At 40.4% G+C, this 72,089-nt stretch overlaps 1 protein-coding gene across 2 annotated transcripts; it reads left to right on the forward strand.

The window, feature by feature from the left end:
• The first annotated feature begins 30,495 nt into the window (after window positions 1-30,495).
• Window positions 30,496-59,759, forward strand: LOC148028557 (myosin-1-like). 2 transcript variants are annotated; one of them, XM_087688833.1, is made up of 24 exons: window positions 30,496-30,738; window positions 30,850-31,657; window positions 32,153-32,254; window positions 32,358-32,501; window positions 40,216-40,338; window positions 41,887-42,037; window positions 42,143-42,170; window positions 42,314-42,479; window positions 43,003-43,066; window positions 43,181-43,194; window positions 43,450-43,534; window positions 43,647-43,750; window positions 43,851-43,992; window positions 48,145-48,251; window positions 48,370-48,522; window positions 48,628-48,717; window positions 49,891-49,965; window positions 54,398-54,538; window positions 54,626-54,799; window positions 54,895-55,109; window positions 55,186-55,324; window positions 57,695-57,824; window positions 57,944-58,143; window positions 58,320-59,759. In XM_087688833.1, the coding sequence occupies exons 2-24, from the start codon at window positions 31,112-31,114 to the stop codon at window positions 58,971-58,973; spliced, it is 3,747 nt and encodes a 1,248-aa protein (XP_087544959.1). In that variant the 5' UTR covers window positions 30,496-30,738; window positions 30,850-31,111; the 3' UTR covers window positions 58,974-59,759. The 2 variants fall into 2 exon arrangements, with proteins under 2 accessions (XP_087544959.1, XP_087544960.1); XM_087688834.1 differs by lacking the exon at window positions 40,216-40,338 and having other exon boundaries at window positions 30,497-31,657.
• Window positions 59,760-72,089: the final 12,330 nt, after the last annotated feature.

The following is a 72,089-nucleotide window of genomic DNA, read 5'->3' on the forward strand; positions in this document are numbered from 1 at the left end:
ACTATCCAAGAGAGAGAGTGGAAGAATGGGAGAGCTTCTTACCCGTTGCTTGCTTACTCAAATCTTGCTTCTTCTCCTTCACTTCAGCCTTCGAAATCAGCCTCTTTCAGTGGCGGGCTCTGATACCATGTCAAGAATCGCGTGATAGGGGGACTTGCTCAAGATGCTACGCCGAACACATACAGAATGCACAAGGAGAAGCTCACTCAAGAGACAAGAAGAGAGATGGAGGCCAAAACGTTTTCTTGCTGGTTTCTTCTTCTTCTTCCACACACTTTACAATGTACACAAAGTATAGATAAGATACAACATAAAGGAAAGTGGCCTACTAAGTTAAACAATGCATAACCGACTACATTAGTCGACTGGCGCTATAACTATGCCAGCTGTAAATAGGTGTAACAACCTAAATATAATAAGTAATGAGTCAGTGGCCATGTGAGAGTCATAATGACCACCGACGTGCTAAGTATAGACATGTGGACCCATCTAACCAGGCAGTCCATCATTAATGTCCGCATGTGTTGAGCTTGTCATCTCAACACGGGGCAAACTCGGGAAGACCTAGATCTCAAACCCTGTGTCATTCCCTGCGAGTGCCAGGCGGAGCCTTCTAGACCCTCCTCTTGATGGGCTGCTAAGACGTGTCCCGCAATCAGACAAACAGTCACGTTACACTCTTTTAAGCACTTTTTGAGCATTGCCGCTTAAAATCGTATTGATTACCACCACCGCCTTCGACAAAGTCCATTTTTCCCATGATATTCGCAATTTTTGGCTATTTTTAAGCACTTCTTGGCATAAAAAATCATGTGTCATTGGCGACCACGGGATAGGGCGACGCAACCCATCGAATCCCACGAATAGATCTGCACATAAACAACAAAAAGAAGCATCAAGCTGATATAAAAAATACACAAGACAACACGTCACAGCTCATACCCTACCCCCTGACAAAACCAAGGCATGAAATCCACGAGGAGTAGGCCTAGCATAATCTGACAAAAAGTTTGAAGCCAGTCACTAACCAACTACTCCAACACAGCCAAGCTAAAAAGAACGATCAAATAGGTCATCCTAAGTGGTGGTCTGAACTACCTACCTAACTAAGGACAACTCAACTAGGAGCTTCTACTAGGCGAGGACTCATATAGCCTGATCAAAAGGTATTATTTTTTTTAAAGCACAGTTTTTCTCTTTTAGCGTCTGATTGTCTATACTCGAGCGTGTAAAAAGGAGGGAGCTGAGCGTAGTGACCCAAGGAGAACAGGGCATCGGCCTCAGGTCCTGTCTCGGTATCCAAAAACCTAGCAAGCCCTCATGAGGCAACACTTAATCATTTTCTAACGCTCACTTTTATTTTCGCTCCAACCTTCCTTTCTTTTCTCCTTTTATGGCAAGATGTCACCCCAAGGAAGGGCAAGGCATCGGCCCTGGATCTTGTCTCACCCCTAGGAACCTACCAGGCCTTCGCAAGGTGATAAACAACAGCTCAAGGATTTTTCTTTCTTTCATTTTCTATTTTTATAGGGGTTAAAACTCCTTTTTACACACCTCCGTATATTCATATATTGTCTTCCAGATTTTTAGAGTTTTGTCTCTTTCTATCATTATGTTAGTAGGCTTCTCTAACTGCCTCACAACTAGTAGGAACTCCTAGAACAGCCACCTAGCAGGTCAGCAGAACAAGGTCACTAGAACTCCCATCTAAAACAGGTCTTTCAATGCCTAACAATGCCTTGCAGGAGGCAATGACTACTCAGACCTCCCCCAGACATATCTAACCTAAACCTAGGACTTCATGCCTTGATTGCTGGTCCCCAACAAGAAAGAAAACCCTCACCCGCATATATATCATTAATTGCTTAAGGGAAAAACTCGAAAAGGGGATGAAACCACCTAGAATGGCCAAAAGAAGCTTCTTCGCAGCAAAGCCTCCCTCCAGCAACTTCGTCAACTTGTATGGTGCAATCACTAAAACAACAAAGCATTAAATGTACCTGCACCAAACAGAGATAGGGCCCTCTTGGCCTAAAGAAATAGCACATTTCACTGCAAACTAATTGGCCCTCTTGGCCTAAACAAATGGATTATTAAAACTTGAAAACAACTGGCCCTCTTGGCCTAAAGAAATCAGACATTAACTACTTAAAGCAACTGGCCCTCTTGGCCTAATGAAACAAACAACTAGCTCCTAGAGATCCCTCCTTGGAAAAAGGCAGATATACGTAAATATGCTCCATCCCAAGGGAAAAAATAGGGCTCACAGCCCTAAGCTAAATGCATCAAATTATGGCCCATACCTCCTGCATATATAGCAAGAGGCGTAAGCATAACATGTCATCTGATCAACCTATGGGTCCAAGATAACAACGGTAGATGGGTCTCAGCTACTCTTTGCATCACCCATATCAACCATTGCCTGCCATATAACACGTGGTCTGATAACATCCCCCACATCGACCAGGTCCTGTCTCAGTATCAATAGCAACATCCGGACTAGGACCACAGTTGAAAAAGAGGTCCTCTTCATAAGAAAAATTAGCTAAGGAATCCACAAACTGATTCCAATAAGGTGGAATGAGCTGAAGAGATATGCTCTCAAATCATCAAGTAGGGTTATAGCAGTTCGATGATACATACAAAGAAGAGGATTCCGGACTGTATATGTCCCATTGAGTTGATTTAAGATCAACTGGGAATCCCCTTTTATTAACAACTGCCTAATACCACCTTTCTTAGCAATATTCAATCCCATAATCAGAGCTTTATACTCCGCCATGTTATTAGTAAATCCTAACCCAAGATAAGCAGCTAATTTCATTGTAACTCTACGTCGGAAATCTCGGATAACTACTCCAACACTTCCTTTTCTATTAGGGCCCCTGGACGCTCTATCAAAGTATAATGTATGTGTCCATAATGGGTTTACACCGCCAGCCATCAAGAACTCCCCTATTCGTAATTATGATAGTCAAAGTTCAACATATTTAGAGGATGAACTGACGGCTCCATCGCAATTTCTTCATTAAACTCAATAGGGATGCTTGTCAAGATTTGTAAGTAGTGATGGCAGAAAACTTTAATTTTCCACACAAAGGTACCATTTTCTTGCTCAATCACTTTATATCCCTTGCTCCACCAGATAAGCCTCCCCTGATGATATCTTTGCTCGAGATATGGGTGCTCCAAATAAGGGATTAACCGCCCCATCAACAACCAATTTAAGCTCTCCTATAGGTCTCAAATCAACCCCAGCATGGACCTATAATGCATTTTTTTGTATTAGAATACTTAGAAATAATAAGGTTTTATCTTATTAAGATTAACCTTATTCTTAAATTCCACCCCTTGTAGATCAGCTAATAAAACTGTGGACTTATTTTTACCTATCCAAACTATCTTGTAAGGGCCATCCCATCGAGGTTCCAACTTTCTTAGAAATAGCTCCCTACGCGCATCGTAGTATAGAACTTATTGCCTCTTTTTAAAAGTATATTTCTTCACTTTCAGATCATGCAACTATTTCATCTGACGTTTAGCTACCTCCTAGTGCAACAAACTCTGCAATTTGAGCTCGTCCAAGTGGGCTATAGTCGTAAACTGCTCAAATAGGGCATCTTCATCACCCAAAGAATGATTGATTGTGAATCTAATGGTCGGAAAATCAATTTCTAAGGGCAAGACGCACTCCTCCTCATAAACTAATTTGAATGGGGTGTGGCCAGTGGCTCGTTTAAATGTTGTATTATACGCCCAAACTGCCACGTATAATTTTGTATCCCAGTCTCGCTTCTTTTCAAAGACTATCTTGGATAGGATATCCACAAGCTGCTTATTGGTGCTTTTGACTTGTCCATTTGCTTGCGGATTATAGGGGGTTGTCTTGTTATGCTTAATTTTCCATGCTTCAGTCAAAATTTTAATCACTTTATTTAAAAAGTGAGTTCCACGATTCGACACTATTTCCTTTGGCAGACCAAAACGATAAATAATTTGCTCAAGTAGGAAACTAGCAGTCTCTTTTGCATTGTCTTGCCTCATCGCCCATGCTTCTGACCATTTTGTAAAGTAATCAATTGCTACTATAATATACATTTTCTGAGTAGTAGATGACGGGGTGATAGGACCCACAAAGTCAATGCCCCACTTCTCAAATGGAAGGATAGCCATGATAGGCATAAGTAGGCGTTTCCTATTCTCTCTGATGTTGTGCCTTTGACAGGTATCACATCTCTTAACGTACTCAAAGGAATCTTGGAAAATGGACAGCCACCAATATCCAGCTCTTAAAGCTTTTTGTGCTGTTAACTGCCCAACAAAGTGCGCTCCACAAGCAGAGTCATGGCACTCTTTTAAAATAAAGGGAACCTCGTCAAGCATCAAACATCGGCGATAAATATCATCAACAACTTGCCGATACAATGTTTCTGCGATCAATGAAAATTTTAATGCATGTTGTTTAATCTTCCTCTTCTCCGATTTTGATAAAGCAGCTCTAGTCTCTCCCGTAGAAAGATAGTGCGTTATAGCAGCATACCAGGAGGGAATAGATGCCTTATCAATCTTAAACAAAGTTTCCATGTCACTTCCTTCAATCACGACCTATTTTGGCTCTCCGAAATCCACAGGACACTCTACAATGCCTTGAAGCTTTGGCGGCTTGCTCTTAATCTCATAATCAAATTCTTGCAAAGTGATTAACCACATTGCTAAATGGTCAGGTGGTTGTAACTTATTCAACAACAATCGAAGCCCTTCCACCTTCGTATAAAAAACCACCCTCTCATAAAGAATGTAGTGCTTGAACTTTTTGGTCGCAAATATCATCGCAAGGCACAACTTCTCCATATAGGTGTAGTTAATTTTCGATATGCCCAACTTTCGACTAGCAAAAGCTATTGGATGGTACCACTTTTTCTCCCAAATTTGGGCCAAACAATAGCTGATACTATACATGGTTGCTGCTGAAAATATATAGAACCTTTTGCCCCTTTTTGGTGCTTTTAAAACATGTGCTTTGGCAAGCTCCTGCTTCACATAGTCAAAAGACACTTTGCAAGCATCACTCCATGAAAACTGACAGTTAAAGGACAATAGGTTTGTCAGTGACAATGTTCTTTCTGCCAAGGCATTGATAAACCTCCAATAATACCCTACTGATGACAAAAAGCTATGTACTTCCTTTGGAGTATGTGGTGGGCTCATGGCGACTATGACCTTGATCTTTTCAAGATGAGTCGCAATCCCTACGGAACTAACCACATGGCCTAACAAGAGCCCATAAGAGACTCTGAAGATGCACTTCCTTGGGTTAAGAGCTATGCAAAATTGTCTGCATCAAAACACTTGCGCAAAATGATCAACTGTCTATCCCTTACGGTGGCTGCCCCCAGATCATCAATGAATACTTTCAGCTCCTCTAGGGAGATGTCACCAAAGGTCTTGTCGGCTGTTCTTTGCCACAAACCAGGTGCATTACACAACCCAAATGCCATCACATGGTATCGAAAGGTACCGAAGACTCTAATAAACGTTGTTTTTAGCTTGACTTGCTCAGCAATCGTCATTTGGTTATACCCCGCAAAGCAGTCCATAAACGAAAAGATTTCCCTACCCGCTAATTGATCCAAAATTTGGTTAATAAATAGCAACGGGTAGTAATCTTTCACAGTCTACTTATTCAGCTCTCTAAAGTCTACACAAAGACAGATTTGATTATTCTTCTTCTTCCTGATCACAACTGGTGAGCACCATTTAGTATGCTGAAAAGGGAAGATCAAACCCGCTTTACGCAACTTCTATAGTTCCTCATACAACCCGTCCCTTAATTCAAAACGCATACGCCTTACTTTCTGACGTATAGGGAGGGTACTTTCCTTTACAAGAATAGTATGCACAGCTAGATTGGAGGAATACCCCAAAGTTTGTCATAGCTCCAAGCAAAAATGTCGCGAAACTCTCGAATTAAGGACACATAATCCTCTCTTTCTTCTGAACTGAGCATGGAACCTAATTTAATTGGTCGCGAATCATTTAGTGTGCCAAGATTCAGCTCAATAACGTCTGCATCTCTTATTCGATCATGAGGCTCTATCGGCTCATTCAAGGTTATCTGATAAATATCCTCTGTAGTGGACCCTTCCTTATATCCATTGCTTGATGATGTCTCACTACCAGATGGATCATCTACTGTTTCTAGTTCAGTGGAGGATAGTGGAGCTCTCTCACTCTGAGGAGACTCAAGGTAAGCATCCACTATTATACAATGGGCACCTCAACCTAGAATCACTCGACCAGGGGGTATATCGACTTGACAGTCTATATGTAGAATCTATGCCTGCCTAGCAGAACTCGATAGCTAGGATGTCCTGCAAACCTTATCACCCTCCTAAAGTCCAGATAGCATTCCACGCTTGCAATTGTAACGTGAACCTTAGTAATGCAACCTTCTCATTGTCTTATGTTGAGATGACAAGCTCAACACATGCGAACATTGATGATGGACCACCTGGTTAGATGGGTCCACACGTCTACACTTAGCACGTCGGTGATCATTATGACTCTCACATGACCACTGACTCATTACTTATTATATTCAGGTTGTTACACCTATTTACAGCTGGCATAGTCATAGCACCAGTCGACTAGTGTAGTCGGTTATGCATTGTTTGACTTAGTAGGCCACTTTCCTTTATGTTGTATCTTATCTATACTTTATGTACATTATAAAGTGTGTGGAAGAAGAAGAAGAAACCAGCAAGAAAATGTTTTGGCCTCCATCTCTCTTCTTGTCTCTTGAGTGAGCTTCTCCTTGTGCATTCTATGTGTGTTCGGTGCAGCAACTTGAGCAAGTCCCCCCACCACGCGATTCTTGACATGGTATCAGAGCCGTGCCACTGAGAGAGGCTAATTTCAAAGGCTGAAGTGAAGGAGAAGAAGCAAGGTTTGAACAAGCAAGTCACGTGTAAGAAGCTCTCCCACCCTTCCACTCTCTCTTGGATAGTACCTGTGGAGGCACCGAAAGCAGGGCAGAGCAAAAATCTTAGATTACAGTGAGATTTGGTGTGCGCGAAGAGCACTGTATATTCTGCAAATTAGCCCTTTAGGGCTTTTTTCGCAATTATTTTGGGCATCTGAGGCCGTTTCAGGCCCCGTTTTAGAGTCGCAAGGTTGCGGACATCAGTTCGAGATACCCTGCAATTTCAGTTGTATCTACCGTATACAGGTGCACAGGTTATAGATTTTAGATATGTAAGTTCAAAGGTGTTTACCAGTAAATAAACACAAGGTTTATCTACAAACTGGTTGCAGATTGCATGTATTATTGAGCAGATAGTGAAAAAGGCTGTCCGGTGTATTGCTGTGCACTACAGGTCGAGGGTTGTAGAATATTTGCTTGCTGTTTGGTATTGGTTTTGTGATAATGGCAGAGAACAGTGGTTGGAAACCCCATCATTGAGAAGCTCAACAAGAACAACTACCCTTCATGGAAGTTCTGTGTCACGAACTTTCTTATTGGAAAAGGCCTCTACGAGTTTGTGTCAAGTGAAGAAAAGGATCCGGAGGTGAGTGATCCTCCAACTACAGAAGAGACAAAGGCACGGAAGGAATGGAATAAAAAAAACAAAAAGGTCATGTATTGGCTATCTGCAGTAATTGACAATAATATGCTGGCATATCAAAAATGTAGAGAATTCATATGCAGCTTGGATCATACTTGAAAGTATGTTTTCTATAAATACAAAGACACGAAAGTTTCAACTCAAGCAAGAGTTGAATACATTGAAGAAATGGAAGATGTCTATCAATGAGTATGCACTGAAGGTAAGGAGCATTGCAGATGCCTTGGCAGCGATTGATGCAATGCCCGATGATGATGATTTGGTGTCGTCTACCTTGGGTGGACTTAACAATGAAAAGGCCTGGAAGTGTTTTGTAACTTCCATATATGTCAAAAAGCCATTTCCAGATTTCGATGAGTTGGTCTCCTATGATCACTGAAGAGATCAACATGCAGAGTGAGACATCTGAAAGAAGTGGTGAACATGTCCAAGCTTTCTACTCCAGTTCAGGAAAGGGACGTGGCAAGTTCTCTTCAAGAGGTCGTGGTACAGGACGTGCTAGTGACAACCAGCAAAATAGATTGAATTAGCAATTTGGCGATATGCAGGTTTCAGGAGGTCGTGGTAACTTTAGAGGCAGGGGGAGTTTTAGAGGAAGAGGTGGATGGTAGAACAGAGGTTCTAACAACTTTGGTATTGTGTGTCACTACTATGGCAAAACAAGTCATATTGCAGCCCAATGTTATGCTAAGAAAGATGATATTCGCAGTGGTAAGTTGCAGCAAGGAAACTTTGCATCATCTTCACGACAGAATGAAGACAAAAATGAACGTCTGTTTGTTATACAGCATATGTTGAATGTTGTTACAAGAAAGGGAACACATGATGATGTTTGGTATGTTGATTCAGGTGCATCCAATCATATGACCAGCCATGCAGAATGGTTTGGAGAGATGCAAGATTTGCAAAATGCAGGTTATGTGCAGACGGGTGATGATTCATGCCACCCAATTTCACACATTGGAAAAGTTCCCTTGTCCTTGCATGATGGTAAGACAAAGAGTCTTTCAGATGTATTACATGTACCATCTATTACAAAGAACTTGGTGTCAGTCGGTCAGATGGTAGAGCAAGGGCTGCAAGTCAAATTTAATGCAAAGGGCTACTTTGTAGAAGACTTCAATGACAAGTGTAGGTTAGTTGTAAAGGGAAGTAGAGTTGGACGTATGTTTACTCTGGATGCTGGAATTCCTACTATGAATGCTACTATGTATGCTAAAGGAAAAGGTGTTGTTGCAGATATTGAAATTTGGCACAAACGCATTGGACATGTAAATATACAAAGGCTGAAATTAATTCAGTCCAAAGGGTTGTTTGCCTACATTTAGAGTTGTAGAATTTCATAAGGTATGCGAAGCATGTCAGTTTGGTAAGCAGGCAAGACAACCCTTTTCACATGACAGAGATGTAAGCAAAAATATCCTTGATGTTGTGCATACAGATATTTGGGGGCCTACACAAAATGTATCTCTTGGAGGCAATTCATACTTTGTCACATTCATTGATGATTGTTCTAGAAAGCTGTGGGTATATTTTATGAAGGAAAAGAGTGAAGCGTTTGAGCACTTTAGAACTTTCAAGGCTGCAGTTGAAAGAGAAACATGCTTGAAAGTAAAGTGATTGAGGTCTGATGGAGGGGGAGAGTACCTCTCGAATGAGTTCAGTGATTTTCTGAGGTCTCATGGGATAAAGAGACAGTTCACATGCAGGTATACCCCACAGCAAAATGGGGTTGCAGAAAGGAAAAACATGCATATTGCAAAAGTTGCACGCGCCTTGATGGCTAAAAAGAATATGCCTAAGTATTTTTGGTGTGAGGCCGTTCATAGTGCTGTTTATATTATGAACAGAAATCCCACAGCTGTAGTTCATGGGATGACTCCTGAAGAAGGCTTTACTGGCAAGAAGCCTGATGTATCGCACTTGAGGGTATTTGGCTGTGTTGCATATGTTCATGTGCCAGATGAGCTACAGAAGAAGCTTGATCCAAAGGCAGAAAAATGTGTCTTTATTTGATACTCTTTAGAGCAGAAAGGGTATTGCTGTTATAACCCTATCACATGTAAGTTCAGAGTGAGCAGGGATGTCATCTTTGACAAAATGAGCAGTTGGTATGCCTCTTTTATGCCAAATGTCACTTCAATATCATGGGATTTAGACCATTCAGACACATAACTGCCACAACCTGATTCTCTTGTCCCGCTTGAAAGAATTACATAAACATTTGAATAAGATGGTTGTATTAGCCTCTTCAACCTAAATCCATTCACTGCAGAGTGTCAAAGTTTTCCCTGCAAGTCTTGTAATAAAAATGTGCCCTAACCCATATCCTTGAAAATCACAAAGGGACCTGCATACCCGAGTTTTAATTTACCATGAAATTGGCCAAGTCGAGAGTTATAAACTACAACCCAATCTCCTTCCTTAAAAATTTTCTTTTTGATATGCCTATTAACCCAAGCATGTTGTGTGACCCCTGAAATGTAAGCAGCCAATACCCTATCCTCCCCCTATTTCAGGAGTTGTTATAGTCTATGTTGCACTGACTTTTTAGGATCCACCTTATGTATAATAGCAATTCTCAAACTTGATACCACAAATTCCATGGGAACCATAGCTTTTAAACCATAGACAAGTCTAAAGGGTGTAAGCCGTATTGCAACTTTGTATGCTGTCCGGAAAGCCCACAATGTTGAATCAAGTTTAGTATCCCAATCTTCCCTATTATCCTCAACAATTTTCTTCAAGATGCTGAGTAAAATCTTATTGGAACTTTCAGCTTGACCATTAGCTTGAGGGTGATATGGAGTAGATTTATTGTGTAGAATCATATGCCTGATAGTCAATTCTCTGATCACTTGATTCAAGAAATGCTTTCCCCGATCACTAATCAGCTCAATAGGACAACCAAATCTGATCATAATGTTAGAGTATAAAAACTTGTCCATATTTGTTGCTTTATTATCTTTTAATGTCTGAGCTTCTACCCACTTTGTAGCATAGTCAGTGCAAACCAAAATGCATCTATTACTTGTCTGTTTAGCTGCTAGTTTGATGGACTTGACAAAGTCAATTCCCCATTTCTGAAATGGCTCAAGTGGTAATATAGGATGATCTTGCATCCTATCCCTATCAAGTGGTTGACCTTCCTTCAGACATTGCAAACACTCTTTGGCATATTTATGAGCATATTTCAACACAATAGGCCACCAAAGATCTACCTACAATATTTTTCTGCCTATAATATCTCCTAAAAAATGACCTCCTGATAATCCAGAATGAGCTTCATGCAACACTGCACTGCTGGTTGCTCGAATTCCAGAACACACCTTCTCAATACATTATCAACTCCCCTTATATATAGTGTGTTCAAAATGACCTGAAATAATCTACTCTTTCATGCCAACCTTGTTCTCTGATTTGTTGAAAGGTGTGCATGCATAATTCCTGACTTCAAGAAATGTAGCATCTAGTCATAATATGAATTAGGGTCAAGCACCTAAGCCTCAAAAATTTCAACATCAGGTAACTGATCATAAATTCCTACTTCAAACTCATCAGCTTGCAATCTACTTAGAAAATCAACAATGGCATGCTCTTTCCCAGGGGTGTGAATAAGCTTAAAATTAGACTCTTGCAACAGCAGCATCCATCTAGCCAATCTACCTGTCAATTGGGGCTTGTTAATAAAAAACAGCAATGCTTGATGATCTACATGGAAACTTGATTTCCCAATAAATAATGTCTGAATTTCTGCACTGAGAAGACCATTCCAAGTGCTTCTCTTTTAGTACAGAATAGTTCCTTTCAGCAGCACTCAATCTCTTGCCTGCATAATAAATTGGTATGTACCAACTGGCACTTTATCCTACATAAGAACAGCTCCCATAGCCAAATCAGATGCATCAAGAAGGTAAATCCCATGCTAGAGGTTGCAAAATTGGAGCCACCACCAACATCTTTTTCAAAACACTAAAAGTTCTCTCCTGATCTTCCCTCCACACAAATTGCATCCCTTTCTTTGTGAGAGTTATAAGAGGAGAACAGATATGTGATAGGTACCTTAAGTATTTGCTGTGCCACTTAATCTGTCCCACAAACCTCATAATTTCTTGCACATTACTTGGAGCCTTAGCCTTCTGAACAATTGCAATCTTCCTGGGGTCTATACTCATATCCTCTTCAAACATGATATGACCTAACAACACACCCCTTTTGGCTACAAACACTGACTTGAAAGGATTTAATGACATGCCAAACATTATGCATCTCTGAAAGCATAATTTGAGGTGTTTTAAGTGTTCGCTTTTGCTGCCAAAAACACAAAAATCATCAATGAATACTCTCATAAAAGTTATTAAATACGGTTCAATTTTTTTGTGAGCAGCTCCTTGAAACTCACGCAATCCGTTTTTCAACCCAAAGTTCATAACTGTGCTAACATAAGCTCCCCACTCTGTAATGAAAGTTGTCCTATCCATATCTTCCAAATGCATCCTAATTTGATTATATCCTAAAAAACCATCCAAGAAATTGTACATCTCATGATGTTCTACATCATCTAGAAGAGAATCAGTAAAAGGAATGGGGAAGGGATCAGTGATAGTAGCTACATTTAATTTCCTGTAATCCACACAAACGTTGATCTTCCCATTCTTCTTTGGCACTACAACAATAAGAGATAACCAAGTAACCTCATTAATCGGTTTGATAAACCCAACTCTCAAAAGCTTGTCAAGTTCTTCCTTGACATATTTGGCATAATTAGGATTCATTCTATACCTCTTTTGAACAATATGCTTAGCATTCTTTTTCAAGTTTATCATGTGATGACACACAGCTGGATCAAATCCTTTCATATTTGTATAATCCCAAGAAAAAATATATTGAAACTCTCTGCACAACTAAATTAGATCCTACTTGAAATTATCTTCCACAAAAATACTGACCTTAATGGGTTTAGGCTCTCTTCTATATTTAGGTTAATCTCCTGAACCTCATCTTCAACCACTCTTGCTAATCTTCTCATTGTATGCTCATATCTTAGTTTAGCTTGAACAATAGCTTTCTGTCCTTCTTCATCCAATATACCAGAACTGTCCATACTAGTTTGCTGTTTGTCAGGTATTTCTTGCTGAGAAACTTCAGGATAAGTTGTACTGTGGTCTTGAATTAATTTATTTTGCCCATTTCCAAACTTGTCATGAAATATAAGCTGCTCCTGATCTTCAGGAAGACCTTCCAAATTCTACCCTTACTAATTTTGTACTACATTTGAACAATTTGGAGTTGCTAGACTGCATTTCCAACCATATTGAGTTGCTCCTGATACTCTTGTATAATACCATCAACATCTATTTCAAAAACTGGAACCACAAAAGGATTTGTTTGAAGAAATGATTTCTCCTCATCATCTTCCACTTCGTCTGCAAGGTTAATAGTTTGGGCTACTACAAGTCTAGAGAAACTCTTCAAAATAACCTTATTCACTGTGGATAACTTGATTTCCTTAAGTCCTCTTGGGATGCACACATAGTCATTTCCCAAATCATGCTTTCAGTCTGAACCGCGGTGTCAAAGTGTTTATTGTTCATAATAAAAATCATGGGATTCTTATGAACACAGAAGAACTTTACTAGGATTTATATGAAGAACTTGCATACATAACTCAGTCATTATTACCCAACAACTAACTTAGATATCACTTAGTTACATAAGTTCTTTTGTATTTGGCATACAATTTTCAGTTGTACCATGTATATTGATTTAAAAAAATAAGTCTATGGGAACTTACAACTTGATCAGCTGGAAGTAATTTACAGTCTGCAGGCTAAACCACATTGATTCAAGTGGAAAGAAACTCAAGAAAAGTGCCAAAAGTCCACTAGGTTCATGGGGAACCTGAAATAATGAACTTAAGTGACCTGTAAGTGACCTAAGTGGTCAAAAAGATAAGTGGGAGCTGAGCAAGATGCATCCCACATTTTTCGGCGCAAAAAGCGGGCCTGCATATGTGAAGCAACTGGAGAAGAGCTGTGAGCTATGGTGCATGCTCCAAAGCATGCAAACTGGAGCTGAAGAAGGAGATACAAACAAGAAAGGTGAGAGCTCCTCTTACCCGTCCATTTGGTATGACGAAAATGAATGGTATGACAGTCTATAAAAGGGAGAAACCTGAGAGAAAAGTATTCAACCTGCTCTTATGTACGTCTTCTCTCATCTTTTTACATTATTCATGGTCCAATGAAGCCCGTCTTGTACCCAAGTACTTGAGTGACTTTGGGGCAAGCAAAGGGGGAGGATTTTGAAGGTTTATGGGCTATTATGGACTGAAAAAACCAGTCATAAAGAGGGCAGCCCACTGTTCTTGTTCATTTTGATGAGCAAACAAGTGATCGATGTGGTTGAAATAGAAGAAATTGACCTCTTAACATCAGGGCTTTACTCATAAATGATTAGAGGAGCTTATTCTTGAGTTTATGTACACTTTTTGAGCTTGCTTATGGGCTGGAAATTACTGTTTTAAAACAGGGCTGAAGTTAAATTTATGCTTAATCAATGCATTTCATGAGCTTTTGAACTATGCCTTGAATGTACTTGAGTCTACCATCAAAATACTTGTTTCCTGGAGTTGTTATCCATCCATGTACATGAAATAAAAACCATTTGAACTTGCATTTGGAATATGCATTTGGTTTAAATCTGAGATTATCCCTTATGTAATGGCTTATTATTCCCAAATGCATTTGATGTGATCAAGACAAAGTCTTTCATTCCATACATGTATGCTAAATAAACAGAAAAAGCTTGATATCTTCTTCTTCAATTAAGTCATTTCTAAAACCCGAATCTTGTCAAACCCGAATCTTTCCCCCTTCTCCAAACCTTGAATCCCATACTCTTCTTTTGCTCTAAACCCCGGTGGTAGACCTTCAACCCCCCAACACGACGACAACGGTCTTCCCAAAAGCATCGTATAGGAATCCCCAATTTCTAACATTCTCAAGACCACAAAATTGACTCTAAACTTTAGGCCAGCTGCTCGAATTTGTTGATTTCGAAGAATACCCAAAGGCTGTAACCTCCTTTGGTCTACCATTTGGACCTGAAATGGGGTTGATAATAGCTCATCTTGCTTAGTTGCCAAATATGTATGTTCAGGAAGTATGTTAACTCCTAAACCTCCATCCAACAGAACATCATCATACTTACTACCTACATACTCAACTTTAAATGGTAGGTACTTGATAATCCACCACTTCTTGGTGGATTGGAATCATTGCTTAACAGTCAGGAACTATTTGATCTTAAACTGCTATACTTTCAAGAACTTCTTGTTGCTTTTGTCTGATCTTCAGGAGTAACTTCTCCTTAAATCTCGGTATTAGATCCAAAATTTGCTCCAATGTTAAATGCAAAGGACACATTTGCTAAAGCCCAGAATAACTCTTCTGACCCTCCTTACTGTAATTTTTTCGCAACTGTGCTATCAAGAAATTGCTCCTAATCATCGAGAGACTGATTCTGTTGTTTAGGAACATACTCCTAACACTCTAGAAACTGCTCCTGTAGTTCAGGTTTATGTATATCTGAATCCCCTACATCATCAACTTGATCAGCTTCACATTTTTCAACAAGTTTTTGCATCTTTCACACCTACTTTGTTGCCTTTTTCCTTATCTTCTCTTGTTCCTGCCAATCAAGCTTCATACCATCTTGACTTCTAGTTAATGCTAAGACCATTGGTTCCTCTTGGCATTCCTCTATTTCAAGACAATTAGAACAATCACAATGAACATGCATACTTGTAGCATTAATGTTACCTGACACCTCCTTTGCCTCTTCTTGAACCTTCTATTGTTGAATTTTCCTACAGCCAATAGTTCCTATATCAGGTAATATTGATCAGGTAACTCTATAAGGACTACTGCAACCAAGGCAAGTGGATGATGTTGATGAGATCCTCATGTGGGTCTTCTGTCATTGCGAGACCTTGCTACTAGCATTCTTCTCTCGATCAGATGCCTTGCCCAAAGTTCACAGTTTGGTCCAACAAAGTGTCCTTAACCTCCAATAGTGGCATGCTCCCGTTTGGATAGTTTGCTGCTCTGCCTGAAAATTTCCCCAAGGCTATCTAGCCTACATTCTTCTAGTCCTCTGAAGGATCTCTATGGTACGATATCAAGAATAATTTGATTTACTATAGCTGGTTGAATAGGTCTCGATCTAGTCTACATCACTGGCATCTATTGTGCCATCCCAACATTAGGATTATACCAGCAAGTCCTAGTTTCATGGCCCTTTCTCTGACATATCTAATAATTCTTTTGCTTCTTCTTACTTTCAGAAATACCCAAATCTTTTAGCTTTTGTTTTATCATTTTATCTAACTTGTTGTCCTCTGACTTCTTCTTATCTTTATCCTTTGCTTTCTTCTTTTTGGTCTTGATTGATCCTAATTTCTTCTTTTTCTTATTATGTTCCTCCTACTAAAGTTATCCTCATCAAAGTCACTTGAATCATCATCTAAATCTGAGCTATAATCACTATCCTCATCATCACTATCTGTGTTTGAATCTAATTCTGAATTTGCATTAGAATCTGAGTCCAAAGCGTCCACACTTTATTGTTCTTAGATCTAGAGGTACCAAGTCTTTTTCCCACTCTCATAGCTGCCCTAATCAATGTATCCAATGTGTCATTCTGACCCATCTCAACATTGGCAATGGGATTCTGAATCTTACCTCTCAAGCCCTTCATAAAGTAGGTGATTTGCATTTCCACTGAAGGTGTATCATCAGTATCCAGCCTGTTCAACAGGTTCCTGGATTTCTGGGCATAGTCCTCCACTAACATAGTCTTTTGTTTGATCTTCTTGATCTTCCTTATAATATCTCTCAGAGTTTTGTCCTTAACGAACTTGCCTAAAACTGTTATTTTTAAAGCATCATATGAATTGAAGGCTGGCATGCCATAACTGGCAAACCGGTCCATAGCCTTTCCCTGGAAGGCGGTAGCAAACTATTGCTTTTTGACCTAATCCCCATATACTTGGTTAAATCCACTTGCTTTCCACCTCATCTCAAATTGGGCCGCATGACAATTAGGGTCTTCTTTTTTCTTTCCTGAAAACTTAGAGGCTCTAACCTTTGGGTTAACAATTTGATTTGGATTCATTATGTTCAACTTATGAGGCCTCCACAATGGCGGTAGAGGATTAAATTTTAAAGACTTCTTAGATTGAAGGGTTGTACCTCTCATTAAAACTGATCTCCCAAGCACTATATGTTGCAGTCTTTCAAGTGCCTGCTTAGGAGAAGTTTCTTGATCTTTAGGTGGTAATGATGGTTCCTCATCTTTAGAAACATTAGGTGAAACTTCAGGAGTTGAAGGAATTGGAAAAGATTCTTCAGAACTAGCAAGAGAATTATAAACGGTTGTTATACCCCCAGAGGGACCCAAATCCTGATCACCCTGACTATCAAGCACATCCCAACTTACCTAATGCTGCAACAACCTCTACATCATTAAGAAAAACTTCATGTTGTTGCTACCTTGCTAATGCCTCCCTTAGTTCTCGTGATCTACTCCTGGTAAGAATAGGGTTGGAATGATAAGGGTAATTGCTTGATATAATGTTGCCCATAAAAGGCGCCTGATACATCGTCAATGCCATCAGCATTCCTATTGCCTAATCTCTCAGGAATTGATTCCAAATCTGCACCTAAATCAATAAATTATTTTCTTGAGAATAGCAAGAATCGCCAAAGTGTTATGGCTTCTTAGAATGCCATAACAATCAAGACACATTATTCTACCTGAAAACACCATAGTATTGCAAAATACTTCCTGAATAAATTTGCAGCTATTGATACCATATAACATTCAGGAAATGTATCCAAACATGAAGTACATATCATATTCAGCAACATAGAACTGTTGTCCATCAAATATTACATTGTTTACTATCACCATAGCCATCATTAGTTGAATAACTTGAAAGAGAACAACATTAATACTCAGGGAACAAACAAAGAACAATAGGATCAAACATCAACAGCCATTTCAGGGCGTTGTACCCCATCATATTTCATTCTTAATCATACAAAAACTGTTCAAATACAACTGCCTAACGTTTTAGACCTACGCCCTGACTTTCAAGTGAAACATCATACAAAAGATAAAGGCTGCTTCATACATGCTACTCCAAAAGGCTACATGCACACTAATTCTAAGGTATAAAATAGTGCTAAATATACAGTGGAATTCAAGTCCTAACATGTACAACAATGATTTACTGTGTAAAATTGAGTATTTCAGGCCACTAAATCAGCTCCAAATGATGGCCAATCAATAGGCATACATTCCCCTAACATTCGGGGACCATTCGGAACTAACCGGGCATCAAATGTCAATGCCAACCAAGCACAAACATAAAGTGGTGATGTAAGACTGTTTGTGGTTGCTTGTGGACTGAGGTAAATCAGTCCACAAATCAATGCCAATGATAACCACCAATGTCGAGCATCAAGGGGGTGTTCCCAAGTGCCAAATGAAGTGTTTTCAAGCTGCCAATGAGTACCAAGGGAGGACTGAAGTAAAAAACGAATTTTTGCAAGTCTTCAAGCTGGCCCAAATAGGGCTAATGTTGCTAGGTATACTGCTGGTCCACATGACATTAATGGGGTGGAAGGGGGGCTCAAGTAGGGCCTAAAGAAGGCCTACACAAAGCCTTGTCAAGCGTAATCAGGTAGGAGCCAAGATATGAAATGGGGGAGCTCCAATGGTTGGCTGCCCCTTCCTGTTGTACCTTGGAAATTGAAATAAACACTCAAAAGAATGCTTCAATACCTCTGAAGGAATGCCTTGAGGGTGCCCAAATGGGCTGGGTAGGTGCTTAGGAAGCTAGGGAGTGATCGGAGCTTGAAGGAGTCGGATATGGTTGCCAAGAGTGAGAACCAATGGTGCAGGGATTCCAATGAATGTTGAAGGAGTCATGGACCAAGCTCGAATGCTCAAGCAACCATGCTCTGATATCAGTTGAAAGGTGAGAAGGATCGAAGCTTGCATGGGAGAGCTATGGCGGGAGAGCAAGAGCAAGAGAGAGAGAGAGAGAGAGAGAGAGAGAGAGAGAGAGAGAGAGAGAGAGAGAGAGAGAGAGAGAGAGAGAGAGAGAGAGAGAGAGACTCACAATGTGGGAACTCCAATAGTCACAATGTGTGAGCGGCCTTCCCTTTATTCATCTGTCACTAAAAGAATAAAGAATAAAGTGACGGTGAGACGGGCGCCCACCACTTGCAGTGTGCAGGCGCGGATATTATCAATGTAGTAATACACGGGCGGCTAGGCGGAGGTGCCTTTACCCCCAATAGGCTGCACATCTATACTTAGCATGTCGGTGGTCATTTTGACCCTCACATGGCCATTGACTCATCACTTGATATATTTGGTTAGTGACATCACCCTACAACTAGCATAGTTATAGTGCTAGTTGATCAGTATAGTCGGCTATGCATCATTGAGTTTAGAAGGCCACATTTATTGTGTGTGCTTGGTGTAGTCACTCAAGCAAGTCCCCCCCCACCACAGAAGAAGAGCCAAGGCTACCTTGAGCCTTGTATAGAAAGGGTATCTATTTGCTAGAAGAACCTATGGAATAATAATAAAGATTTGAATTGGCTATCGTTAGAAGACATGGAAAGGCATTTTGACCTAATTGACAAGGAGTCTCACCAATTAAGAAGAGTTCTACCTAATCACGAAGAATGTTGGCCAACTTTCCACATCCCTAAATAAGTTAGCCTCCTAAAATGCTTCCAAACTGGTAAAGGAATAACTCTAGAGGATGGGAAAAATATGAGAGGAGATTTCATGAAAAGAGATGGGAGACTAACATTCAAGGTTTATGAGCAATTGAAAAAAATCTATCTCAAAATTAAAATTCGAACTTTAAGAGGAGGATGAGAAGAGTTTGGGGTAGTACTCCCTCAAACAGACTCAACCTAGTGCTATGAAAGACCATAATGAATAAGTTGCATGTCAGAGAATGGTTAGCTAAATCCAATAGGAGCTCCCCCTATTGCATCATGTCCAAACAATCCTTTCAATCACTACAACATCTGTTTTGAGAGTGTCCAAACACAAGAAGCTTATGGCACATGATCATGAAATGGGCGGAGAGTGTTGGTTTCTAGAGAAAGATCAACTATAAAGGTACACTTTTTAGGGACTATGGTGAACTCAATGAATTTGTAGCTGAATTATGGGGTGTCTTGAGGGTGATTATGATACCTAGCATTTGGAAATTTAGAAACTCCGAGCTCTTTGATAAAGTAATAACCAAGAGTATTGTGGTTTTTGAGTTGTAAAGAAGAAGTACTAATACTGATGAAAAGTCTCAGAAAGAAGAAGGTTTAGGGTCTACTTCAAGTTTTTGAAAAGTTTGTAACTATTCTTTTCAATTGGACCATCATAACATCATGGTAGATGTAAATATATTCTCATTGATATGATTTCCTGCATTGAAAAAAAAAAGCAGGTATATCCCACACATCCTCAATAGTCTTGCATGAATGAATACACATAATGGAAAGTCTAAGAGAAAAAGTAATCAAAGCATGTGCATGTGCATCCTTATGACCCAATCTTCTTAATACTTGTGCAAGTGATACAACAAGCTTATGGAGGTGTAGATTTAATAGTGTTTAGACAGGCCTCATGTTTCATTGTATTTGTAAACATGTCAAATGAGGTTGCTTACTAGTAATGCATGCCATAACTCAATAGATGTAGTGAGATTCCAAAGTCCCTTTACAACCTACACTTGGTACATCATATATGCCCATAATGGGTCGTTAGTTCCATCAATCTTATTATTGACTTTGGGAATACCTCATTAATCAACCATCAAAAGCTACAACTATTGTAATAGAGGCATGTAGAGATGCAATTGTGCAAATGCAATGTATGCAATAATTGATGACACAAAATTACACATACTTGTGAAAATGGTGGTTTCAATAAAAAAGAACAATGACTCACTACATTTCAAGAAGTTGAAGAAGATACAACAATCTTGCAACACAAAAATCGCCCACAAATTCATTAGTAACTACAACTTGACCTTAAAAGTTTGCTCTCAATATTAATATCATACAAAGATCTTGCCTCTCCTGAGAGGGTCCTAAAGCTAAGAAGATGAACTTTATCTCATAACTTGTAGGTGCCATTAATCCTGATACAAAAGCTTGCATGATACCAAGTGTTGAAGCAAAGATTAGGATTGCCAGAATGCACACATACACATACAATAGAACTAGATGCTCAAGAGCACAAAACTAAGGAGATGAATTCTACAAAGTGTGCCAAGTAAAGTATCCCTAATTAGGCATATATACATGGAGAGGAGAATAATTTCCCTTTGGTCCTAAGTTTGTTCACTCATATCACCACCGTAATATGGTAACTACATCAACTTGGCAGTTATGTTAGTATCATTCATAATTTTCATAAAAAGGATCACAATATATCAAAGCATTATAAAAAGTTAAGGAAGCCCCAACACAAGCTTCGATCAACCACATGTTATGGTAGCCATGAGAAATGTGAATACATATGCATATTACAAGAGGGTTTACCCCAATTGAAATCTTTTTCAACTCCAATCTATGTGCTTGGTTCATATCTCGTGGATGCTACCTATTACATAAATAAGAGAAGGCCTAGTACATGGTATGGGAATGCAATGGAATTGGACCAAAATGTCTATAAAATAGTTTAATCGTCCTCATCCACTATCTTCATCATATTTCTTTCTCGATTTCTTAGTGTTTCAATTATTGAATTTCATGAACTAAAAAACATGTCATAATTTGCTGAATTTATCCACCAATGTGGCTAGTGGAAGAGCAAGATTGGTAAATATATAATTTTGGAGTTGTATTTCATGTGAAGAACTGACATGCACAAAATCTAGAAGGAACCACTAGTGTACTTGTTTCATTTGCTTGTACCACAACACAAAGTGTTTCCTCTCAATGCAGGATAGAGGTCATGATTGTTGTGATGCTCAAGCTCACTATTTGTTTTTTCTCAAACCATAGTTTCCAACAACAAAGCTTCTTCCTCTCCAAAAATCCTTAAGGCTATGTTGCACTCCTTCTTTGTGAATTTCCATAATTATGCCCATCTTGCTTAACTATAAAGTCCCTTACTTGCTACCAATCTAGAATCGTATTGCAAGCAACTAACCCCTTGTTCCATAACTCAATTAGCATTGGTACCTACATTATTGGTTTAAGTACGTCGCTCCTTATTCTTCATCTTGATTCCCCATCATAACCTGCAAGGTGGGTCAATTTGGGAATTTGGACAAGATGGCATCACTTGCTCTAACATATGGCCTAAGCTAGCATGGCAACATCCTTTCCTTAAAGGGAGAATAATCTTCACCATGATGATACCACCTTAGCTCTTACAGTGTTCCAACAATTGGGGGGCTTACATTAAATTTTCAAAAGATAACACACTAATTCTTACTAAAAGCCAAACTTTGAGATAAGCTTTCTATATATTATTCAAAGCTTTGCTTAGAGATCTGGAACCAACTAGAAGGTTCCAAGCCTATGTGGCACATGGAGGAGAAGTTCGGTATTCAAGAAATAAAGAGGGAGTTGTTTTTAAAGGGAAAAATAATAATGAAAGTGGGCAAGTACATAGTGAGGGTCGGAAGGTCCCCAAGAACAAAGAACTCTACTTTTTGCTCAAAATCCAAGAGAAAGGTTTGCACGACATTAAGCAAAAAGACCAATTGGGTACAATCTCCCCCCATGCCTTGTATGAGCGCTCCACAAAGCATGTATTTAATAGTTTATTCATCTCTAAGCTCAAATTAGCATGCTTTAGCTTTTGTGTTTGCTTTTGTCCAAATAAAGAATAAAGTAGTTGGGCGCCCCAAGAGTCGAGCTATGCCCAAATACAATGACCAATAATGAATATTTAAATCGTGCACCCATGCACATACAAAATAATAAATATATGTCAAGCACTTCAATAAATAAGTGCATCAAAATAAATATTGACGCCACTCCTAAAACACACATCCATAAAAAATAATAATTTCTTCTAAATAACTTGAATACACGTTATCGCCCAGTACTTCCCAGCACCACTGCCGTCTGCTCTACGCATCAATTGAAGCATTCACAATTGTTAGAAAATAATAGAATTAAATGAACAAAAGTGAGTACATAGCAGACTTCAACTACAAAATAAATAAATAGATTGAAACTCTGTCCTAACCTTAATTTAATACGAGTGCGCACTCTAAACTCATAAACGTCCATTAATTTAAATATATATTTTGCGAAATCACCTGCTATGGAATCACCCACATACACATTAAATTAACGTGGCGTCCGAAAAGGACATGCGTCTCCATCAACTTTTCGCATAAGGAATCCACCTTGTGTACAAGCCCCGGCAAATAAATATAATTTTACGGAATCCACCACAAAACCTTACAGAATCCACCGTGGAATATGCCTCCTGGCATCAACTTTTTTCTCTCTCTCCTTTTATTCTCCCCCTCTCTCCTCTCTTTTCCTTCTCTCTCTCTCTCTCCTCTTTTTTCCTTTTTTTATTCTTCTCTCTCTCTCTCTCTCTCTCTTTTCTTTCACTTTCTTCCCTCTCTCTCAATCCCTCTTAAAGTATGTAAATTTTATATTTTCCCTATATATAATTTTCTCTTTATGTTTATATTCTCTCTCTTTCTCTCTCTCTCTCTCTCTCCTTTTCTTCTCCTCCCCTTTCTCCTAATTTTCATTTTTTTCTTCTCTCCCCCTCTCTCTTTTAAATTTTATCTACTCTCTCTCTCTCTCACTCAAAAAATATATATTTAAATTTAAAAAATATTTTTCTATTTTTTTCATCTCTTTCTTCTTCTCTCTCTCTCTCTCTCTCTCCCCCCTCTCCTCTCTTTTCCTTCTCTCTCCTCTTGTTTCCTTTTTTTTCTTATTCTCTTTAATTTTTTTTCTTTTCTCTTTCTTTTAATTTTATATTCTCTCTCTCTAAAATTCTATCTCTGTGTTCAAATTTCGCTCTCTTCTTCTTATTCTTATTTTCTCTCTCCTTTTCTTCTCTCTGTCTCTCTCTCCCCTCTCTTTTCCTTCTCTCTCTCTCTCTCTCTCTCTCTCTCTCTCTCTCTCTCTCTCTCTCTCTTGCTCTTTGTATTTCTGTCTGTGTGTGTGTGTGTGTGTTAGATTAAGCTTTTTAATTTAAATTTTCTTTTTAATTTAAAGAATGAGAGATCTAACTGAGAGAGAGAGAGAGAGAAAACCTGGGCCCTACACATGAGAGAGAGGGGGGAGGGAGAGAAAAAAATATTTAATTAAAAAAGGCTATTCTCTTTCCTCTTTCCCTCCCTCCTCTCTTCTTCTTCTTCTTCTTCTTCTTCTTCTCTCTCTCTCTCTCTCTCTCTCTCTCTCTCTCAAAGTGTGTAAAAAACTATGTTCGAAAAACTTTAAATTAAAAAAAAGTTTTTAAATATGTTTAATTAAAAGAAAAGTTTAAATTAAAAGTTTAATTTGAGAGAGAGAGACAGGGAGGAATTTAATTGAAAAGGGGAGGGGAAAAGAAAGAGAGATTATAAGTGTGAGAGAGAGGAGGGGATTTTAATTTTAAAAAGGGAGGTGAGGGGGGAGGGGGGGAGGCTTTAGTAAAAAAAAGGGAGAGAGAAGAGAAAATGAGAGACTACACGTGAGAAAGAGGGGAGGGGAGGGGGTTTTGATTGAAAAAGGGAGGTTTGGGAAAGGGGGTAAGTTCAGAAAGCCCTTTGGAGGTTCGGGGCTTTCAGAACCTATAGCAAAAATAATATAGTAGTAAGATTATTAATATGGATTCAAAAATAAGTATTATTATATTATTAACATACTATTATATATGTTTTACATGTGTTTCATACAGGCAGTTCTTGTGGAACGGAGAGAGAGAGAGAGAGAGAGAGAGAGAGAGAGAGAGAGAGAGAGAGAGAGAGAGAGAGAGAGTGTGTGTGTGTGTGTGTGTGTGCCACATAAAGCACACCTTAGAATGTGAAGTGCCTTAGTTGTTACCAAAACCAATGTAAAGTAGTGGCCATTCTCCCAGTTCTTCGCATGTAGAAGGGGAAATGAGAGAATAAGAGTATGATTGGAAGAAAGAATAAATGAAATATCAATTAAGTGTTTATGAATGTGTGTCACACATACACGTTACACAACAAGTATGATAAAATGAAATTATTGTAGAAGCGCTATATTACATTACACATATAGTTTCTTTAAATAGCCTTTGTATGATTTAGAGTATGAGCCATAAAACCAATTTAGTGTGCAAGCTACAATACCAAATTTCAATGCTTATGTGAGAAACCTCTAGCTACATGAAGTCCATCTTGGAATGCCAAGCATCTTAAACACATTTGTAGGAAGCACTTGGAGTGCATAGTTGTCATTAAGAACAAGAATGTTGGACAAGGACTCTTGTCCTACATTCTTGTTAAACTTAGCATGTAGTTCTATGTTAGATACAATATAGGCCATTGCCATTTGACTTCCCCTCATCTTTGTATGAACAAAATGATCACAAATTTTGATCAAATAGATGCATCTATATAATAATAAAATTGGCATTGAAAGGCATATTGACACACCCCTATCCCCCCAAAAAAAGCAAGTGTATAAATCTCTTCGTGAGCCTATAAACATGTGGTTAATTAGGTCTCCTCACCAATATCATCTATAAACAATATATACATAAAGATTAATATGTCTCAGCTCACTAAGACTCAAAATTCGGGGTGCCAAATCAATGTATCCTCTATTACATGCATCTCATAAACAAACAAGTTAAACCATCCTTTGCTTAGAGGAGGTTGAATAAGGAATAAGCTACCACATTAGTAATAATAATTTCATTAATAGGTCAAATTGTTTTCTTAATACAAGGGATATAACATCTCTATAAATGAACTCGGGTGCCATGGTTTGTTTCTAATCTTTACTACTTCATCACTACATAATCTATCACATTACACTTTTTCCCAAAAAAATTGCGAGCAATCTAGTCCCCACATCCTTTAACTATCATCTACATATCAGGATATTGCATTTTTGCATACCTCTTTGTATGGGATAGTTTATTACTCCCTTTCAAATGGAGTGTTCGATGGACCTAACCTCTTCTTTTGCCAATTTGTGTATATAGCTTCCCTTTTGTGTACCTTATTGAACACAAGACGACATGTACTTTGGAAAGAAGTCACCTCTTAAGAGACTAATATTATCCACACTAGATGATGCTCTTTTCATGTTCAATCTTATGAGCAACATATAAAGTGGTAAAGGAGTTATCTTTATGGATGTAAAGTGTACTTAGGTTATAAGTACATTACAAAAGATTCTAGCAAACTTTATCAAAGTAGTTTAGAGAAGGTTATCAGTACATTGCTAATGGTTGTAGCAAACTTTTGTTACACTAAACTAGAACAATTATTTTTTATAAAATTACATTCCAAACATTGTCCAAAAGGATGGATTTCTTTGGATTACTACACTTCAATTGTGGTGTATTTAGCTTGATGCTTTGGAGGTTGCTCATAAAGCCATGCTTAAATCTTGACAATAATATATTTCAACAAGATCAAGAACGATGTTGCACAACTATACTTTGATGTTATAATGATAGATTGAGACAGGAAGAATAGGTTATCATGAAATTTGCTTGCTAATGGCAATGCAATTTGGCAATGATTAAACTACAACAAAACACCATTTACACGCTAAATAGTAGGAGCTAACAAAACCGAACAATCTAGAAATTTCAAAATCTAGCTTAGTTATTGTAAGTTGCCATCTTCTTCCATCGTACTTTCATTGTCCTAGTTGTTTTTTGTGCAATAGTGTGTCTTTGACCCTTTGAGTTGCACCACTTATCCGCTCTCCTTGCTAAAAGTAAATGGAGCCTTTATGAATGTATTGAGGGCATAAGAGGAGAGAAGTTTCAACCAACACACTTAGGTTGCATAATAGTGCTACAATTGCATGGTGTTGTTCAATGTGCACACATTAGATAGAATCGCATTCATGATGTTGAGTTGGATGATTGACTTGTTTTTTTAATTTGAAGTTGACGTAGATGATGGACATACCAAAATTCTATCATGAAAGTTAGTACCTCTCTTTATGCTCACTCTTCTCCCTTAATAAACTTGCTTTTTGCCTACTAATCAACCACTTTTTCTAAAGGGATGACTTTTATGAAAAGGAGGGATATCCCTCTTCACATCTTTATGTTTTGAAGGAATGATACTCTCACAAGGTACACAATACCACAAATTTATGTGTGTACAAAGAAACCCATGGATTCTTCAAGTTTTGAGGGAAATAGAGCCATTGTTCTCTTTCCTACATAGAAAAAAGTTTTGTGATAAAGAAGATGGGTTTGAATTCTCTTATGTGTCTTGACATTCTTGTATTTGCACTTTCTTTGACAAGGAGTCTTGTTGCTTGCCATGTGCACTACTTGGTGGAGCCATGGACAATAATTACTTTTCCATTTGAAAAAGGTGGTGGCCTTCCCTAAGGAAGGAAGCTCTTTCAAAATGCACAAGCAAAGTAACAAGCATGGAGTAGTTATGGTGGGTGATGTTACCCTTTACCTCTTCTAACCAATTGTAGACATCGAGGGGTTGGTCTATGTGTTTCTCAAGTGTCTAATCAAGGGTTGGTAGTATTTCTCTTCGAGGACAAACTTGTGGATTTTGAAACGGGATGTTGATAAGGTTTTAAATAAGTCAACAAAATGGTTGAAATAAGTTTGGGGAAACTTATGCCTAAAGATGTTATTTAAACTTTTATGAAATGGATGGACAAATGTTATGGGGAGAAATCACTTTTGTATTTGTGCTCCTATGCTTAAAGAGAAAATCATTAATCATTAAGAATACCAAACCATGACAATGAATATCAACACTTAAAGGGAGGGGTTTTAATTTTCTTTGCACAAAAAATCAAACAATGTTGAATCTTCTTACAAATTGGATATTGGATTCATTCATTAATGTTAAAGGGCACAAAACTCATTTGATCAAAATCTCATACTTTGGCTAATTGGAACCTATGCCTAAGGATGTAACTTAAACAAAATAGTCTTTCCCATGACTGACTCTAGAGCCTATTTATGCATGCTCTAGTACTACATGTGCCTTGTATAATTAGTTAACCTTGATGCTTGAGTTTTTTTTAAGAAACACAATAATCGTTTGTTTAGGGTTACCAAATATATTGCGTGTAGGAAGATTATTGTGGGTGAATGAGTACTTGTGTAGTTATATGGGTTCAAATTGACTCAACATTTGTGCTTGTGTGTCAGAAAACAACTTTAGCTCGAAGGGCACATTTAAATCGATGACTTGCCCTTGAAGATAGTTAGTTAACCTTAATGCTTGAGTTTTTTTAAAGAAACACAATAATCATTTGTGTTACCAAATATATTGCCCTTGAAGATTATTGTGGGTGAATGAGTACTTGTGTAGCTATATGAGTTCAAATTGACTCAACATTTGTGTTTGTGTGTCAGAAAACAACTTTAGCTTGAAGGGCGCATTTAAATTGATGACTTGTCAGAAAACCAATCTACTTACTTCTCTTGCAACAAACACACTTCAATTTTAGCTTTGAGAATATATAGAAGTCAATGCATGAAGAATAATTAGAAGAAACCTATTTGGCATCATTGCCTTATATGACAAGAAACTTTGCCTCCTTTGGCATAGTTGCTTGGCATCTACAATATTCCTATGCTTTTCTCAACCTACACCAAAGCAAGTTTGAACCCCTTAGTCTACCTTGATTCCATTTATCTCTGTGTCTTGTAGTTGTTGTATTGTGCTATTTGCAATCTTGGCATTCAATCAAGTTGCTTTAGGTAATGGTTATTGTAAGGGCTCAAAGAGAGTGCATGCTTAGATCTTGTGCAATTCTTATGTGCGTTGGAAATGGTATTGAAGTTGTGTATGTCAAGTCCTCCATTCTTGTGATAAATTTTTTGATTTTTACGTGTACTTTAACAAGCTAATTTTCTTAAGAATGAAGTTGTAGTGGCTATTTGACTCAAAAGGAAACTATTATATTATTGACCTAAACACGACTTACCTTTTAACCCTTGCAAAATTTTAAATATAAGTTATTTTGCTCATTTGAAATTCTTGCGACCACCCAAAAAAAGGTTGGAGGAAAAACAAATGGTTTCCAAAGTGTTCATCTCTTTAAAATGCAAGGCTCTATAGTATTAGCTTGCTTAGCCTATCCAATGGGAGGGTAGCTCATGCTTTACTCCTTGCTCTCTCCTATCTCTCAACCATAGATTAAAAGATGTCACCATGTTGTCAAAGACATTTTATGTTTTCTTAATGTGTCTACATTAGGTGTTGGATTGGTAGGCTTCATCCGACCTTTTCATCCTTAGTTGTCTAGCCAAGGTCTTTGAACCTTTGACATCCACACACAGATAGGAGTTGTTCACATGGGGTTTTTGGAGGCGGGGTTTACTAGTGGGTTTTTGGGAAAACTAGGAACCCCTCAAGGCCACATGAGGGGGTTCCTGTTTTTACAAAAAAACTATTGGTTTTCCCTAAAAACACCTGAGGGGTAGTGTTTCTCTAAAAAACCCTTTTTAAAAAAACACTTGAGGGGTAGTGTTTCTCTAAAAAACCATTTTCTATAATTGTGCGAGACACATGGACTCATCCCCAACTTACCCACAATAGTGTAATGCTACACCCGAATCGAGACATGGAGCCCACTAGCATGAGTTTTCAAAAAATTATAAGGGGGTTTTCGGAAAACACCCCATGTGGCCTCCTTCGTAAACGAGAAACCGGTATTGGCCAGAAATCTCTTGGAAAATCATTCCCATGGGAAAACCCTCACAAGAATCGCTCCATAGTAACCCTACTAGTCTGGTTTTCACTTATTTTAAAAAAATGCGATTGTTACTATTTTTGGGATTGCCTTGGAACAAGGGTGTTTTCAATCGATCTTGCACATTGGCGAAGAGCTCCCCAAGCGGCTTAGTTAGGACTAGAACTCAAGGCTTCACTTGCAAACAAAGGCATCCGCTTAGATTAGCCTAAATGTTCTTCCACATGGGAGAGAGGATGCAAGCCACAAAGGAAAGAGATATTTGAGGAGGTACATATATTTACAATTATTAATACAATTTCATTGTAATGTTAGCTAGGCATGATATTAGATTGATTAGTCAAAAAAGACATTAGGTTAGTCTAAACGTAGTGATGCATCCGAAGGAATGGATTATGGAAGGGCAAAAAAGAAATAAGCCGTAACCTTACGAGAACCCATACGTGTGGGCCCGAGCGATCACCCTCTCTCTCTCTTCCGACACCGCGCCGCGTTCGTTTGAATCCAGACGCGCCGCGTCACCACAGACGAGATATGCTCCCAATGACGTGGCCATACGTGGCAGCCGCATCGGCTGCCACGTAGGCCGGGGCTGTCCTGCGTGCCGGGGCGAGGGCGCGATGTGCCAGGCTCCCTGCATCGTCAGCTTGCCACGTCATCGGATTCACTGAGCTCTCTCCTGGAAGGGAGCGGCCGTGACATGGAGGGTCGCTCGCCCCCGCCACTATGCCACGTCATTGTCCTCCTCCCTTGTCTTATAAGGGAGCGGTAGACTCGAGAGGGCTGGTTGCCCCGTCACTATGCCACGTCATTGATTTCCAAGCTTTGGTTCGTAAAGGGCCCCGGCAGAGGCTGCCTGCCGTGTCACTAGGCCAAGTCATTGTCTTCCTTGTTTGGACTGTTGTTTTCTTGATTATTCTCTCTCTCTGTCTCTCACTCCTCTCTCCGTCCAAGCAGCTCTTCCCATAGCCGGAACGCTTGCTTTCATCTCTCTCTCCCTCTGTGTCCGTTTTCAATTTGTTAAAACACGAGCAGAAAGAGCTTGCCGGTGACCTCTTTGTTTGTGTTTCCCCTCCTCTTTGTCTCTCTCTGTCCTCCATTTTTCATCTTTCCTCTCTTTTCTTCTTGTTTCCACCGCTAGCCTCCCGGCCTGCCCTGTGAGAGTCCTCATCTTTTCTTCATTTTCCGAGATTGGTAACCAATACTAACGCCGTCTGATATAATACACTTATTTTTTTGTCTCCACTTTCTCCGCCTCGGGTTTTTAGTTTGCAGCTTTACCTCTGTCGGCGGACCTCCAGCACCAGAGCTGCATTCGTAGCAGCATACACAGGCATTCTTACAGAAAGGGCACTGTTTCGGCTGCGTGGATGAAAAACCAGAAGCTCCACATGAGCCAGATTCACCTCACTATTGTGCACTGAAGAAGAAAGGAGGGGGAGACAGAAGGAGAAGGGAGAGAGGGAAGCAAAGTGCGGAAGTTTTTGGAGTACAGTTGCGATCTTTTGGCCTGTTTTCTCTCATCCTGCCATGGCAAGAAGCACACTAGAATTACTCCTGGATTCTATCAAAGAGAAAGACGAAGCTCCGCCTGATAAGCTCCCCGTCCTGCCGCAGAGGCCGCCGTCCAGAGCTCGCTTGCCTTCCGCTGTGCGAATGAGGAAAATGCCCGACGCCGACACGCTCCTTCCTGCCGTTACCAAATCCAACGGTCACGTGCGACCCTCAGCGCATCGAGCAGAGACTCAAAATACGCGTGCAAGCTTCAATATTCAGCATCAGAACGACGCTCCAACGAGTAGGCTAGGGACAGGAATGGAGGTTCCACCCCAGGCGGCAGCAGAGGAAGACGCAATGTTGAAGCGCAGAAGATTGGAGGAAGCAGAGGAGAAAAGAATGGTGGATGGCGGAGCTGAAGCAATCAAGGAAGAGGATTTGCCGATGTTTAATACAGGAAACAGCCACATCGATCAGGTTTCAGTGCAGCTGCATGACCTAGCATCCAGCACACAGGATGATTTGACGACCAACAAGAGAAAGAGGAGAAGAGAGGGCATAATTCACAAGATGAGAAAGGTAGCTTAAAATTAAGAGCATCTCGCAAATTCACTTTTAAAAACAAATTTCCAACAGTATAATCACCGATGAACAGCTTCAGATAATCGCAACATGTGTTGCTCAATCAGCTTCTGAGTGTTCTAGCAGGTGGAGAGGTTTCTGGAAAAGCTCCGCTTTACTGTTTCCAGGATTGGACTTTGACAATGTGACCGGGTGCCTCACTCGGAGTAAAATCATAAGGCATCTAAAGAATCTTAGTAATGCAGAAGTTTCGACCCTTTAGAGGTTGGGCATATAATATATACGGGAAGCTAATAATGCCACAGTAATATGCCGGGGGGAGATTATGTACAAACGTTGAATCTGTGAATTTGTTTCATGGAGAGTTATAAATTCCACACTGGATACTTAGTAAAATTTGAAAGATCACATATTTAGAAAGGCAAGCCATACTTTTAGTATTGCATATATGGTGGCCAAGTATTTTGCATTGAAGCTGATTTAATGAAACAGGATTCTCGCGTGTGGTTTTTGCATGAAGCCAATAAGTGGGCCCTAGGTGTTATCAAGTCGCATTCTGATGATCTATCACTTGTTAGTACCCTGGATGGTCAGGTAACCTCATCACTTTCAGCTTTATCTTGTCAGGCAAAAGCTAATTTGGTTTTGTGGAATAGATCTGCTTCTTTAGATGACATGTTTATGTTTCTTTGTGCAGCTCCTAAATATCCCCTACAGCAAGCTGCTTCCTGCGAACCCAAAGATCCTTGATGGTGTGGATGATTTGGTACAGTTAAGTTACGTGAACGAGCCTGCAACTTCACACAACCTAAAGCTCAGATATGATCAGGATAAGATATATGTACGCACTACATTATATTTATAGTGGATTCTGTAGCACTGATCCACCTCTTATGTGGATTTACTTACAATACTGCTTGCATTTGAATGTTCAAAGGCATAGTTAATAATTCTATCATCACAAATAGTGAAGATGAATGTCAAGGCTCTGCTATTGACCTTGTCACACAAATCATCCTGGTCATGTGAATCTTCATTAGCATGGTAGGTGTCTTGGGCTGGGAGATGAAATGCTCCTCTGCTGCTTATGGTGATGATACCATGTTAGAGTTGCAGTGGAAGAGGAAAAGCAAACAGGAGACATGACCATTGAAGTCTGAAGAGCAGGTTGAAGGCGATGAAGATTTTAAGTGATAAAGAAGAAGGCTGACACATGAACAATCTCTACATTTGCTACAGGTTGTAGCTGGCTGCTGGAGTGAGGAGTGATGGGAGTGAGAAGGCAGGAGAGAGAAGTTGTTTGATTGACGAGTTGTTACCTAACTGACAAGATGTGCCTATATGTAGATAACTTAATTGATCTAAAGTGGCTCAACAAACATCCAAGGGCCAAAATAACATTTAGCCCAAAAATAAGGACGTTTGTGGTTGCTGAACCAAAAACCATAGTAACATGGGATGGGGGATAGGGATAGGAAACAGCAAAAGTAGGAGACGGGGATCAGGGAATATATATATACATGCACGTGTGCGTGTATATAAATGGTATATTTATCATGTGATGTTTTCCACTAGAAAAAACTGTCTATAATGTGGGCTGATTTGTTATGACTCCTTTGAGAGTATCTTGATTTTGTATGTGTGTATATGTGTAAGAAAGGGGAAGAAATAAAGATAACTAACATTATAACCTTTCTAAGGAAAAAAGGTCAATAATGCTAAAAATAACATTATAAACTTTCTAAGGAAAAAAGGTCCATAATGCTAAAAATAAGTCCCTTGCTTGAAATGTCCACTACTAGCTTTCCTTAACAAGGAGATGACCAAGATAGGGGGATGGTTGTTTGGGACATCCCCCATCCCCTTTTGGTGTCTCTTTTTGTAAATCCATTCAAGATGGTGCCCTTGCATCTTCGGGGATTGAGATGGCCATCCATTGATTTGGTCAACAATGTCCCTTGCATCTTGGGGGGTTGGGATGGTCATCCCATGTTAACCATGCCAAAAAAGATCAAATTGACTAAAGTGAACAATGGATAGAGCTCATAATGTCCCTAACCAACTTGGTGTAGGGCCTACATCTAGGACATGACTATGATTGCTTATTACAGCTAGAGGGAGACATTTATTTTGCCAAGGTGGTTGGGTGACTTGGAGTGGTGCCTTGCCCTGCTAGAGTTGGTATGAGGATCTGCCCATGATGCCCAACCCATGGAGATTTGTAGATTTGGAGATTCAAGAGCTTTTCGGTGCTATACTTGAGGGGATTCCTTTCTTCAATTCTCTCTTGCTCCCGTGTTATTATTCACATGTGGAGGTAGTGTGTGTTATGTAGTGCTTGATGGGCTTATTTCTCATATGGATGGTGGAGTTTGTAAAGAAATACCCTAACGTAGAAAATAAATGAAAGCGTATGACAAAATATAAACTCAACAAAACACAGTTTGGGTTAGGGTAACTCGGAGACAATGAACACAGTGAAGATCATAAATGAATGAATCTGAATAATCCAATACTTATGTAGCGAACACACTATGTGGTAAATAAATATTGTATCTTTAACCCTCGTGTCTCGATGATAGAGGCAAAGAGAATGATCTAGAGAGTGTGTCATACTTGTGATGGATCTTGAAACGTAGCAAAGGTAGCTTCCAAGATGTTGGACAGCAGCAAACACCACAGATGATGATGATGTTGGATCAGTGTTGGATAGGCAAAAGAGAGAGAAAACTACCCAATGTAGCTAGTTGAGGATGTAGGATTGCCAGGCGGCGATTGCAGTAGCCGCCTCTTGATGAGTGTGCAGGGGCTGGTGGCACCATGTCAGTACCAAGTGCAGCAGCAGTCCATATGGCCGCAGCAGCAGGAAATGCAGCCTATAGATTGGTCGCTAGGCTGAGACGCAGCCTCTGGAGGTGTGGGTGGCAGCTGGCAGCAGCAACCATGATGTAGGCAATGTTGGAAGGTTAGAAACAGGTGCCGAAAGGATATAGATGATGTCAGGCAGCCTTGGTTGAGATGTCCTTCGCAAATGGGGTGTGGGCAGCAAAGCTAGAGCGCTTGAAACTTGCAAAAAAGAGATTGATTGAATGGGAGGGCACATTGTCTATTTATAGAAAGTTTGAGGCCTTCCAAATTAGGGTTTTACATGCGGGAAAAGTGAAACTCTCTCGAACCTCTCCTAGCTCAAAAGATTGGTTAAAATTCATTAAAAACTTGAGCTTTGGGGTTGTTTAATTAAAGCTAATGGTAATTTAGCTCAACATCTCCCCCTCATGCCCAAAATTGAAATGAGAAACGGATTGCAAACAAGCCCAAGCCCTTTTTCTTTTCTTTCCCTTTTCCCAAGGCGTTCCATCCCAAATCAATTAGGGCATCAGGCAAAGGGTGCACATTGGCTGCCTAGTGACCTTGAAGACTATAGAGGTGATGGTTATCTTACCAAGGGAGCCTAAGTGTTTACTCAAGAGAGGATAGAGCATCAAGACAAAGAGTGCTCGTCTTGGTTGCCCAGTGGCCTACTAGTGGCCTACTAAGTCTTACAAAGGTGGATGAAAACACAATGGACTATCTTTTACTTTGTTTTTCAAACAATTTATCATCAAGTGAGTTTCAATTAAGTTTTCAATCAATTGAGAATGATGGTCAGCCCTAAGACCTTCACAAAATGAATAGGTCTATCTCAACTACTACTTGGTGTCGATAGTAAAGAAAAGAGGTTAAGTATAGGAAGAATCTATGGTGAGTATATGGAGAGTCAATAAATGTGTGGATAGCAAGCTAGATAAGCTAAGCAAGCAAGGGAGATTGTCTTGGAGACTATCATGTGCAAGTAAGGGAGATTGTCTCAAAGACGATCATGTGCAATGCCATGAATATGGTGGATCTAGAGTTGACCACTTCAAGGACGGAAAAGAAATAAATGTGTATAGATGCATGTTTATAGAAAAAAATGCCAATGTATTGGAGTTATGCAAGAGGCAATGCAAGTGTGATTATGCTCATGCCAAATGAGATACAATAGTGACACTTGGATAGTGTCCTCGTAGGGGAATTGTTGACTTACCCAAGCACCGCTTTACAATCATGGTCACCAATTGAAGAGCATACTTTTGTTGTGACACAAAAATACATCCCCTAGATCGAACTACCTCCATCCCCAAAAAGTAAGATAATAAACCAAGGGTGGTCATCTTAAAAGTAGCACAAAGCTTGGCCTTATTTTTTGCTATGGCAACCAAATTTGAGCTAGTGATAAGTAAATCATTTACCCAAAGTAGGATGTAGCTGACCCCCTTTGAAGTGATACATACATATTAGTTTAGGTCAGAAGGGGTAGAATGGTATCCGTGAGTTCGAAGGAACTCATCCATCCTTTGGAACCAAGACCATGGTGCTTACTTCAGCCCATAAAGAGCTTTTCGCAAGCAAAAGACCTTATCTTTTCGGTCAACAGAAGAAAACCCAGGTGGCTGCTCCACATATGCTTCTTTCTCTAGATAGCCGTTCAAAAAGGCACTTTTGATGTCTATCTAATAGATTGGCCAACCGTGGTGAGCGGCTAGCACAACCAACAAATGGAATGATGTCAACCACGTAGTAGAAGTAAAGGTATCTTCATAATCAATGCCTTGCTTTTGTCGAAACCCTTGCATTATAGGGCGAGCCTTGTTCTTGTTTAAATTCCCATTAGCTTTTATCTTGATTCTAAAAATTCACTTTGTCTTGATGACTTTCTTGTAACTCGGATTGTCCATAGGGTCAGTCTCATTTCGATTAATACTCTCTAGCTGCGATCCCTTGGCCTCTCACCATTGGGGGTATTAAAGAGTATAAGTTGGGTAGATCTTCTAGGGTCCTTCAGAGTAGTCTTGCGGAAGGATCCTCGAATTGTGCATGGTCTGTGGTACTAGTGAGGTAATGGGTCTTGCGGGAAGGGGGGGGAAGGGCTTGAGAGTTGAAGAATTTGCAGGAAGGTGAGGAGCGAGTAGTAGATTTGGCATAGAAGGCACTATCTCTGATGGAATAATCTTAGGAAACGGGGTAGAGTCTAGTATAGAAGACTGCTTAATATCCCTCTCATAAAAAAATACCTCTCTCCTAACGATCACCTTGTAGGCCTTCGTTTTGGTTGAGCAACTTATAAAAATTAGGAGATCAACTTGGAGAGTGAGCTTTTCTGTCTTATCATTATGTGTGTGTGCATGTATGCATGACTCCTAAAGACTCTCAAGTGGGAAATGGCAGGTTGAGAGCCAAAAAATGCCTTATATAGAGTCCTTTTAGAGACAATGGCCACAATCGGGCATTGGTTGAGGATGTACATTGAAGTATTAACAACCTTGACCCAAAGGCGCTTAGGGAGCTTTGTTGTGAACAACATAGAGCGTGCCATGCTTATGGTGGTTTGGTCCCTATGCTGGTAGACTCGCCACCATTAGCACTCCTCATGCACCCTACACGACGATCAGTTTGGTTATGACCTAGCATCATCCAAGTAGAGAAATAGTTAAATGTGTGGGACTTGTGCTCGAGAAAGTTCATCCACATTTATCTGGAATGATCATCCACTATAAAAAAAAAGTACAAAGTGGTATTCAAGGTAGCATTGGATGTTGGCCCACAAAGATTAACATGAATCAATCTAAGATGTACCTTAGCTTTGTGTGGATTGATGAGGGAATGGGGTATGACGGTGTTTCCCGAGTTGACGGGCTTTACAAATATCTCAAGATAGCTTTAGGTGTGCAAGGCGCTCAACCATTTGACGATGCAACAACTCATAAAAGAGAGTTGTATTTGAGATGTCCTAAACGAATATGCCATAGACATTCAGTGTCCCTAGGCTCCCTTGTAGTAGCTAAAGCTTGAAAGCGATGGAACTAAGAGCCCTCCGTTGTTGGCTTGGAAAGAAATTGTCATGTGGTATAAGCCACTAGGTTGTGCCGTACTACGAGCAATCACTAAACTTGTCTGAGAGTCAAGGATCTTGAGTATGGTCATTGTGAAGGAGATTGCTCATTTCGATCAACAAAGTTGTTGAGCGGATAACATTCACCCTAAGCTAGGGGATATTGTATACATCATCCAACATAGTGAGATTTGGGCCTCGATCAATGGCAAAACTGATGCGAACATGAGCTTGAATCTTGATCGAGAACTCAAGAGTTGTTTTCAACACGGACTATCTTGGTTGCAGGGGCTCGGGAGATGAAAATGTTTGAGATAGGGGCCATATGATGAGTAGTTCCATTGTCCACAATCCAAGTAGTTAAAGTACTTGGTTGTTATGAGTGGGCCTTTGCAATCACCTCGTTAGGAGGCAACTCGTAGATGTGGATGAGACTTGCATCCTCAAATGGCTCTATGAAGATGATGTGTTCCTCTGCCGACCAATTTGACATGCTCTCTAGCGTTAAGAACAATATAGATTGTGATGGTTGATTGGTGGCAATGTGGGTTTGGTCTTGCCACTGTCCTTGTTGAGGGTTGCCACCACCTTGCCTTCCTTGTTGGCCGGGGGGGGGGGGGGGGGGTTGATTCTTAGATTTAGGTGCTATGCCTTTTGCCTTTGATCGACATTCATTGTCAAAGTGGCCAGCCTTTTGACAATGTTGACAACACCTATTCTTTTTAGGTACATTTTGCCACCCAGGATTAAGAGAAGACTGGCTGCTTCCTTGGGTCTTACTAGCTTGGTTTTGATTTGATTTTGTGTTTGCTTTTGATTTGAGTTTTGGTTTTGTTTACCTTTCCCTTACTGCCCTTTCTCAAAAGAAGCAATGAGCCCCCTAGAGGTGAAACTAATTGAACAACTGAGCGTAATGCAGCAATTGATACTCAAATTCATAGAATGCGGGCATGGTGGGTTATGAAATCACTTGCTAGAAAAAATGGAAGTATTTTTGCAGCAGCTTATTAAGGACTAATGTGATTTGATCATTTGAGGACCTAGGAGCCCTCGTGGTAGAGAACTCGGGGAGAAGTCATTGATACTCAGCTATCTTGACTCTCAAGTCTTCTTGGTCAGCGATTTTCAAGTTATGTCCAGATTTATGTGACGGGTCTTGTCTTGAGCCACATAGTGGTCAATCAAGTGTGCCCAATGCCCGGATGCTAATATGAAATGTTGAAGTTGAGAATGAAACTTAGGCAATAAGCTGTGCATTAGTTTGGCAATAGCGGAGGCATTCCTAACCTTCCATGGGTGGATGACCTTGTATGCAACAAGTGGGAGATCAGGTTGGTGTTCCAACCCTTGCACAATATCCTATAGGTTTTACAAGTCGAGGACATGTCTCATCAGATCAGGCCAAGTAGTGAAGTTTGACTTGTTAAAATGAGTTTTGTCATTAAAGGCATGTTTGGTTGATGAGGACGAAGAAGCACAAGGTTTTTGATAGGTGGAACAAGATGGATGCAGCCTTTGGAGGTGTGGGCAGCAGTTGGCAGCAGCAACTGTGAGTGTAGGCAGCGTTAGAAGGCTGGAAATAGGTGCTGGGAGGAGGTAGACAGTGTTGGGCAGCCTTGGCTGAGATGTCCTCAACAAATGGGGTGTGGTCAGTGAAGCTAGAGTGCTTGAAATTGCAACAAGGAGATTGATTGAATGGGAGTGCAGGTTGTCTATTTACAGAAATTTTGGGGACTCCCAAATTAGGGTTTTACATATAGGACACTAAAAATCTTGTCAATTGCTCCTGATTTAAAAGATTGGTTAAATTCATTAATTAACTTGAGTTTTGGGGCTGCTTAATTAAAGCTAGTGGTAATTTAGCTCAACGGAGTTGTGGGTTGGAGTTGGGTGAGCATGGAGTCTTCATGCACAAGGTCTACATGTGAAAGCTATGGGTGATGTATGCCACAATTACATCTATTGAGTGAGTACCACTCTTTCACACGATTGCGGTGAAATTAATGATCATGGCGATTGTTGCATATGGGTCCTTATAGAATTTCCACGATTTGTTCAACTTGTTGGTTGTACAATGTAAGTATGGAATAGCAGTAGTACATGCATGCTAGAGGAATAGCTTTGTCGATTGAGGTCTTGTAGCTGTGCCTTGCTTTCCTAGGGTTGGCACATGGATCTACCGTGATATCCAAGCTGTAGGGTTTATAGGTTTGGACTTTGGAGATTTGGGAGGTTGTAAGTGGTCTTCTTGAGGGGATTTTCCCCTTGAATTGTCTCTTTGTGTTTATGCAGTTGTGATATGGTAGACTGTTGATCTTTGCACATATTGTGAGGTTAGAAGCCTCACATGCAGGATTTAGAGGCCCAAAAGGTACAATGGCTTTTTGAAATTGCTGCTTTGGGATGCTCAAGATTGTGATCATCAAATTCGCATTCATTGACAGGTACAAGGTCATCTCATTCCATATCTCTTATGTTTGGCATGGGAGTGAGGGTCCTTGGAAGTATGCCTAATGGTTTGACTGCTGTCTCAGCTGATATAATGGTTTGATATCCTTTGTGTTACAAACAAGAAGATTTATGCATAGCTAAGTGGAAATGCAACATTAATAGCTTTGAATAAGTCTTCAGCATGCAAATGCAGGTGTCAATGGACTACAGCTTGCTGCCAAAAGATGGGCGATTGGTTGCAATGAAGAAGAGCAGTCAAAGCACAGGATATATCTGGTGGACCAGGCCTGCAGGCAGCAAATGCAAGTGGTGTCAGGTGTGGTTACTGCTGGAGGAGAGAAGATAACTGCTGGGTGGCAGCCTGTGATTGAAAACGCAAGCTAAAACAATGTCATGAGGTCGCCGTTATCCTGCTAGGTGGTTGCCAGACTCCAAAAAGAGGGGTGCCAGGCTGTGGCCGCAAGTGGAGAGGCTGCTCTGATAATGAATGAATGGGGGTGGGGGGTTGAGAATGTGCACACATACCTTATTTATTGGGAATTTTGGAGCTTTTGTTCTACCATGTATAATAATTGCCAATAAATACAAATAAGGCCTTTTTGGGGCTGTTAATGGAGACCAAAATTAGAATCTTGTGCACTACAATTAAATGTTAATGCACCTTGACTTTGGTTGCTCAATAGATGGAATGGTTAACAGGTCTCCCTATGCCACCCAAACTCTTATGGACACTAGTTAGAATGACGGTGTTCTTTATGAAACTCCATTGACCAAGGGATGCTACTCCATGAGCAGTCTAGGGAATAATAGACTCAATAGCGAGTAGAAACTGGGTTTTCTTGTGGACTTGTCCAAATACTTCTCATCAAACACTAGGTTCTAGGGATCATGTACACATTCTATTTGGCTAGGACAACAGACAAGCTATTCAATGTCTAAAAAGTTGCCTTTAGTGAGGACATATGAGCCATTAAGATACTATCTCATGATGGCAGTTTCCTCTATGTGACCACCTGTAGGACACTTGTAACTTAGCTCTTCTAGGCTGTCCCTAACAACGTTAGAATGCATTCTGTTTTAGTGGTTGGTTTTGCCTTGACCCATTTTGGTTCACAACAATGACAGCTAGGAGAAGCTCTAACTTCTTTGGGATGGACATCATTTTAGCTCTTCTAGGCTGTCCCTAACAATGTTAGAATGCATTCTGTTTTAGTGGTTGGTTTTGCCTTGATCCATTTTGGTTGATGAGGATGATGCACAACAATGACAGCTAGGAGAAGCTCTAATTTCTTTGGGATGGACATCATTTTGCATGCGTGTTTTGGTAGTCACAAACTCAAAACTTTTGAAGCTTTCTGACCATGGAAGATCAAGCCCATCCCTTTTCTTTGCAGAAATGCCCATGATTGGTCTGATCTACCTACCTTGCAGGCATTACACATCATTTATTCAGTTTGAGTTTTTGTTATCCTTCATGGGCTATCTTTGCACAGTAATAAGCACAACTCAAACCTTTTAAAGCTTCCTGCTATAGATGATTGTGTTCCTTGTTTTTTGAGACAACCCATTTATTGGTCTGATCTAGCAGTAGTAACCACAAGTTCAAACCTTTTAAAGCCTCCTGCTGTGGATGACCATGCCCCTTGTTTTTTTGAGAGAAAATTTTTGTTATTCTGATCTAGCCGTGTCTTGGTGGCAGTAAACATTGTGTACTCAGCTTGGATTTTCCACGTTGTGATGAGAAAAGGATATATTTTCCTTCTCAAATGATCTAAATCTCTTGTGTGCAAAAGTGCAGGCAATTTCTTATGATGTGATGTCATTTTATACATTTTGTAACGATGTATGTGAACTTTGGGTACAGACAAGAGCTGGACCTGTGTTGTTAGCAGTCAATCCTTTCACAGAGGTCAACAACAATAAGTTTTTGGAGGATTACAGTTCAGTCAATGGACCTTCCAGTGCTCCACACATTTTTTCCACTGTAGAGACTGCGGTCAGAGCCTTGGTGAGAGGTACTTTTCTGACAGAAGTTTCTTTTTGACAAACTTTCATGTGATGAAAGGCTTTCTTTGAGTATAGTTACTGACGAAGCAAAAATGATTGTTTCTTACTGTCAGATGGTGTCAATCAAAGTCTTATCACTAGGTATATTATCTATCTAGCAGACCTGATTTGTTGTTGAACTAGCTTGAGGTACTTTGGCAAAACAAAAGCATCTGATTGAGAAAGACGGGTCAATCGCCAATTTCTATGGTTGATGATGTGATGGCATCTGTGTTGGCATCCAGTGGTGAAAGTGGTGCAGGAAAGACAGAGTCAGCCAAATTAATATTGCAATATTTGGTGGCTTCAAGAGGAACTGATGCAGAAGGAAGCAACATATTGCAAAGTGAGATTATACTGGAAGCTTTTGGAAATGCAAAAACAGCCAACAATGCCAATGCTAATCGCTTTGTAAGTGTATAACATTGTATTCTTATGGTCAAGTTGCACTAATGGATATCTTTATGAATGCCTTACGGATACTCAAATCGCTTCATTTCTGCAAAATTGTTGTGACCTCTCATTATCACTGACTTTCACTGCGATGTTTTTGATATTTTGTGTTTATAAGTCTAACGCAGTAAGCATTATAAATACATTTGGCATATCATTTCAAGGATAAGCATATTCAGCAGTTTGCAACCAGCAGATCTGTCATACAGCCGAATTTCCCACCATTTGTAGTCCTGTTATCGTCTGGAAATTTCAGTTAGTAGGTAGGGCAGTGTTGACATTCTCAGCTAGTCAAGTCCGTCACGAGTGCAGGGGTAGAATGGTTGCCTTCCATTGTATCTGAAGTGTTTTTAGCCATTTTTCCACAAAAGTGTTAGGACAATTGTAGTTGTACACTGTGCTGTTTTTGAGAATGTAGAGAAGACATTATTTTTTCTATATATGCTGAAAGTTTCAATCTTGCAATTTTGTTGGTGTTCAGGGAAAATTGGTCAATGTCTACTTCGGAGACAATGGGAAAATTAGTGGGGTGAACTTTCAAACTGGTGAGCAATGTTACTTTTTAAGATGGCTGTTTTATGAAGCTTAATTTGTGGCTGCCAAATAGTGACATGTTTTTTGTTGGTTCACATGTTGGCACCATCAATTACCTCTGGAAGTCTTCTTTGATAAGGTAATTCTGATTCAAGGCCTCGAACTTGCCTTATAAGCTTGTTTGAAAGCAATGTTTTGGAAAAGCTCTAATTCTTACGAGAGAAAACCTGCACTTTGTCACGATGATTCTCTAATTTTTGCTGCTTGGCTGTCATGCTGAAAGCAAAGCTGTAGATTTTATTGGTACACTATGCTGCACATAGCAGATGTAGTTTGCTGGTATGGTTAACTCAGTCAGGAAGAGAAGTAAATGCCTCATTTATGGGTTTGACAGTCGCGTGTTGTACATCGGGCTGAAGGAGAGCAATCATACCATGTCTTTTACCAGCTTTGTGAAGGTGCAGATTCGTCCTTGAAAGGTAAAGTGGGTAGATTTAGATTGTTTCTTCTGGAATATAGGCAGTTTATTGTCCAAGGTGATGCTAGGTCAAACAATGCCAATTTGCCCTATAGAATTTTTGTTTTGTGCAGAAGAATTGCATCTGAGATCATCAGAAGAGTTCAAATATCTCAAATGGAGCAGACCTTCTGAGAGGGACTGCACAGATTACCATGGCCGATTTCAGTCTTTACTTGTGAGAAGGCTATCCATGAAGAAGTGTCATCACAGATTTATTGCTGATAGACTTTTGCGTACATGAGATGCTTATTTGTGAGTCATTATCTTGTGTGCAGAATGCATTTACTTGCATGGGAATTACAGAAACAGAGCAGAAAACCATTTTGTCCATGCTGGCAGCTATTCTCTGGATAGGAAATATCAACTTCAGTCTCCTCAAAAAAGATGATAAGCAATCTTTCCTGGCAAATAATGAAGGTAATATTTTTGTGAATCTCCTTCATTTTCATTTTGTTTCCTTTTTGTTTATAAGTTGATAATGGCCTACTTATTAGGCAGATGGTATATTCAAATAAGATTTTTAGGATAATACATGATGACTATTACCATCTGGTACACAATCAGGAAGTTGCATTCTAATGGGTATAGCATGAAAGTGGTTCAACTTTTTCTTGGAAATGGCTTTCGGGCCCTAGATGATTTCTTGTCTCAATGCAACTATGCTCATTTTACTCTGCATGGGTTGTAGTAGACTTGTACGAGTGGACATATAGAGACACATGAATAGATGGATTGTACACAAGTATGATAAAAGGCAAGCTTATGGTCCAAAATGTAAAGCTATTTTAGCATACTTGTGTTAGCTGATATTGTCAGTTCATGTGTGAATTTGTTAAATGTAAAGATATTTTAACATGTTTGTGTTAGCGGATATTGTCAGTTCATGTGTGTATCTGGACATGCCATAGTGGGCTGGGCACATCTACCAATTGTGATGTGGTTTGCCTATCTTAGGCATTTGATCACTTTATTTATTTTCAGATGGGTGACCTGTTCATGATTGAGACCTATATATAGACCAAGCGCTCCCTCCTCAGTTATTAGTTCTGTGTGCTCCTACAGCAGGTTCTGTTGGAGAGAGGGAGCTGGGTGCTAGTGTCCACACAGCTAGCTCACTGTTGTTTTTGTACTATCTCTTCTTGGTATACGAATTCCATTTCCTGCATTCTCCTTTTGAGTTCTCTTTGCAATATTCTTCTTTCTTCATAGCGTTTCTCCTTTCTTTTCTCTCTTTTGTTGTGCAGTCTATTATAGCACATTTATATGCTTCCATCACTGCACCCACTTCTGACATGGTATCAAATGTCCATGTTAGGTCTTGTGGTGCTAATATTCTTCTGCTGCATATCTGTATTTTACACTGCCTACTGCTGATTGGACCCGTCTTGAATTGTTGTGACTGATCTACAGCCTGGGTGACCTGATTTTGTGCTGAAATGGCTGTTTCTGTCCTGCTCCAACCTGTGTTTTGACTACAGCAATCTGTGTTTTCAGTGTGTCCTTTTGCTGCTTCCGTGGGCAACCCTTGGACTGGTAGGCAGTGGCTGGTTTATCATCAGCAAACCTGTGTTTTCCGGTTGTGACCCCTGCCTGTGTAGGGCTAGGCAATGATCTTTTGTGTTGCACAATTGGTTTTTTGTGCTGTGAACTGTGTTTCTGCTTCTATTAGCTGCACGTGGTTTACTTTTTCTTGTTTTCTCTCTCTGTGCAGCCATCATTGTTCTTTGGTCAGCTTTTGTGGTTCACTGCTCGGCTTTTGAGAGGGTTCTCTTGAAACTGTTGTGAGTGTGTACTCTTGGCACACATTGATCCCTCTAGATTCCTTACCTTAGTTCATCTTCTTTGTATCTATCTTCAAACTCTTCTACTAATGACTAGTATGCCAATATTGTTTACTCATCCAGGATTGTTCTATTGGAGACTTGTTCAGATTTAGGTTTCGGTGAGGATGTTGTCTCTAGATACTCCAAATGTTCGAGCTTCAGAGAGGGGTGACATATGGAAGTTGAAGTGCTATCATTGTGGCAAGAAGGGACATCTCTAGAAGAACTAGAGGACATTAGCAACTTTGTAGGAGCAGGAGCGGACAAAGTAGAAGAGTGATGACTCTATTGATGAGTTTTATCGTCTATAGGTCCAAGTTCAGGCTTCAACCAAGCAGCTCAATGCTAGTTGCGCGGGCTTCCTTTCCAACTTACTAATATAGATATTCATCCCTTGCAACTCTACAATGCTAGAGAGGAAGTGTGAGAGGGTGGTGATGGTGGGGCAGACAGGCCTTGTTTGTACTTTTATACAAGTGCATAGTATCCAACGAGGGCATCAAGGTACATAGGATCCAAAGAGGGCATCAATCGAAGTCTAGTAGTTTGTAATCTTGGATCAGGGATTGACATCCAAGTTTATGATGAGTTGTTTGACAGAGAGCAGGATTGGCTCTTAGTGTGAGTTCATATGAGGGGGACACTTTGATGGCCTTGCTAAAGGAGGGGAATCCATGGCCATTTATGCATCGTGGCATTGGTGAGAGGCTAGTCATGTGTTCTACTTTAGAGGCATTGATAGACCTAGAGAGCTCTTATGATTCTCTCCTCTATTTAGGGGCTGGTATGATCGACATCGACATCAGGTTTGTTCTGAGGCACCTTGGTGGTGGCTTGTACACTCATCACTTGAGTACTTGTGGTCTTATTTGAGTGTTATTGTTGTATGTACTATGTTGAGCCATTGTGATTGTATATTGTATTGTACCTGATCGCCCATGATCTAAGAGAGGGAGTTAGTGGATATTGTTAGTCCATGTGCGAGTTTGTGCATGTCCTAATGGGTTGGGCACATCTATCAGTCATGATGTGGTTTGCGTAACTTAAGCACCTGATTATTTTATTTATTTTCAGCTGGCCGACCTAGTGGATTGGAGACATCTTCTAGTTGTGATGTGGTTTGCCTATCTTTGGTGCTTGATTATTTGTTTGTTGTTAGCTTGTGGACAACATTTATGGCTGGTGGACCTGTATTTTTGGGCCCAGCAGATGTTGGCGGAGTTGTTCATGATTGAGGCCTATATATAGGCCAAACGCTCCTCCTTAGTCATTACTTCTGCATACTTCTATAGTAGGTTCCATTGGAGAGAGGGATTAGTGCCAATGCCCACACAATTTTGACTCTTTGTTGTTTTTGTACTGTCTCTTGTCTTGGTATATGGATTCCATTTCCTGAGCATTTTTCTTTGGAGTTCTCTTTGCAGTGTTCTTCTTTCTTCACAATGTTTCTTTTTTCTTTTCTCTTGCATTGTGCAGTCTATTACAATAGATTCATTCACTTCCATCATTGCACCCACTTTTGACAATTTGTGCCCTCTAGAAATGGTGTGAAATCAAATACATTGTGCAAGCCCAAAAGCAAGGGTGTAAAAGGTGCTTTATGAACCTTTCAGCCATCTCTCCAATTCTTCATCCTTAGGTTGGCATTGCTAATCCACACATCTTGTGTAGGAACTCACTTTTATACTCAAATCCTTCAGCTTTGTATAATGATTTTTTTCAATGCCTTCTCCATCATTTTGTTGTTTTCTTTTTCTGCACTTGTTTTTTCATTTTTTTTTCCTGTTTAAGAGAATAGTGATATGTACTCTTGTATGCATTCTAATAGAAGCCATTCATTGTACAAGCAGAATCTTGATATCCGTGAGCATATCGAGTTTGTACGCCTTTCAATGAGGACCCGATGAGTTAGAATGTTTTTTTGCTACTCAATGTCAAGTTGGAAAGACTGGATAAATAAGCTTATAAAAAGAATTTCTTGAGCCTCAAATTGAAGCTTCCTTATTTGTTTACTTTCTTTTCTTATAATTTCATCTTCTCCTTTGGAGATGAATATTTTATACTTTGATGGTGTCCAATCAGCTTCACATCCATGAATATGATGCAGGAAATGGCTAATGAGACCAATAACAATGTTGGCCAAAGCTTTTGGTCTTCCCATTTTCATGCCAAGCTTGCCTCCTTTTTGTCATATAGGTCTCTCTCTTGAACAATCAATGATAGTTTGAAGCACTTTTCTGATGGAGACCTTAAGCTCCCATGTTGTGCAATAATCATGTGACATATTACATTTGTACATGTCACTATGGCTATGCTTGTTTTTTGGGGGGGAGGGGGTGAAAGGAAGCAAGAATGCAGCTTCCTAATGAAGGTAGAGGGAAGCTGCTCACTCTCCATGACTCTCATCATTATTATCCAAATGATGAATGTTGGGTGGGGCTAGGTTGAAGGACCTTTCCAAAACCATGAGCAAAAACAATATGGTGGGTGGAGCTGGGCTTATGAAGAAGAATGTTTTAAAGACCCACAACTGGGTTGGTTATGCTGGGTTGCCTATTTTCAAGCAAGCTCAGTTGCCTACGTGAGACACAACATGCATGTAATTTAAGAATGAAGATTGTCGATTTTTAGATAGTGATATGAAGAGAACAGAGGCATTTCAAAGCTAGAGGGAGTAACAAGCTTAACCTATTTATTGTACTGCAGTTGACACTTGGCAATTTCTTCTGACTGATGCTCTTTTCAGCTATAAAAAAAGCAGCCCAATTGTTGCAGTGCTCTGGAGAGCAGTTATTAGAAGTGATCTGTGGAGGGTCGGCTGATCAAGATGATTTGACGTATTCTTCATCCCAGGTTCCTACGTTTTTGTTTACTACCCAAATCAAAGCTTTTTTATCTTTGTTTGTTTGATAGTGCTACAATTATGTTGTGTCTTCCTTGTGACATAGTGTCCCCTTTCTTGGAGATGCAGATCATTGCTGCAAGGGATTTTCTTGCAGAATATTTATATGAAAAGGCATTCACGTGGCTGGTGGCTCGAATAAATGGTTTTTTGAAGAAAGACAATGATGGTGATTGTAGATGTATCAGCATTTTGGATTTTCCTGGATTTGGATCTTCTGAGGTTAATCAAACTCCTTGACAATGTTCTAGAATCTAGTGGCCGACTTTTATAGTTAGCAAAGGTGTTAATATCTCACATATTCTGTTTTTTATGCTTACTTTTCAGAAGAATGGCTTGGAACAGTTGTTTATAAATTATTCACATGAAATTCTGCAAGATTACATTTATCATCCACTCCTTCAGCAGGAGCAACAGGTAAAGCCTTTGCTTGCCAGACTACTTTTGTATAATCTATTTCAACCTGAAAAAGTGCAAAGGCCTAAATCCAAGCTTTTCTTAAAAAATTGCAACATTTGAGAGCTAAAAGTCATGTTTACAGAAATTTAAGGTTTAACACTGTCTTCTGGTAATCAGTCTGCGATATGTTGTGCACTTATGCTTGTGCTTGTGCCATGTGTGTGGGGTCTTTTAGTTGGGGGGCAGAGGGATGGTGCCCATCTGATGTGCGCATGCCTGAGAGCGAATATCTGATGGGAGTATTCGTCCTACTGGTGCAAGTCCCAGCTGACTTCAGCAATTAAGGAGAAACGGTAAAAATGGTCTTTTTGTGGGGGCCCCCAGAGGGATGGTGCCCATGTAATGTGTGTGCCTGAGAGTGAGGCGGTTACACACTGGGCTATGGACGGACAGGAGGTGCAAGTTGTCCATTACTTTGTTTACACACTAAACTGCGCCCATGAAGATTGGCCCATTGGTAATGAATAAGAGGTGTGAGGGGATTGGTGGGGTTTCAATTCCTGTCAGTCCCTCAGGTCACTTTTTGGAGAAAGGTGCTGTCGTCTTGTTCATCGGGCGCGCCCGAATTTCGGCACGGGGAAGATCCCCTGCCTAGAAGTGTCCGCCACTCGCAAAAATCGGGCCCAATGGCCTTTTGACACGTAGGGCAGCGGACGCTTCTTTTTCCACCCTGCGTCCGTCCACCCTGTATCCGGCCTGAATATCTGATGGGTGTGTTCATCCTACTGGTGCAAGCTGGTGCAAGTCCCAGTTGACATCAGCATCCAGTTTGCAATTAAGGAGAGATGAAAAAAATATGTGTGGGTGGGTGCTCTGTGGCCAGATGTGGGGATAAAGCATCATGCACACAGGTGATAAGAGTCCAAATGAACATCATCTGTGCATTACTAGGCTCAAGTCATCCAATTGACCTGAAGGATGGACAGCTAAGCTGCATCAGTGAAGTTTAAAGCATTGGGCAAAGGGTTGAGTCCCATCTCCAATTGCTAACATCTCTGCTCCTCTCCTATGCTTTCACAAGTTGTGGAACCAGTATAGGAACTCAATGTAGTTTATAATTAAAACTGGATTGATTACATGCTATGTTCAATGTGGCAAATACCTAAATGTCATCTGTATGCTTCCATGTAGGCATACATATGTGACGGAACAGAATTTTCTCAGGCAGATTTGAGGACTGAAGATTCCTTGTCCTTTTGTGAGAAGGTAACTGCTGTTTTTATAAAGCATTTTTTCCCAAAAATGGACATAAAATTTCTCCATGAATGGTGTGGTCAAAACCTTTACTTTTTAATGGCATTTTTCAGTTAGACTTTCACAAATAAGTTATGCAATATTACAATTAGGATCAAAAGTTAAAACTAAAACATCTCATGTTACCTTGAAATTAGTATCAAAAGGTAAAAACCTAGATGTGCAACTATTATATAAACTTGTATAGCTGTTTTTTTTTTTTGTTTTTTTCATTGGGGGTTTTAGATGAGCTTACAGGAGAGGATTGTAGTTACTGTTCACACGGGTGCTACTCTGATCTCAAAGAATGCATTAAGGGCTCTGGTTTGAAAGGAAAGCCAATTGTTCATCAAGTTTTTAAATAATTTAAATTGTCGCCCTAGCTGGATAACTATAGACCAGAATAAATTTAGGGTATGTAGCTTAATGCAGGAGCAAGACCGCTTTGTATATTGGACTTGACCTGGTATGGAGAGATGCACGGTGGTCTTATAAAGCAAATTTTGTGAAATGGTCGGATCTTTTACTGAGGAAATTTGCAGAACCATGTTGCTCAGGAGATAAAATGCTTAGCTACAGGATTAAAAAGGCTATCAGCCACTGCTCGTAAATAAAACATTGGATACATTTATCCATGCATTATCTTCTTGATGCTTCATTGGTGCATAATTTGATTGTGTGACCATAGAATCGATATATAGGTCTATGTCCAAAGTTTGTCTTCAGCATTTGATTCCAGTGGATTCATGTTTGACTTGAAGAACAATTAAGATATTGAAGGGAACATTCTTGATTTCACTAGGTATTCACTCAAGTGCATACATATTGGAATGCTTGATCTTTTTCTCTGTGTGCTGTCTTTGATACGGACATTGCTTAACTTTCTTTCCTGTGCAAAGAGTTTAGGATTTTTGGTGACCTCCTAGCAATTCCATAATCATGGATAAAACATAAACCTAGACTTGGACTAAGTTACTCTGTGTTGGGTTCATAGTTGCTGAAAACCTGCTGTATTTGGATAATATTAGTTTTATAGGTCAGCTTTCCTTAAAAAGTTTCAAAAAGTACGATTCTCAACCTGGTTGGAAAAGGAATTATTGGATCCCAGGTATGTGGTGTTTTGAGCAAAGGTTCAGTTGGGTTGTGCGCGGAGAATGGCAAGTCAAATTTTATAGTTAGCTGGAAAACTACAAATTGTGAGTAAAGATGCCAGGCTAAACACAAAGCTGGAAGCTAGAACAATGGACTTCTAATCACTCACTACTTAAGGGCATCAAACGTGTGACTTGATTCATTGCAAGATCAGCTGACATATTGCCACCTAACAAGAGCTATCTACAGCCATCCTCTTTGTTAGATATCACTGTTAAGAGTTTTCCCTGGCCAAGTAGGTCTCTTGCTATGGGCTTTATATCAAAGCCATTGTTTGGAAGATTTTTGCACTCTCATTAGGTGAGGCTGATGCTGCTTTAATTAAGAGGCTTGACTTTGCATCCAGAACCTGTCCATAGTCTAAACATTAGTTATCAAGCTATCTAGAAAATCCAATTTCTGGATCTACGCGATTGAGGTATCTTTTGACAAGGGCATAATTCTATTGGAGGTAGAGTCAACTAGAGGACGATTTCCATGTCAGAATTTTCTGTTTTCATTGTTAAGAATGTTTTTAGAGAGCTTCTGGTATAATTGAGCGACCTAAAGGGAAGATGGTTGTAATCTTTCTTGTGAGAGGAGTGGGCCCTTTCCACCTTAGTGTTCTGTTCCTGTGTCGCAGGTAAAGAAACAGCATCATATCAAACAATCAAAGACAATGTAGAGTCCCTTGATCTGCAAGGTGGCTGCCCACTATCCACCAAGCCGCAACAAAGTAGTGGTCCACACATGCAACACCATCAATGTGATCCTATGCCAACCTAGAGAGCACAAGTTGGATTACCGGATGAGCTTTGCAAGTAGGCAATTTCCCGCTATCTAATTGTAGGCAATTCATTGAGCTAGATAACAACTATAACACCATGGATTGAGAGAGCTAGGTTAGCAATGGTCTATGCAATTAAGAAATATTTTTATATTCATTGTTGCTTTTGTCGTGTCTTCTTTGTGGATCATCAGGCCTTTGCTTGAGCTTGTAAATAAGCCTTGCAACATTGACCATATCACACGCTGCTGGCGGTTATGGTTAGAATTTGATTTTCAGACTGTAGCTAGGAGATGGAAACAACAGTTCATGTTTGATAATGTTGTTCAATGTATTGAGAAGCCCCTATCGGGAAAGCAGATGATCTTGATGTGTATTTGTTTATCATGGATCACGTGAAGAGTAGCCATTACGTTTCTTTTGACTTGTAGGAAGTAAGAAAGTTCAAGAATTTTCAAACGTAAAATTGCTTAAAGCTTAAAAGAAAAAAATAAAGGATAATCTCTATATTTGCCAAAGGACCCTAGATTTCAACTTCACAGTATGGGACAATATGAGGTGGCAGACTTTTGCCACTATGGAAATTTGTTGCAAGTATAGAGCATGATCGACAAGCTTCACTGTCAATATTCTGCACATCCTTTTTTTGGGGGTTAAAAATAAATGCCACAATAAAAAGTTGATTAAATTTGTAAATATTGATATGCAGTTCACCAAATTCTTAATAATGAAAGCCTAAGGGACCAAACCAAGTCTAAAACCAATAAAAAATGCAAAATAGTAAACTCTTATGGGCCTAAAGATTTATTGGTTCATTAATCTCCTCCTTTTCATGTTGTCCACCTTTCTAGCTTGAGATAGACCTTGCACTTCCACACTCAGGTATGAGTCTCCCACCACATTGGGCTTTTACCGAGTTTACCATTACTTGGGGGCTTATACAAAGTTTACCACTAGTTAGGTCATAGACAGAGTTTGCCACAGCGCAGGGCTTGGACTTAAATCCATGTCTGCTGCCTCTTCCAAGGTTTAGACTCTTGCACCATGTGTAAAGCTCTAGACTTTCCACCACAATGGCTAAGGCAGCTATGCTGCACTTGAAAAGGTCAGCAATAAAATATAGAATAAAGTAGAGATTGATGTTTCCAAAGTCTTTCAATACTAATATCCTAGGCAGTAGTTAGGGCTAGGGTTTAGCAGCAACCCTTTGTAAGTAATTTTATTGTTGTAACACCTTTTGGATCAGGGTTAACCTGAACCCCAGGTAGTGATAGTTGCCTCTCGAAAGACCAAAGTATCAGACAAATAATTTGTTCCCAGTGACTTCTCTCTGAATGAACCTTTGTATATTGTTGGCCAAATCCAACATAAAGATATTATGAAATACGCCAACAAACTTTTGAAAAATAGATTTCTTCTTACCCTACTTGTTCTCTAATCCCTCTAATATATTAGAAAAATGGTTCCTTCCACATGTGGAGATTATAGTGTCTTGTTAAGACAATAATTAAGTAAAAGGTGCCAATGCATAAGGTTGATGATATTTTGGATTGGCTTTAGGGAGTTTGTATCTTCAGTTAATTGACTTGAAGAGTGAAATTTGCTTTGGCGCTTCTGAAAATATTCATAAGACAGCCTTCAGGATTACTTTTGGATTATGTTAGTCCTTCCATGATGCATTGCACAACTACAAATGCTTCAACTACTTTCAATGGAATGAGGAGATCTAGCAAGATCTATTGATGTTTGCGAAGGCAAATCTGTTTTGAGTTGACCAAATGGCATGTTTGTGGATCAGTCTGCTTCAAAATGAACAAATAATGTGTTCTTTGTGTAGACAAATCACCTTGTACTGGCTTATACTGGAAGCGTTTAAGTGTGCACAGTTGCTTTTACCAGGCATGATTTCAACTTTTCAAGCTGCAGTTTGGAGGAGTGCACACCTCTCTTTTTACATAGATTGCATGTAGCAAACTTGGAAATGTCTTAGTTTATTGTGGACACTGGAATGCTGAATGAGGAATGATCATGAAGATGTTTGAGCTTTCAAGTTATGACGTTTCACTGCAAAAATTTGCACTAATGTAATCTCTATGCTGTCATAGTGCATTAAACCAAAGTAAGCTCTATGCTGTCATTATACATTTAATGCACTCTCTTTAAAGGAAAAAACAATGCATGATTCAGCCCAGGGTATTTGTTTCGTACGTTGCATGCCTCTATGGGTAGACACGTGAAAGAAATGTGTTCCTGACTAAAGTCAAAAGACAAGTTACCTAATAGATAGTATAAGAGTTTCAACTTGACATGTTGCACAAAAAGAGTTTAATGTGTCCTGTTCCAAGTGATCCAGATTGTGGTACTCACTAATAACGTCACAATTTGAAATGTTGATTGTAGAGTCATAATCATATCTTTGAAAGGTTAACATGCATGCTTATAATGAGCTTTTTTGAAGTGTTGCTCACATCTGTTCTATCCATGCAGCACTTGTTTCCTGTACTGGAAGAAGAAAGTGCAAAGCTGGATGGAACCGATTGTAGTTTTATTAAAAGTATGGAAGTTCGAACCACAGACTTCAGAAAGAAGTCCAACTTGCTTTTTGACATCAATCATGCAAGTGGAAAGGTTGAAATCTCTTTAACTTGATACTTACTGGTAACCTGTTCTTTGTTATGGGTAGGTGTAGATTGTTTACTGGCATAATGCTTACAGGTTACATACAAAGCAACTGGTTTTGTGGAGAGAAACAGAGGTAGTGTACCGTTTGAGGTGATCGAATTTGTATCCATATGCATGGGTCTCTTGCCAACTCTTTCCTGTGTCAAGGATGATCAATTGTCTGGAAAAGTCCTTTCTGCAGAGTGTGTTTCAAATTCCAGATGTAAGGTAGAAATATTTTCTCCCTGCTTGTATAAAGAGGCAAATGTGGTGGCGGTTGATAGTCCTGATGCAAAAAGCCTGCATTGTGCCTTTGTTTCCAGGCATTTCAGACACAGTTTCTGGAAATAAAGAGACAGATAGATAATACCACACCACACGTCATACTCTGCATCAAGCCAAATAGATCCCAGACAGCAAGCAGCTATGTCGAGGAGCTAGTACTGAAGCAGCTGCGTTCCTGTGGATTGTTGGATGTCATAAGGGTAGCAAAGTGTGGTTATCCTGTTGAAATTTCTCAGGAGCACTTTGCAAGCAGGTACTGCAGGTTTGAAGTAAGGTCATGTTTGTTTGTTTACTCAAAACTCATACTTGATTTCTCTTTTGCACGGCAGATTTAGTCTCCTTCTGACTCAGAATGATTTGAAGAACCCAAATATTCTTGAGGTTTGTGTTGCTGTACTGCAGAATTACAATGTCTCTCCACAGATGTACCAAGTCGGATTGTCGAAGATCTTCTTTCGTTCAGGGCAAGTAAGAAATCCTCTCTTGTGGTGGATGTCTGCTATGTGACTGTTGGCAATTCAATGAAAAAACAAACCCTATTAATCTGATTGCGCTTAAAAACCTCTACATACCTGCCCTGTCACGTGCTACAAACAACTTCTGGGACATGTGCTTTATGAGAAGCTGAGCTTTGTGGATGAAGACTGCATCTAAACAGACTTAAGAGTGTGCACTGGATCTATGAGATCTATGGTCAGTGCCAAAATCATTGTTCATCATGAATGCTTTTATCTAATAACTTCATTCTAATGAGAAATGAGGTCCTGATTGAGTTGTGCAAGCAAATGCTAGAGACATGATCTCTGAGAAGCTGAGGTCTATAGAACATCACTAGTGTTACTGTGAGCACTGGACCTATAACATGTGCCAGAAATTGCTCTCCACTTATCAACAGACAAGCCTCCTTGCAACACTAGCCAATAAAGCAAGAGATTCTTCAGAATGCCAGAATCTGTGGCAAAAGGACTTTTTGAACGTGTATGAACTGTGACTCAAGACTCTCATGAGCCTTAAGCATGGTAGATAAGGATAGGAAACATAAAGCTACATGGTGTTAACGACACAAGTAAAGGACATTCTTCGAGAACTGTGAATGCATGAAATGTGCAGGAAGGCAATGAATGAGTGAGATGTGAAGGAGGATTACAAAGCTAGTTCAATCTACTTCTTATGGAGGAATATCTTCAGGCATAAGTTTCCACTCTCAAAAATGTTGTCAGTGTGGGCACTTACATCTGTAGGAGTTTTACCTTCTAAAGTAGGCCACTGAATATTTGGCCTGAAAAGTTCATGTCCCAAGAAGTAAGCTACTTGTTCAATAGGTCACCTAAGTAAACCATTTTAAACGAGTTATTTGGTAATGTAAACTACAGGTGAATGTCAGTGATGGTGCAAAATTTCTGAAATCTGATACGGTTTGGGATGGCTTAGATAATTAGTTCATCACTGTGACATAATGGATGTGCAGTCATACATGTTAGATGCTAACATATCTGTGCCTATTTTCTGAATTTTGACACTATTTGGAGAAGATTTGTAGTTGTGGCTGGAGTGAATGAATGACAAAACATTTGGTCATTTGGCCTCGTGTTTTGCAATACACCTTATGCAATATCACCTGTACTGACCGGAGCTTCACAAAATTTGACATGATAGTTTTTGTTGTAGCTATTGTTAGCATCTTGTGAACAGAGTTCTGCAACGTGAATGATGGTTTGACCCAATATTTGGAGAGGTCAAGTTGGCTCAGATTCATGCCTTCAGGAATGAAGGGTTGATGGTTTGGGCCATTAGGTACACCAAAACTTTGATAAACTTTCTTCCAATACGTGATTCTGGTTTTTTTTCCCTCAAGACAGTTGCACTAACTTTCCCAGCTGAAACCCTGTATGTGAAATCCACCAGGCCCTGTAGATGGATTTGTTCAAATGCCCTTTAATCCAAGCCAGTGGCACTCCCAGATACTTGGGCCATAGTGAGTTTAGCCATTCATCCGATGAGCATTATATCTCTCTGATTAATACCAACATGTTAAGATCCATGCCTCTGAACGGAGGAGCACCATCTTGCATATCTTTCAAACTGTTGGGACTGCTGGTTCTGCCAATCTCTGAGTATTATTGCTTCAAAGTTTTGTTCATCCTTCTAGCTTATCAACAAAGGCAAAGAAGCCCATAGCATGGAAATACATTTTGCTTTTGGTGTGTGCTTGGCTTCCAACAGGGGTTCTGGAAAAGACAGGTCTATTTCGCTCTAGAGGCCGTTCAAACTTTTCCAAAATGCTTTCTCAAAATCATTGGAAGAGGAAAAGGTCTTCAGATAATTTTGGTTTTGGATTAAAAACTCATTTCATTCACGAGAACTTTCATAGAAGCAATTTCGAATTGAGCCCAATCCCATGAAATTTATTTGCCTCTTTATGTGTTCTCCACTCCTTACATGCTTTTGGACCCAAAGACAAACTATCCTCAAGGACTTGATATTCTAGTGGCATATGTTTCATTCTATGAAGATCCTGTTATTAGCAAGTGACTTGACCAACACAGGTCTCCACATTTGTTTGGGTAGGATGTGCCAGTTCGTGGTAGATGCAAAGTTTAGTGATACTAACAATGGGGCCTGAGAATCACAGCCTTCAGGGGAGGGAGTCTATGTCGCATGGTTTTGTGATAAACATCAGGACTGAACAACCCTTTCTAGCCTACTGAGCTCATGACTCCATAAATGTGAGACTTTCCTGTAGACCAAACAAGTGGTCAATTTCGAACTGTCCCAATTTTATAGCATACATCTTCCAAATGTCTAAGTTACTTATACCCCTTTATCGGTTTTCTGCAGATTGATCAATTGGAACAAGCTCGGGAAAAGCTTCTAGAGAAGGTTATCTGTCTGCAAAGGTGCTACAGAGGATACAAAGTCCGATTGCAATTAAGGAGGAATAACAGGGCAGTGACACTCTTGCAAGCATGTGAGTGTAATAGGTGCAGTAACTATTAGCGTTCACCCTGACATACTTTTCCTCCTTGTAATGTTGTGAAGTAGCTTTTTTTTTGTTCAGTTTTATCAATGAAACATGTTTTGTCTCAGTGGTGAGGGGATGGCTGACAAGAAAGGTCCTCCGACAAGTTGAATCAGGCACAGATGGTAACATACTAATGAAAGGATTTGGTGATGTGGTGATGGAATCCAATATAGAAGTCATGGCAGACGAGTGCGCACAAAAGAAAGAAACAAAAATACCAGCTCCTGAAGAGCTGAAAATCATGCAAGTTGAGAAAGAAAAGCAGGTATGTTCGAGGATTTGTAGTAGGGAAGTGTATTCATTGAACATGCAAATTTGTTTCAAGGATAAATTGGTCACTCATTGATCTTGTTGCGTTTGAAATGGCTTTCGCTGTACTTCATCTGGTTCTTGGCTGAGTAACAATTCATGGCTGTGTAACGATTGATATGTTTTCATCAGGAAAGAGCTCTGGGATTTGAAGAAATGCACGCACGGGTGCAGGCTGCAGAAGCTGCTCTGGGTAAAAAAGAGCAAGAAACTGCTTTGTTGCAGGAACAACTGAAAGAGTATGGAAGAAGATGGTCGGAATATGAAAGCAAGATGAAGTCAATGGAAGAAATGTGGCAGAAGCAACTGCATGGGCTTCAGAGCAGCCTTGCTAGTGGGGGGGCTAAAGACAAAGTGGAGTCGAGAGAACTTGTGAACCAGATGAGCAAGCAAAGTAATGATCCGCAGGTGAGTTTGCTGGAACCAGGGAGCAAGCAGGAGGCTTCCAAGTCCAGCCCTCAGAAGCCTCTGCTGCAAGATGCCCCTGCAGCTCCTGATAGGAGCGAAGTAGATTCTAGTCGATCTGTCCTTGACCATCTGACGAAGGAGTTCGAGCATCGCACTCAGGTCTTCAATGATGATGCAGATTTTCTCGTAGAAGTCAAGTCTGGGCAGATTGAAGCTAACTTCAAGCCGGATGAGGAGCTTCATAAATTGAAGAAGCGGTTTGAAGTGTGGAAGAAAGATTTCAAAGCCCGCTTGCGGGAGACGAAGGGACTGCTGAAAAAACTAGGGAAATCAGAAACTGCAGAGAAAAGCAAAAAGAGGTGGTGGGCAAAGAAGTAGGAGCACAAGCTGTGGTTTCTACCAATTTTTGGGCATGTTGTACTGCTATTCCATTGAAGGAGCTACATCGCCAAGACATGACAAACTTGGGTTTTTTGAAAGCTGCAGTATCATCTTGCTGCTAAGAATAATTGGAATTCCAAGCAGGTAACCATTTGATAGGCATTGGCTTCGTATGATGGTGAGAATGAGACAGGCATCTTGCGTGTGATGGCTTGTTGCCTTGCCTCTTACAGGTGAGAATGAGACAGGCATCTTGCATGTGATGGCTTGTTGCCTTGCCTCTAACAGGATGGTCCTTGGCTTCATATGATGATGAGATTGAATTGATACAGGCATCTTTACATGTGATGGGTGGCTCCTTGCCTCGCCTTTAATAGGAGTGTTGGACTATGGCCATGGTTGCAGCATACCAATTTCTTGCTTGAGGTAGTGACACAGCTAAAATCAGAAAAGATGCTGTAGGTGCTGTAGATCCTGCCGAGCTGTTTGGACCCTAACCCCGACACCCTTGGATGAGTGTGCCCACATTCAGTGTAGAGGAACACAACACTTACATATTTGTTTACCCAGTTGCTACACCCAGAGTCTTGGGCATCTCATCATTCGGGTTGTTCTGCCATCTCAGAGATTCCTTTCATCGTTACCTGATTTTGAAAAGAATAAACTGTCAGATCCATGTATCTGCCCCATATCTTTGTACAGAGCATAGCCTTAGCTATGAGATCCACTGTAATGTGTCATATGTTTGGAAAGTAGCAATCAATTAAATTTTTCTTCTGTATTGCCGCGCTGCCAGTACAGGTGCCGCATGTAATGCCGATGTCATGAAATATGGGTAGTAGGCTACATTGGTTATTTGAATGAAAAACTGACGTTGGTCAATTCGATGTAAACGTTGCGACAGAATGGGGCTTGTTCCGATGGTCCAAGTATCGAGCAGCGTCCTTCGATTCTCGGCCGATACGTAAACCAACCCACCTGATTACACGTGAACCTTGAAGACATGAAATGGGCGAGCCGGAATGTTTCGTGGAATGTTGAGATCAGCGTCAAATAAGGGATATATCACATGACAATAACCTACTACGCTTTCTGAAGTGGGCAAACGTAGCAGACGATGATCTCCGAGGAAAAGCTCGAGAGCGGGGACAGTGCATCTCGCAGTTCGATGGATTCCCCCATCGAATTCCATGGCATGACAAGCTGAGCTTGCTTCATTTTGCGAGCATCCTGGGAAAGAATATCCCTTGAATCTGTTTAGGTCTGCCGTGTTGGGGTGCATTACCCACGTCGAGCGGCGCAAGCACAAAAGCCACCATCTTGCCAAAGCAGGTCACATATCCATATCCAATCCCGCACCGACAAGGCGGCCGGCTGTCTGTTCACACGTCTGTGGGAAACTTTTAAGACCTTACGATTTGTCTTACCAAGCACTGAAACATCAAATACGTGCATTTTAAATTCAGAAAGAACAATCGTTAACGCTTAACGGAATATTCCTATTCCATATTAGGAGATGGATGTGGTTCGCCAACCAATTTAGAGACCTTAGCCTTTCTCTTGAACTTAACCCACCACAATTCTTCTTCATAGGGGCAAATTAGTGCTAATCCTGTTTGCTAAATCAAGAGGATTCCTTTATTAAAAGCCTACTGGACAGTGGCCTTCCAAGAGAGACCATAAACCATAGATGCCGTTTTGGCTCTTCATGTGGTCAACACACTTGACCTAACTAGACACTCCAACCTAGATTTGACAAAACAACAAGACAAACTTAGACAAGCTTTTGAGACCATAACTAAGATACAATAATTGACCAACAAGTTCTTTTTAAAAAAGCAAGAAAATGAAATACAAAGTGTGAAAAGATAAATGACCCAACTTTTGAATGCCAAACACTTCCAAAGACTCCATATAGATCCCCTTCAGAAATAGATGTTGATAACTTACCAATTAAAGCTAGTGTAAGATGGACAACAAGCCTAGCTGTTAATATATTTGATGCTCAGAGTATGAGAACTATAATTGGAAAGAGTGGATAGATGCAGATATCCAAGTGGGTGGACAAGTAGATAGATGAGTTGGCATGAAAAAGAGGCCACATTGTATTTGATGTAATCATTTATGATATAAAGAGGTACAAGTAATGTAGTAGTTATCTTATCCATGATAAATGGCCCTCTCAGTCCTCCTTCGTAATCTCCTCATGTGGTATCAAAGCCACACACACCATCTCTTCTCTTGCATCCTCTCCATTTCGAAGCACATATTCATTCCACTTGTGCTTGGGTTAAAGGCCACCCTCCCATCTTCGAATAGTGCACAAAGATCCTAGGCCATCTTAGGAATAAGGCCATTGCATTCACTTCTCCTAGTTTAGACTAGAGTGTGATAGTTATAGCTAGCAATATGCACTTGTCAAGATTGTGGGAGAGAAGGAAGGAGTCTCACTTGAAGCTTTCTTGCTTGCACAATGGGGAAATACACACAAGGGTGGAGGCTGAAAACAGTTTTTCTCTTCTTAGTTGTGTAAGCCAAAAGAACTCAAGTACAAAGAAACAGAAGAACCCTATATATGGGTCTCAAACCAAACTCAACTAACTAAGGTGGCATACTAACTGAGCCACGAACTAGAGTAGATAAGGATAGCTATCATGTAGCTATTATTCATGGGCGGTGTACCAACCGCGTCTGCAACTGACAAGTCAGTGACATAAATACACAACGGTCACCCTGGCGTATCACGAGTGGAGCTCGATATCTCAACAACACTTCTGATAAACTTACGATCTATACAACATTATTCATGATCCTTCTTATTCAAAAGAAAGGAGGATACATAGGCTTCATTTTCCCTCTAACATAGTGTGGTGTTTTCCAATAATGAGGTCAATATAGTGTGGCATTTTCCAAAAGAAAGAAGGATATAAGGGCTTTATTTTCTCTCTAACACAGTGTGGTGTTTTCCAATAATAAGGCCGACATTGGAAAGAGAGGAGTCGCTATCCAAACAACACATTTTTTGCAGAACAACATTGCACCACAACTTCAACTATCGAAATCAACCATTGACAACGTGGGAAGATGTGGCTCAAAGTCTCTACAAGGTTGTAGAAGAAGCCATGACTTGAAAAGTCCTACATCAGCTACAACCTATTTTATGGTGGTATGCCTACTTGGATAGCCATTAATGCTTGGGAAGCTCATGTGCATCTCCTTGAATATGATCTAATAACTATTATTAATATTTAAGTGTTGCAAACATCAAGTGTTTGAAGTCCTAAAAATTCAATTTACTTCTTGGACAAGATTAGAATTGAGCCTTATTGTTTTTAATTTCAAAGCTTACGTACGTATATGTTGAGAGTACCAAGTCTATGCTCCAAAGCTCATTTGCTTGTTTCAAGGTGTCTTGAATGTATTTGTAATTGATATTGATTGCTAATATATGCAACATTGAGGTCATGTTGGGGATAAAGGTGCCTTAGGCGCCAGCCATGTATTACTACACTGGCAATACCTGCCAGTGCACACTGCAGGTGGAGGATGGCATTCACCATCACTTTATTCTTTATTCTTTTAGTGACAATTTGAATAATGGAAGGCTCGGTCACACATTGTGACTGTTGGAGTTCCCATTTGGTCTCTCTCTTTTTCTTGCTCTTGCTCTCCCACTATAGCTCTTCCAAGCAAGCTTTGATCCTTCTCACATTTCAACTGGTATCAGAACATGGATTCATGATTACTCGAGCTTGGGTTGTGGAGTCCTCAGCTTCCTATTAAATCCCTACATTCATTGGGTCTCCTTGGGTGGCCATGGCTTCTTTCACACCTAGGTATGCTCGAATGCTTCCACTTCTTAGCTTGCACTAGCCTCGAATAGGCTTGGTGTGCCACTTGAGTGGGGTTCTTTGAGCATCATTGGTGCCCCCCATATGCCCCATAACCCTCAACACATGCATCGACAAACCCAATAGCAGCTAGCATGTTTGCGCCTATTTGGGCTGCTGCCTCTCCTGTTAGATTTCCTCACTTCTAGGCTCCTCTATAGTTTGGCAATGGTCTTTGGCACCTTGACAATGATTGCTATCCACCTTGGCATTCATCCTTTGGATTTGAGCTCAGTTTTGACATGTTGAGCTTTAGCCCTTAACCGTGGAAACATGGCAGATTGTTGTTATACTTCTAAGACATCATGTTTTGTTATGCCTATGGCTTGTATTATGCTACACAGATGCTATCATTGTGCATGGACTTTATGTTGATGCTTTGGAGCACTTGTGGGATGCTTTGAGCCATTGACAGCTCATTTTTCATAGGATTTATGGCTATATACAGTTCTGTATAGGAAGTATTTACAGGGGAGTTTATGCCTAATGCCTACAGATATGGTTTGGGAGCTTTATGATGTACCCATGTATGTAGAGTATGCCACATGTTGCCTTTGCCTTGGATATTGATTTGAGCTTGGATTGAGCACTGTTTAGCTCAGTTTTGGACAATGGTTTCAAGCTGTTTACAGCAAGGTTGATCATACTTCTCAGTGGATATTTAATGCCTAATGCCTACGAATATGGTTTGGGAGCTTTATGATGTACCCATGTATGTGGAGTATGCCACATGTTGCCTTTGCCTTGGATATTGATTTGAGCTTGGATTGAGCACTATTTAGCTCAGTTTTGGACAATGATTTCAAGCTGTTTACAATAGGGCTAATCGTACTTCTCAATGGATATTTAATGCCTATTGGATTCAGGCTATGTCTTGATTGTTTACATTGATGTAGTGACTCTTGGGGATCGATGCATAGCTTGGATTTGCTGTTGGATCATTGGTTGAGCTTGAGCTTGCTTCACATAGCATTTGGATCTCCATCTTTGATGTACTTATGGTATGTACTTTACTTATGTCTGACCGGCCTTGACATGCTTGGCCTATGCCACTACTACATGCTCGTTACATTGTTTGGAGTTGGATGCTATTGAGCCTTGCTTTGGTTTGACATTTAATCGCCCAGAGCTTACTTTGGCTATTTCTTGGCTTGATAGAGTTACAGTTTGGATGTACTTGATGTCTATGGATACTATGTACGGATGCTATATGGCCTACATGCTCATGAGGTCTTATTGATGATTGATCTTGGATCTTTTGGCACTGGTGCTATCATATGCCCTTGTTGAGCTTCTTTGCTTGATATTTATGGCTTTTGTGCTAGTGGGAGCATCTTGATACGCTTGACAGATATTGAGCAGGCGGTTTATGCTACTTGAGCATTCAGATACTTGAGACTTGGATCCTCACTTGGATGTTGCATGGTTGATATGCTGTGGTCCTCACAGATATACTTGGACCGATTTGGGCTTTTCACTCCCTGAGCATACACCTCTTTGTGTCAAGTCTTGCCAGTGTTGTGTACATTGTGCCCTATTACACACAGGGGGTGTGCTGGCTTACTGATGGATTCTTTTGACATGCTTGGGTGTTTGCTTGATGTCCGTATGATTGTCACTTGTTGTTGATTTATGCCCGCTTGATGCTGGTTATGCTTTGGCAGTCAGTGGTTGACTTGGTGCATTCATTTTGCCTACAGTTTGCTCTCATTGTACATGGCTGTAATTTATTACAGCAAATAGTTATGTATGGAATGACATGGAATTTTCATGCTGAATCATCATGATTATATGTACTTTTGATGGTACTTAGTGGGCAACATCATTAGCTATCAGTTCATGGTCATTTTGCCTTGGTTTTTGGTGGTATTTTGGCAGTTTACAGTAGAAAACAACGAGTAATTTTGAACTGCTTGCACCATTTTGGACTGCAGTATGGCATCTTCTTCCACTAATAGTGCTATCTTCAACATCATTAAGTTTGATGGACGAATTATGCTTACTGGAAGAGCTAAGTTTGGCAGGTATTGGTGCAAAAATCGCAAATAAAGCCACTAAGGATGCATGGCGAGTAGCCTGAAACTATGACTGATGACAAATGGGATGAGCTTGATGAGTTATACAAGTCCGCCCTCATCCTATCTCTCACTGAACAGGTGCATTACAATGTGGTTGAAAAAGCACAGAGAACTTGGCAGCTTTGGGATAAGATCAAGAACCTCTATGACAAGAAAAGTCCGGTAAGTCAGATGTATTTGGCTGAAGCAACTTATGGACCTGTGCATGAAGGAGAATATGACAATGTTTACTCATTTGAGCTAGTTCCATGCTATTCTCAAGACCTTGACTTCATAGGGCATTACCTTCGATGATGAGGTTACTCCATTGTTTTTGCTTGGAACTCTGAGTGAGTCATGAGATGTATTCTGCACTGCCTTATGTGCTCTTGCTACTATTTTAAACTTGCCTAATATAGAGAGTGCTCTTCTGCAGGAAAAGATTAACCCTAAGAACTTGGATGCCTCTCATGGGTGGCATGCTTTGACTGTTAGAGGTAGAGATGGTAATGGAAAGAATGACCGTGGGCATGGACATGGTGGAGACTCGCAGAAGTCTAGGTCTAAGTCGTGTGGGTAAGTCGCGCAACAAGTCTCATGGGAGAAATGCTAATGTGACATGCCATCATTACGGCAAGAAGGGTCATATACGCTCACAGTGTCATGAGTTGCGTAATGAGAAGCACAAAGAGAAGGGAAAAGAAAAAGTACACGAAAAGTCCTCAGATCGCAGCATTATGCTAGTGAAATCCAATGTGAAAATGGAGGAGATAAATGTCATGCAGACTGATGACTCCAATGGGGAGTACATACTTGCAGCTAGTTCCTATGATGCTACACTATTGATCGAGGTTCACTCTATGTATGTGTAGTACTGGCTTTTGGATTTTGGTACTTCATTTCATGTTACACCATGCCGTGAGTGGTTCCATTCCTACTGCACTGTCTCTAGTTCAGTTTGCTTGGGTGATGACATGCCACTTGCTATTGTTGGCATTGAAAATATACGGATGCAGTTCTCTACTAGTAGTACTTTTCTGTTACAAGATGTACATTATGTACATGTGCTTACACATAGTCTTATTTATGTCTTCAAGGCAGCTTGATGATGTTGGATTTCATGTTTCATTTAGGGATTCCACCTGGAAGATCTAGAGGTGCCCAGGCTAGCAGCTTCTATCCTCTTGTAGTTGATGGGTCCTGTGTTGACCATGTTTTGTCAGTCAATTCCATCCCACATGTATCTCTTTGGCATGTCCGTTTTTGGCCCATATGTCTTGGAAGGGAATGAAAATGCTTTCTAGTTTGCAGTACTTACTGCCCCTTGACTATGCATGTTTTCATGTGAGCATTGCCTTTATGACAGACAGACTAGGAATACACACAAGAAGTTTGGTAGAACATGCATGAGTGAGCCCCTGGCGTTGGTATGTTCGGATGTCTATTGGACCATGCCATGTTAGTCTATGGGTGGTGCAAAGTATTTTGTGATGTTCATTGATAATTTTTCGCGTAAAGTTTAGGCTTACTCCATTAAGCTTAAGTCAGATGTCTTCATTGTGTTTCAGAGATGGCTTGCATTTATTGAGAACCAGACTGGGTATACGTTGAAATGCCTTATGACTGACAATGGGGGAGAATATGTGTTACGTGCCTTTGAGCAGCTATATGACGAGAGGGGTATTAAGCGTCAATTGACCGTCCCCTATACCCCACCCCAGAATGGTTTGGCTGACCAGATGAATAGAACCATTCAAGAGCATATGCACAGTATGCTTAGCCATGCAGGCCTACCACATAGCTTTTGGGTTGAGGCAGTCAGTACAGCTGTGCATGTCATCAATAGATCACCTTCCAGTGGTTTGGATTTCCCAATTGCAGAGGAGGTATGGATTGGAAAATCTTCGTCTTATGTGCATCTACGTGTCTTTCGATGTGAGGCATTCTGCCATGTGCCCAAGGACAAGCGGACTAAGTTGGATCCTAAGAATGTCAAATGCATTTTCCTTGGTTATGGAGATGCATGCGAGATGGGTTACTACCTCTGGGATCCGTAGGCATGGAAAGTCATCCTCAGCCATGATGTAGTCTTTCATGAAGACAAGATGCATAGGAAACCTGAGAAGGTGGTTGAGATACGTAGGGTTATATTCCATGAGGAGCCATGTGCTCCTGCACAGGCAATTGGACAGCCTGCAACAACAGTTGGTACACATGGCCAAGGTGTTGGACAGGATGCTAGCCATATAGTAGAGCATGTAGTGAGACGGTCTACTAGAGCTAGACGTCCACTTGGTATATTTGAGCCCTCGAATCATTATGTCTTGGTTACAGATGTAGGAGAGCCTCTCACCTATGATGAGGCTATGCGTAGGGGTGATAGTGACTCCTGGGAGAGGGCTATGTAGTCTGAGATGGACTCCCTACGTAAGAATATGACTTGGGATCTGGTTTCCTTACGTGCTAGAAAGAAGGCTTTGCCATGCAAGTGGGTGTACAAGCTGAAAAGTACTCCTGGACATCCCAAGCCAGCTTATAAGGCAAGACTTGTTGCTAAGGGTTTTAAGCAGGAGCATGGAGTTGACTTTGGTGAAGTATTTTCTCTTGTGGTGAAGATGACCACCCTACGCTTGGTTTTGATCTTAGTCGTGCAACATACTTGGATATGTATTAGATGGATGTCAAGACTTCGTTCTTGCATGGGGATTTGCATGATGAAATACATGGAGCAACCTAAGGGCTTTGTAGAACCTGGCAGGGAGCACCTAGTGTGCAAGTTGAAGAAAAGTCATTATGGCTTGAAGTAGGAACCTAGGGAGTGGTATCATAAGTTTGATGCCTTTATACAGTCACAAGGCTATAGCAAGAGTGCTATGGATCCGTATCTTTACATGAAGAAAGGCCGTGATGGCTCATTGCTTATTTTGGTACTTTATATGGATGATATGCTGATATCATGGAAAGCTCATGATGAGTTGGATACTCTTAAATCTTAGCTAAAAAAGAGATTTGAGATGAAGGATTTGGGATATGCCTCTCATATTCTTGGTATGCGCATTAAGCATAACAAGCATAAGGGACTACTCTACCTCTCTCACAGAGAGAGTATATTTATAAAGTCCTTGAGTGTTTTCGCATGTAGGATGTGAAGCCTATTGGCTATCCATTACCTTCTTATGTGAAGGTCTCACATGCCAATCGTTCACAGACATATGAGCTGAGGGCCGAGATGGCCAATATCCCTTATACATCAACCGTGGACAATTTGATGTATGCCATGATAGTCACTCGCATAGATATTGCATTTGCATTTGGTGTTGTGGCATGCTATATGGCTACACCTGGCAAGAAACATTGGGATGCCGTGAAGGGTATCATGAGATACCTGAAGGGCACAACAGATATATGTATTTTCTATGGTAGCTAGGCTACAGGAGTTGTGGGCCATACAAACTCCGATTATGTAGGACATGTAGATAGTAGAAAGTGCACTTCTGGCTATGTATTCACCTATACTAGAGGTGCTATCCATTACCTTCTTATGTGAAGGTCTCACATGCCAATTGTTCACAGACATATGAGCTGAGGGCCGAGATGGCCAAGATCCCTTATACATCAACCGTGGACAATTTGATGTATGCCATGATAGTCACTCGCATAGATATTGCATTTGCATTTGGTGTTGTGGCATGCTATATGGCTACACCTGGCAAGAAACATTGGGATGCCGTGAAGGGTATCATAAGATACCTGAAGGGCACAACATATATATGTATTTTCTATGGTAGCCAGGCTACAGGAGTTGTGGGCCATACAAACTCCGATTATGTAGGACATGTAGATAGTAGAAAGTGCACTTCTCGCTATGTATTCACCTATACTAGAGGTGCTATCTCTTGGATATCCAGGGTTTAGAACTGTACAACTCTCTCTACCACTGAGGCTGAGTATGTTACAGCCACTGAGGCTTGCAAGGAGGCCATATGGTTGGGTCGTTTGGTTCATGACCTTGGGATTGATACTATGCCTACGATGCATTCGGATTCTATGAGTGTTATTTGGCTAGCCAAGAATCCGGTCTTCCATGCGAAGACGAAAAACATTGAGGTGAGGTATCACTTCATACCTGGGCTCATGGAGGAAAAGTCTGTTGACCTTGTCAAGATCTCCACTGACACAAAAATCTTGCAAATTTGCTCACGAAAAGCCTCACTATTGAGTGCTTTGCCTTCCTCAGGAGATTGATGGATGTTGGATGAGATGATGTTTTTCCTCATCCTGTTGTATATGTGTACATTATACTGTCTTTTCATTTTCTTTTCACTCCTCTCACTGGGGCAGATTTTCCTTTAAGTTGGAGGTTGTTGGGGGTAAAGGCACCTCTGCCTAGTTGCCCATGTATTACTACACTGACAGTACCCGCCACTGCACACTAGAGGTGGTGGGCACCTGTTGCCATCACTTTATTCTTTATTCTTTTAGTGACAGTTTGAATAAACGAAGGCTCGGTCACACATTGTGACTGTTGGAGTTCCCATTTGGTCTCTCTCTCTTTCTTACTCTTGCTCTCCCGCCATAGCTCTTCCAAGCAAGCTTCGATCCTTCTCACCTTTTAGGTCCCTCTCATTGAAAGTTCTCATTAGCTCTTTGTAAGGAGAGATGCAGCCACACATTCATTTAAGCCAAAAATGCTATGGAAATCGTTGGAACTTATTATGAAAATAGGTTGATAGTAGATTCCTATTTTTATAGTATATTCCAACAATTTCCATAATAGATAAGGCCTCTCCATTGAGTAATGTGACCACACATTAAGGAATTGGATTTTATACATGGAAATACAAGATGATGTATCTTCTCATGAACATAGTTCTATGTGGAATCCTAATTGGAAGAGACACAATAGCAAGGTTGGGAGATAACTATGAAGAAAACAACTAGAAGCATTGGGATACATTGCCACATGCTTGGAACATGAGTGCATACATCATATTGACAGAATTTTAGGTGCAAGGGACACATGGGAGGAGCTCAACAAGGTTATTGGAATTGACTTTAAGTAGTTTAAGTGGAAATTACTCATGCAAATCTATAGCTTGAAGTACAACCCAAAGAATGATCTTATTAGTTGCTAAACCAATATTAAGAATGGACACTTAATGAAGATGAGGGCAATGCTATCCTCTTTGCAAGCTATGATGTACAAGGATATGACACCCTAGTTGAAACATTTTCTAACATAAACGATTTAAAGCTACATGACATTGTTTACTGCAAAGCGAAGGAGAGAGGCGAAAAATTAGGCATCAACACGAAAAGCACAAGGTAGAAAAAAGAAAAAGGCACCCTATAAGAGAGTGGGCTCGGAAGAAATCTAAAAGCATGGGAACAACCATCAGGAGTACAAGACGCAACCATGGAAGCCATAAAGCAAGAAGACACACCTTTAAATATAAAGGCGCAGCCAAAACCTCTATAAAAGAGCGTCGGGCTCTCACCCATGCAAATTGTAAAGATAGATGGGCGGTAGGAAAGAAGCTAGGAAGATAGGAGAATATGGAAAAAAGGGCCTAGCAGCCATGCAAAAAGGGGATGATCGCCCAAGGGAAAGAGGGTTTTGTATATAAGGTTCAAAAAGTGAATGGGAGCTCATTCTTTGGTGCGTGGAAAAGTGGAATCTTCTTCTTCTTCACTTCCCTTCTTCTCTTCTCTTGCTTGCTTGTGAGTGCTTTGAGGGAGGGAGTGTGAGTGAGTGAGGGAGTGAATATGTGAGAGTGAGGGATCTTGGAGGTGAAGCTCTCTACCATCTCTTCTATTCTTATTCTCTTCTCTTCTCTCGTCTCGCGCATGGCTATGGAGGATGGAGCTTAGAGAAGAGGCTTGAGGATGCTTGAGCTTGCATCATGAATCGTGGAGCTATCGGAGTGCTTGAGGGAGGAAGCAACTCAATTAGGCATCAAGGTAAGTTCACTACACTTGTAGAGAGAGGGATAGCACATCGACTATGTGAGAGGTAGCTATTAGTGCTTGCTTGAAATGCTTGAACAACAAGCGGTCCGTGGGTTTTGGTGGCTGAGCTTGGGCTCACCTTCACATTTTGGTTTCGTTGCCAAGACCAACAGATTCAAGCTTGAGTGCTTGCGCGCTTCAAATCAAGTGTTGAAGTAAGGGTTTCATCCTCGAACCGGAGTTTGAGGTAGATAGGAGATTTAGGCATTTCAATCATTGATGCAAGTAAGTATTTTGGGTTTCTAATGTGTAGATGAGTATGCTAAAGAAGTAGGAATATTGTCTTATAATTTTTGTTTGCATTTAGGCAAGATAGGGGCAAAAGAGGGTGAGCACACAGTAGGGTTTTTGTTAATGTACAACATGCTAAAACAGGGAAAAAGATAGGCTTCCATGCCTAATGACTAAGAAGGGGGAGTTGGGAGGTAAGGAATGAGTAAGGCATGACCCTAAAACCCCAAGGTTGGGGGGAAGGAGCTCAATTCTGTACACTGAGAGTGAATGAGAGAGCTTGTGAGAGAGAGAGACGTAATGATCACAAAGGAGATCACGTGCTTTGACCCTGGTATTTTTGACTGATCTAGGTACATAAGGATCTTCTTTATGTGCCATTGATGTGATCTGGAAGGTATAACAGGGGCCAAGCCGAGCACTAGGAGAAATCAGCCAAAAAGCATCACGATGTGCCGTCGGGTTTGTAGTCGGGGACCACCGTGTCCTGGTTTGATTCCTAGAGTTGGGTAGTCAAACTGTCTGACTGACAGAATCGGACCATCCAACCTTAGGAGTCGGACCACCAAACCGTCCAGTCAGACACACTTTGATAGTTGTACCAACCCCTTTGGTCCGATCAAACCAACAATTCGATCGGACACCCACTTGTTCAATAGGACGACCTTCCCCAGTCAGACACCTCATTTGTCCAGTTACACTACCACTCAATCGGACATCCAATTAACACTCGGACCAAATTCTGAGTCAGACTAGTCCGATCTGATCGGACCATCCGACATCCACAGTCACGCATCACCAAAATCAGACCAATTGGGTAGAAGATAGGAGAACTAGGAATATGACCACCCCCCATGTTAGGACCTATTTTGACACATTCCCAAACACCCCTAGAGACCTGACTCAACTTGCCGAAGCCAAGAACT

The sequence above is a fragment of the Lygodium microphyllum genome, chromosome 11 (assembly GCF_053477565.2).
Source record: "Lygodium microphyllum isolate KBCC chromosome 11, Lygodium_microphyllum_v1.1.10, whole genome shotgun sequence".
NCBI classification, from domain to species: Eukaryota; Viridiplantae; Streptophyta; class Polypodiopsida; order Schizaeales; family Lygodiaceae; genus Lygodium; species Lygodium microphyllum.

Bases quoted from the DNA above. Each gene is read 5' to 3' on its own strand.
- LOC148028557 (XM_087688833.1), top strand. From the start codon at position 31,112: ATGGCAAGAAGCACACTAGAATTACTCCTGGATTCTATCAAAGAGAAA. The intron at 42,038-42,142 runs GTACTTTTCTGA...TCTTACTGTCAG, and splicing joins GGTCAGAGCCTTGGTGAGAG to ATGGTGTCAATCAAAGTCTT. The intron at 43,535-43,646 runs GTAAAGTGGGTA...TGTTTTGTGCAG, and splicing joins TGCAGATTCGTCCTTGAAAG to AAGAATTGCATCTGAGATCA.